The sequence below is a fragment of the Rattus norvegicus genome, chromosome 18 (genome assembly GCF_036323735.1).
Source record: "Rattus norvegicus strain BN/NHsdMcwi chromosome 18, GRCr8, whole genome shotgun sequence".
NCBI classification, from domain to species: Eukaryota; Metazoa; Chordata; class Mammalia; order Rodentia; family Muridae; genus Rattus; species Rattus norvegicus.
The window spans coordinates 30,595,946-30,668,034 of NC_086036.1; the positions used below are offsets into that span (position 1 = coordinate 30,595,946).

General features: G+C 46.6%; 1 long non-coding RNA gene across 2 annotated transcripts; it reads right to left on the reverse strand.

Moving 5' to 3' along the window:
- Positions 1 to 12,790: 12,790 nt before the first annotated feature.
- LOC120098127 (uncharacterized) lies at positions 12,791 to 38,655 on the reverse strand. 2 transcript variants are annotated; one of them, XR_005496129.2, is made up of 3 exons: positions 38,491 to 38,655; positions 17,074 to 17,317; positions 12,791 to 12,949 (listed from the first exon to the last, which is right to left on the reverse strand). It is a non-coding gene; the product is annotated as an uncharacterized LOC120098127 (long non-coding RNA). The 2 variants fall into 2 exon arrangements; XR_005496128.2 differs by lacking the exon at positions 38,491 to 38,655 and adding an exon at positions 30,979 to 31,561.
- Positions 38,656 to 72,089: the final 33,434 nt, after the last annotated feature.

Below are 72,089 nucleotides of genomic sequence, written 5' to 3' on the forward strand. Positions count from 1 at the left end.
AAAGGGCCCGGTAATGGACAGCTTGCATAAACTTCCCTGTCCTGCAAGCTCAGGGAGTCAGGGACCGAAGGGAAAGGCATAGGATCTATCCTCCATCTTTCACTGGATTATAAAGTTCTGAGATGGGGGTGAGGTGTGTCAGAATGTGGGCCAGGCCTGTGTGTGTAATCCTAGCCCTCCAGATGCAGAGACAAGAGGCCAGCTGGGTCTACAAACAGAGTTCTGGGCCATGTCTCATAGACAAGTCAGTGAGGCATGGACATAAAAGGACCTAGAAACGATCTGTGACATGTTTTTTGTTGTTGTTGTTTTTTTGTTTTTTTTTTTTCCTTTTTTTCGGAGCTGGGGACCAAACCCAGGGCCTTATCTCACCAGGAGAAACTTATCTCTAAAGCCAGCTACATGGCAAGATTCTGTCTCCATAAGTAAATAAATAAAAAGAAATCGAAATGTAAAATTTGAGGGTAGATCAGTGGAAGAGCACCTGTCTAGCATATAGACACAAGGCTCTGGGCACAGTATCAACAACTTCCCTACACACACACACACACACACACACACACACACACACACACACACACAGACACAGACACAGAATGAGAGAGACAGAGACAGACACACACAGAGACAGAGAGACAGACATGCACACACACACACAAACACACACACACACACACAGAGAGGGAGGGAGGGAGAGGGAGAGAGAGAGAGAGAGAGAGAGAGAGAGAGAGAGAGAGAGAGGATGAATAAGTACCAGATCCACAGCCTTACCCTTTCCAAGCAAGGGCTCTATCACTGAGCTAAATCCCCAACCCCAAGCAGTAACTTCTTATTTCTCATGTTTCTCTGATTGCCTGAGTGGTTCCTCTGTCCTGGGATTCAAGTGCGCTCTCGCTCCCTTTCTCTCTTCCCTCTCCCTCTCTCCCTCTCCCTCTCCTTCCCCCTCTCCCCCATATGAGGAGCAGCATACGTGTGGAAACTGGAAAGGGTGAATGCCCGAGAGCTGGGCTGTGAGACTAGATGCCACAAATACATAGATATGTGTATATAGTGGTGGCTTGCTCTTCACATACCCCTATGCCTAGGTAAGAGTGGCTTTGAGGTTAAGCCCTCAAAGCAAATCATGGGCACTGCCTTCAACAAAGCTATAGCCATGTGTGCTTGCTTACGTAAAACAGGCCCAAGTGTGTTCCTTCCTCCACACTCTCACCAGGGAAGGACCTTTCCAGGTGTTTCCATCTTTGTCAATCTGATAGATAAATAATTGTATCTTCTCTCTATAGTAGTATTTGAGTGCCTTTTTGTGATTTATTGTTCTTCACACTGAGAAGTCAGTCTGTGGAAAAGTTCATATATTTCCTGTTCCAAGGAACAAGATGATGATGAGAGGTTGGGGAGGGGGTTTAGAGAGGATGAAAATATCCCTACTTGAGGTCTCTGTTCAGAGCCTCTGCAAATCGCTCAGTAGGTACTGAGTGACATCAGTAGAGTGATTCGGGATGTGATTAGCAAATTATTAAGCCACTGTCCCTGGCTCCGTATTCACTTACTCAGACACATCTGTCCAGTGTGCCCTGAAATTCCCAACCAGAGAAGATTCTGACCTTTCCTGGAATTGTGAGGCAGCTTGGCACTGTGAGGCCAGGGCCCGGGTAGGCAAAGGAAGGTATAGGCAGTTGGCTGTAAGCCTGGGAAGAAAAGCTGCCATTTAATACCCATTTCGGGTTTTCCCACCTCTTAATCTTACTTCCCCAGAGAAGGGCGGTAAGAAGAAGATACAGGCCTTGGTGGGCCAGGTGGAACTGCCCAGGGCTTAATTCAGACACTTAATGGCTGAGGTCAGGTACCTCTGGAAAACTCTGTGTCCAAGCTTCAGCCTCACAGACCTCCCACAAGAACAGGTCTGTGATCAGTGTCTCCTTATATACTCTAGACCAGACTGGCTCAAACTTGCCATCCTCCTGCCTCAGCCTCCCAAGTGATTGTCAAGCTTACAAGTGTTTGTCACCACACCCACTTAAATAAGGACCCATCTGGTAATAAGATACAGTAAAGCCATGACACACCCTGTTGGCCCAGGGTTAGGTTGTCTAGGGGCCGAGAAGGGAATGAGTGGGCTGAGGAACTTCAGGAAGTCCTCATCAGCAGTGGGCTCACCTATGCAGTCTCTTCACCCAGCATGCAAATCGCTCCTTCTCTGAGTTGAGCCCAGCCAAGGAGAGTGCCTGGTTCTAGCTGTTTGCCAGACCATGTCTCTGTGACCCATTGCTTCCCCTGGGTCTTCTTCACTCCTTTGCTCCAAGCTGTGTAGTTTGGTGAATCTGACACAGTGACTGAGCTGACAAGATGTGAATCCCATTTTCACAGCTTCCAACTCTGTTTTTCCAACTGTCACTTGAGAGGGGAGGCAGAGAGGCTTGTGGGAGCCCTTTCCTAAAGGCGCAGGAGGGACTCGAGAGGTGCCATGGGCAAAATGGCTGTCCTTGGGTCCTCCTTTGTCCACATGCTTCCTCATGTCTGCTGGCACTGAGAAAAGGTGTCTGAGTGGTTGCCAGGCGATCCACAAGAGGAGACTGGGTGGAGACTGGCAGCCGGTAACGTGGATGGATTCCTTCGGAAATTTTAATTCCCGAGAGTATTATATTTGTAAAACAAAGTATTGCAAATTATTTAGAGGGCTTAGGTCAAAGTATATATTTTTGACAACCTCAAACCTATATAATTTGGGGATACAAAATGTACCTCCTTGCCAGGCTGGGAAACACAGCACTGGATATGCTAATAGGCCCAATGGGACCATTAACCTCCTGCTAATCCTTTTAGGGCTTACTCTTATATTTTTTTTTTAAGAGAAAACTCAGGTTAAATATTTATTATACAGGAAAGGAGTGCTGCTGCTTCCTCCTGCTTTTCCTGTGTTGTTGCTGTTAATAATTTAATAGATTATAGCACACAAAGAGTTGAAACGTGAAAGACAAAATGCAACATGGAAAAATACAGGGCCACAGGAACCCCCATTCCTCCCTTCCCCCAATTCTGCCAGAAGAGGCTTCCCTGGCATCTGTAACAATGTGTCCTTCTGAGAGCCCATGGCTGTTTGCATAAAACAACATACACTGATATTAAGGTTAATTATCTTTTTTTGGTTGTTCTTTAAAAGAAAATGACTAAGGGATTGGAGAGATGGCTCAGTGGCTAGATCACTGGCTGCTCTTTCCAGAGGATCCGGGTTCAATTCCCAGCACGCGTGGAAGTTCACTACTGCCTGTAACTCCAGTTCCAGGGAAGCCAATGTCCCCAAGGAGCACCAAGCTTGCAAGCAAAATGCCCACACACATAAAAATAAATTCATTAAAAGAAGACGATTATTAATTTTTTTTTTTTTTTTACCATGGTAACAGGCCCCTGGCGTTAGGGAAGCATCTCTGGCAGCTGGTGTGGTGACTGCAGATGAGTGGCCACCAGCTCCACTGGGTTATACACATTTGGGTGTTCATTCCTGCCCAGGGCCTCAGCTGCTCCTGCTTGTGACCAAAAATGGTCTTACTCAGCATTATCTCACGAGTTCTCTTTGACTTTTTTTTTTTTTCTTTTTTCTTCTCTGGGCTCCAAATGTCCGACAGTTTCTAAAAATAAAGTCGAAGACTCGTCACCACCACGGTTGTGCCAGAGCTCACGGCTCCGACTCTGAAGATGCCTCTGAAAGAACAGGCCAGGAAACCCTGAGAACAAAAGCGAGGTGCCACCGGAGGGGCTTGCGGAGCTCAGGGGAGCAAGTGAGCAAGCCAGCGAACGCTGTGTTCCAGGCCTCAGGCTGGCCTCTAGGGATACAGCGTTGGCGAATGGAGGGCTCGGCACAGTCCTCAAGGAACACGGGAGCTGGCCTAGGGCTGTCAGTCAGAACAGTGTGGGGCTCACACTGTGAAGGTGACCTTCGCATAGACTTTGGTTTTTGTTTTGTTTTGTTTTGAATGCACTTAGAAGTCACATGACCTATAGTACAGAAAAAAGAAGAGAGGGGGAGTGGAAATAGTAATGATCCTTACGTGCCGGGTCAGCAAGCAGGCTGATCACTGTGTCGTCCAGAAGCCAGGGCCTGTACCAGCTGCTTCCTTAGCTTGACTCTGCTCTCCCTACAGCACTCTGCCCTGTCCTACAGCAGAGCACGTGGCTCAGAGATGGCAAGCTCAAGGTCACAAGGTGGGGTGTAGTAGACGACACACATTCATACCCAGAACCTCCTGATTTTAACGCACAGACCATAGGCTCTGGGGAAAACCAAGGCCCACTGTGCTGGCTTTTCTCTCTTTTTTTTAATGTCAACTTGACACAAGCTAGAGTTATCTGAGTGGAAGAAGCCTCAATTGAGAAAATGGCCCACAAGATCCACCTATAAGGCATTTCCTTACTTAGTGATTGATGACAGAAGACCAGCCCATTGTGGGTGGGGCTGCCCCTGGACTGTGGTCCAAGGTTCAATACCGAAGCAGGTTGAGCAAGCCGTGGGGAGCAAGCCGGTAAGCAGTACCCCTCCGTGGTCTCTGCGGCAGCTCCTGCCCCAAGGCTCCTGACTTGCTTGTGTTCTTGTCCTGACTCGCTTCAGTGATGGACTACAAAGTGTCAGTGTAAGCCAAATAAACGCTTTCCTCCCCAACTCCCTTCTGGTCATGGTGTTTCTTCATAGCAACAGTAACCCTAAGACACTCACCCACCTGGCACTGGGAAGCCACTGACCTATCCCTTGACAATTTGTTCCAGAATAAAAACATCCTATTAAAATAAGCAGTTTGCTATTTATAGAAGCAATGGTTTATTCCTAGGCTACTCTGTTTCATTCTGGTAGGTAGGTTAGCTCACTGCATTCTGCCCTGAGGTAGCATGATTTCATAGAAAGCAATATAACATTAGTTGGTAACAGGGCCATGGATTTTCTTCAGAATCTCTCAGCTGAGCAGAGGGAGTGTAGGGTCCACATCTCATCCTGTCAGGGTGGAAACCCCACCCTGCTCCTACTTGCTTTCAGCAAACACAGCCAGCAACTGCAACCACCAAGAGGGGCTAAGCTCTCCACCCACCCTTCAGACTAAAGTCAGCCTTTCTCCCTATCTGAACAGTGTAGGGGAGGCATTTGTGGGAATTCAATGGGAGAAAGGGGAGTGTAAAGGAATTATTTATTCTAGCTAGCCTGTATAACAGACACAGACACTTAGCATTTTATTTATAAGCTCTAAGCCTAGACTGGGCAGGTGCTATGCTGTTCTCACCTGTTTCCAAACCATATGCCCCATGTTACTTGCTGTTGGAGTCTCACCTGGGCTACCTCTGTCCCGTCAGCTGGTGCTGGCCACGTGCTCATGTCCATCTCCTCTGAATATGGCCTTCTCCCCTCTCCATCTTCTTCCTTCTCCCCCTGGTTTCTCCTGAGCTCCCCACCTCAATCCTCGAGTCCTGCCTTTCTTTCTCTCTACTCCCCAATCACAGGTTCTAGCCTTTTACTAACCAGTCAGCTTTAAATTGGGGAGTGAGGCTGACACAACACAGGCCGGTGTACACGAGACCGCACTCATCTGTCTGGACAGCAACCGGATCTTGGGGCTGAGAATTTAGCATTTGTGGACATAGCAACAGACCAACCCCCCAGCAACTCATGGTGTCCAAGGGCTACCCCTGGGTCTGCTGCATCTTCTGCAGCTATGGGTGGAGCTCATTCCTATCAGCTCAGCTCACCCCTGCCCTTATTCCCTGCAGCTTCCCTCCACAGTGGGTAGGAGTGCAGCAGCCATTAGCTTTTAACTCCACTTGTAGAAGGCACAGGACACTCTCCTGAGACCTTGCTCCTTGGCTGACTGCTGGGCTGGCATCTTGCTAAGCTACAAACCCTCTTCACCCTGTTTTCCTCTCCCAGCCTACCTGCTGCCCTTCTGTCCTGAGAATCTGTCCTTACCTCTAGTCTAGATTCTCCTGACATTTGCTCTCCTCCCATAATCCTCTGGGCAGGAAAGGGTGGGTTCCTCCTTTCCTTCCTCTACAATCAACTTGGTAGCAATGTCTGAATAGTGAACAGCAGTGAGAGATGCCAAACTCAATTGTTTTTCTCCAGAGGAGAGGTTGGTAGTCTCTAACTCAGTCTCTTCCTTTTATGCCCTCAGGTCAGTGTTTGCAAAGGGTTCCAAAATCATTCCTCACAGCTTCCTCTTCAGATCTCACACTGGGAGTCAGGGTAGTAGTGTCTTACTTTTTTTTTTTTTTTTTTTTAAAGATTTATTTTATTTATTATATATAAGTACACTGTAGCTGTCTCCAGATACACCAGAAGGGGGCATCAGATCTCTTTACAGATGGTTGTGAGCCACCATGTGGTTGCTGGGAATTGAACTCATGACCTCTGGAAGAGCAGTCGGGTGCTCTTAACTGCTGAGCCATCTCTCCAGCCCGTGTCTTACTTTGACATGTAGGACTGACAACAAAATCTTGGTTTTTGGTCAATGGAAACTCAATGAAAATTAAAGAAGAAAGATCCATCTGTAACATCTGGGGTCTCTAGCGTTGGCATGAGTGCATGTAGGGCTCAAGTATGTGCGTACATAGGGTCTGAGACTTTCTCAGTCACATATATGAACCATGGGCAGGAAAACCTCCATCTAAACATCATCGCTGGGCGGGGTGGCACACACCTTTAATCCTAGCGCTTGGAAGGCAGAGACAGGCAGATCTCTTGAGTTTAACCTCTCATGGTCTACAGAGTGAAACTCTGTCTTGAAAACCCAAATAAATAAATAAATAATAATATACCATCGACTAGCTCCAAAAGAGCTGGGCCAATAACAGGAGTTTGTTACTGTTGAATTTAAGATAATTCATCTAATTATACTTTTTCCTCCCCTTCCATAGGCCTACTGTGCTTTTGTTTGATTTGTTTGGCTTATCAAGGTCAAGTTGCACTTTAGATAGGAAGATTAAATTAATTATAAAAATTTTAAGGCCACGCAGTGCTGATGAATGCTGGTAAATCCCAGCACTCAGAATAGAGTCAGATAGATCTGTGACTTCAAGGCCGGCCTGGTCTTCAGAGTTCCCAGGACAGCCAGGGCTACACAGAGAAACCTTGTCTCACTACTTAATTTCTTAAAATATTGTGTTCTCTTTCATTTTTTCTTTTAGAAGAAGAGGCCACACTCATACAGACAACCAGAACATTTTTAAGTGTGCCACTTTGTGGACTGACGATGTCAATATCTGGTGACCCCAAATTCTCATTCCTGACAAAACAGTCAGGGGTAACACTTTCCTTTCGATTGTTCCTTTTGGTCCTGATTCGGGGGTGGGGTCTGGGAGGTGCATTGTGTAACCGGCTAAGAGGTATGGAAGGAGGCTTGCGTTCCCCAGTCTACTAGGCTTGGGAAAGGTTTCCTCTTCTCTTTCTCCTTCCTTTTCCTCTTTCTCTCCAACTTACTTACCACCTATCTGTCCACATGCTCTTGCTATACCTCTCTAAACGGTTCTGAGGCTGCTACATAGCCCAGACTTCACAGCCCTCCTGCTTCAGCCTCCAAGAGCTAGGATTACAGACATGAACCACTCTGACCAACTCCAAACTTTATGTTCTACTTCTTTTTAAAATTTTTTTATTTACTTATTTTAATTTTAATTACTTAATAAATACACTGTCACTGTCTTCAGACACACCAGAAGAGGGCATCAGATCCCATTACAGATGGCTGTGAGCCACCACGTGGTTGCTGGGATTTGAACTCAGGACCTCTGGAAGAACAGTCAGTGCGCTTAACCACTGAGTCATCTCTCCGCCCCTGTTCTACTCCTTTAAAGGAAAAAAAAAATGTTTTCTGAGTGCTTGAGAGGCAAGGCTTTGTGTGTTCTGAAAACACTGAACCACTGAGCTACATTTCCGAAACCCAACATTGGTTCTCACAGAGCCATTCAATAGGCCGATGTTACATGAAACCGGCCAGGAAGTACCGCTTTAGAGTGAACTGTGTGGGGGAAGACACTTTTTAAATTATTTGCTATTTCCTTGTGAACATCCATAGCCCCCCCCCCCCGAATCGAAGGAGGAGCCAGCAAATCAGATGAATCCCATAGTCAGCAGAGAATCCCAGGGTCCCAGAACGTGTCCCATCTCCCAACCCCCTCCATGAGCCTCTGAGGGAAGAAAGCTCATTGCTCCCGAAGTTTGTTATGGAGAATGTGCTGCTTGGCTCAAAACTGGGAGCTGCTCAGTCTTACCTGTACCCCTAAGCAACCACAGAAGTAAAGTTGTGGTGATTTCAATAAGCACAGCCTCCACAGGCCATAGGAAGGGGCACCACTAGGAGGCGTGGCTTATTGGGGTGGGCGTGGCTTATTGGGGTGGGCGTGGCCTCCTTGGAGGAAGTGTGTCACGGGGGTGGGCCTTGAGGTTTCAGATGCTCAAGCCAGACCCAGTGGCTCGCCATCTGCTTCCTAAATGCTGAGAATGCCCAAAAGTTCAAAAGGAAGTTTGAAGAATGTAGGAAAGAAATTGAAGAGGGAGAAAAGAAAGGACTAGGCAAAAATGATAATGCCAAAAAGATGACTGAGAAGCTGGAAGCCCTTTCAGTGAGGGAGGCCAGAGATGAGACTGAAGAGAAGTCTGAGAAGCAATGTCTTTTACTCTTTCCCCTTTTCTTTTTAAAAATTTGCCCCGGGGTTGGGGATTTAGCTCAGTGGTAGAGCGCTTGCCTAGCAAGCACAAGGCCCTGGGTTCGGTCCCCAGATCCGGGAAAAAAAAAAATTTGCCCCACCTTTAAGGGTTGTTTTTACTGTTTTGTTTTTACAAGGGACTTTATAAAGGACTGAATTTCAACCTTCAGGTTTTTGGTTTTTTTGCTTTTTTTTTTTTTCTCCAAGTTTTGACACCATTGAACATGACTTCAGAAATCCATTTCCCAGTCATGAAAATGTACTGTGATAACTTTCTTTTCCATAGTGGAAACATGTATAGTCATCAAAAATAGTGAATAAAAAATGCCTTTGAAAACCTGAAGAAAAAAAAAAAACACTTGACATGGTCATGGTGTCTCTTCAGAGCAATAGAAACCCTAACTAAGACAGGGGAAAGAACGAGAATTCAAGAATGCGCATGCACTGCCTTCTTTGTTCTGCTGCATTCTGCGTAGCCTGCAGTTATGATACTAACCCTCTAAGACTGTAAGTGACGAGCAATATTAGTTGTGACAGAATTCTGCCTGTTTGTTATGAAACTGTCTGGCCAAGGTCATAAAGAGGAAGTGGATCCTAGCAAATTCCATGGTGGGTGACTGAGGTGGTTTGAATGAGAAAGGCCCCCTTAGGCTTGTATTTTTCACTGCTTGTTCCCGGGTTAAACTGTTTAGGAAGGATGAGGAGGAGGTGTGACCTTGCTGGAGGACATGTGTCACTGTGTGGTGTGTGGGAGGGGTGGCCTTTGAGGTTTCAAAGCCCCTCATGAGGCCTAATCTCAGTCTTTTTCTACCTGCCACTTTCCAATTAGATGTGAACTTTCAGCCAGTGCTCCAGGGCTATGCCTGCCTGCCTGACTGTCATGTCTGCCTGCCTGCCTCTTCCTCCCAACCCCCATCCCTCTCAAACCCCCTTCAACCCTCCCCTCCTCCACTGTTGGGATTCAGACTCTAGACAAACAGCTGAGGTACATATTTAACTTACCACAGTGGACCGACCTGGCCTCCAGGTTCTCCAAGCATCCCTCAGTCCCTACATGGTATTATAACCTGCCTTCTACCCCTAACTTCCCAGCCCAGGGCTGGGCCTCCTCCCCCTCCCCTCCAATCCTTCCTATATAATCCAGACATTTTGGTCTCTTCCTGTCTTCATCTCCTCCCCCCCACCTCTCCTCTCCCTCCCTCCCTGCCTTCTCTCTCCTCCCTCCCCTCTATCTCCCTTCCTATGGCCACCTCACTAGCCTCATTCTTTGGGACCAGTGAACTCACTCAGGAGCAGTTTTCTAATAAACCTACCTTTACATAGTAATCTAGTTTGAGTTGGCTCATTTCACCTGCAGAGAAATAACTTATCATCTATCATGATGGTCATGGACTAACTGTCCAAAACTGTAAGCAAGCTCCCAATTAGATACTTCTTTTATATGTTGCCTTGGTCATGGTGTCTCCTCACATCAATAGAAAAGTGACTGGTTGGACATGGTGACACACCCTTTTAATCCCAGCACTCAGGAAGTAGAGGTAGGTGGATTTCTGAGTTCAAGGCCAGCCTGGTCTACAAAGTGAGTTCCAGGACAACCAGGGCTACACAGAAAGACCCTGTTTTGAAAAAAAGCAAAACCCAAACCAAACTAAAGAAATGTGAAAATAATAAAACAGTGACCAAAAAACTAAACTTTGTAGACAATTGGGGTGGGGTGGAGTGGGGTGGTGGGGTGGGGTGGGGTCGGGTGGGGTGGGGTGGGGTGGTGAGGGGTGGGGTGGGGCAGGGCGGTACCTTCAGAACAGAACAAGACCCCTGTGTCTCAAACGCAGTACCACATAGGTTGTGTTGACTTAAGTCAACCTCAAAACAGAAAGGAGAGCATGGGTTGGGAGGACTCCAAAATGAGCTAGAGAAGACAACAAAATCTTGCTTACCTGGAAAAGACGTCTTGGGCCATTTACCCCTCTCTAGCTGACCTAGATGAGGGAGGCAAAAAGCCAGTTTGTTCAAAATGGTATTACAAAAACAAAGCCACAGAGGTCAAGACCCAGTGGCTCGCCATCTGCTTCCTAAATGCTGAGAATGCCCAAAAGTTCAAAAGGAAGTTTGAAGAATGTAGGAAAGAAATTGAAGAGGGAGAAAAGAAAGGACTAGGCAAAAATGATAATGCCAAAAAGATGACTGAGAAGCTGGAAGCCCTTTCAGTGAGGGAGGCCAGAGATGAGACTGAAGAGAAGTCTGAGAAGCAATGTCTTTTACTCTTTCCCCTTTTCTTTTTAAAAATTTGCCCCGGGGTTGGGGATTTAGCTCAGTGGTAGAGCGCTTGCCTAGCAAGCACAAGGCCCTGGGTTCGGTCCCCAGATCCGGGAAAAAAAAAAAATTTGCCCCACCTTTAAGGGTTGTTTTTACTGTTTTGTTTTTACAAGGGACTTTATAAAGGACTGAATTTCAACCTTCAGGTTTTTGGTTTTTTTGCTTTTTTTTTTTTCTCCAAGTTTTGACACCATTGAACATGACTTCAGAAATCCATTTCCCAGTCATGAAAATGTACTGTGATAACTTTCTTTTCCATAGTGGAAACATGTATAGTCATCAAAAATAGTGAATAAAAAATGCCTTTGAAAACCTGAAGAAAAAAAAAAAACACTTGACATGGTCATGGTGTCTCTTCAGAGCAATAGAAACCCTAACTAAGACAGGGGAAAGAACGAGAATTCAAGAATGCGCATGCACTGCCTTCTTTGTTCTGCTGCATTCTGCGTAGCCTGCAGTTATGATACTAACCCTCTAAGACTGTAAGTGACGAGCAATATTAGTTGTGACAGAATTCTGCCTGTTTGTTATGAAACTGTCTGGCCAAGGTCATAAAGAGGAAGTGGATCCTAGCAAATTCCATGGTGGGTGACTGAGGTGGTTTGAATGAGAAAGGCCCCCTTAGGCTTGTATTTTTCACTGCTTGTTCCCGGGTTAAACTGTTTAGGAAGGATGAGGAGGAGGTGTGACCTTGCTGGAGGACATGTGTCACTGTGTGGTGTGTGGGAGGGGTGGCCTTTGAGGTTTCAAAGCCCCTCATGAGGCCTAATCTCAGTCTTTTTCTACCTGCCACTTTCCAATTAGATGTGAACTTTCAGCCAGTGCTCCAGGGCTATGCCTGCCTGCCTGACTGTCATGTCTGCCTGCCTGCCTCTTCCTCCCAACCCCCATCCCTCTCAAACCCCCTTCAACCCTCCCCTCCTCCACTGTTGGGATTCAGACTCTAGACAAACAGCTGAGGTACATATTTAACTTACCACAGTGGACCGACCTGGCCTCCAGGTTCTCCAAGCATCCCTCAGTCCCTACATGGTATTATAACCTGCCTTCTACCCCTAACTTCCCAGCCCAGGGCTGGGCCTCCTCCCCCTCCCCTCCAATCCTTCCTATATAATCCAGACATTTTGGTCTCTTCCTGTCTTCATCTCCTCCCCCCCACCTCTCCTCTCCCTCCCTCCCTGCCTTCTCTCTCCTCCCTCCCCTCTATCTCCCTTCCTATGGCCACCTCACTAGCCTCATTCTTTGGGACCAGTGAACTCACTCAGGAGCAGTTTTCTAATAAACCTACCTTTACATAGTAATCTAGTTTGAGTTGGCTCATTTCACCTGCAGAGAAATAACTTATCATCTATCATGATGGTCATGGACTAACTGTCCAAAACTGTAAGCAAGCTCCCAATTAGATACTTCTTTTATATGTTGCCTTGGTCATGGTGTCTCCTCACATCAATAGAAAAGTGACTGGTTGGACATGGTGACACACCCTTTTAATCCCAGCACTCAGGAAGTAGAGGTAGGTGGATTTCTGAGTTCAAGGCCAGCCTGGTCTACAAAGTGAGTTCCAGGACAACCAGGGCTACACAGAAAGACCCTGTTTTGAAAAAAAACAAAACCCAAACCAAACTAAAGAAATGTGAAAATAATAAAACAGTGACCAAAAAACTAAACTTTGTAGACAATTGGGGTGGGGTGGAGTGGGGTGGTGGGGTGGGGTGGGGTCGGGTGGGGTGGGGTGGGGTGGTGAGGGGTGGGGTGGGGCAGGGCGGTACCTTCAGAACAGAACAAGACCCCTGTGTCTCAAACGCAGTACCACATAGGTTGTGTTGACTTAAGTCAACCTCAAAACAGAAAGGAGAGCATGGGTTGGGAGGACTCCAAAATGAGCTAGAGAAGACAACAAAATCTTGCTTACCTGGAAAAGACGTCTTGGGCCATTTACCCCTCTCTAGCTGACCTAGATGAGGGAGGCAAAAAGCCAGTTTGTTCAAAATGGTATTACAAAAACAAAGCCACAGAGGTCAAACTTCTGACTGCACAGGTCATAAATCAGTGGTGTGGTATCCATGGCCCTGCAGAGCACAGTGCTTGTAAAGTAAGTGGACACTGTAGCCCAGGGGCCTTTCCCTGGCCTGCCTTTCCTACTACAGTTACCAAACACCTCCCCACACAGCCTCTGCCCTGTGAATTGAGTTCTTCGGATTACAGCCTGGGGTAAATGAAACTCAAACCATTTCCGGAAGTTGTGGGTGCTTCAGCCATGAGGTCTTGCTCTCTTGAGTTTTCTTCTTAGGTTTGTTTCATTCAGACGTTGTGTATTAGCTTTGAGGACATGGTGTCTGTACCTGTGTACATTACAGCTTTGTGTTTATAAATCCTTGTATAAAAGGTGAATGGGCCAGAGAGATGGCACAGCAGTTAAGAGCACTTGTTTACTTTTGCAAAGGACCTGAGTTCAGTTCTCAGCACCTCCATGGCAGCTTACAACCATCCATAACCGTCTGACCATCTGTGAATAGTAGTTTTTATTTATTTTATTTATTTTCTGTTTATGAGGGTTTTATAAGCCTGGTGCCTCAGGAGGCCAGAAAAAAAAAGCATTAGATCCCCTGAAATTAGAATTATAGACTATGTGAGCTTCTATGTGGGAGGTGAGAATCAAACCCTGGTCCTCTTGAAGAACTTCTTAGCTACCTCTGCTGTGATAGGTAGAGCATTTTAAAAGGTAACCTTTCTGGCCAATCCATCAACTTCCTCATTCCTATCAAGAAAGGTCCAAGAACCAAGTTCAGGTTATGTCTCCCTGCCTCTTGGTTACAAAGGTAGGCTCCTGCCTCTGGGTGTGGTGATTTAAATAGGTATGGCCCCACAGACTCATGTGTTTGACTACTTGGCCTATAGGGAGTGGCACTATTAGGAAGTGTGGCCTTGTTGGAGTAGTTACAGCCTTGTTGAAGGAAGTGTGTCACTGTAGGCGAGGACTCTGGAGTCTTACATATGCTCAGGCTGTTCCCAGTGTGGCACAAAGTCTCCTCCTGCTGCCTGTGGATCAAGGTGTAGAACTCTCAGCTCCTTCAGCGCCATATCTGCTGTAGCTGCCATGCTTCCTGCCATGATGATAATGGACTGAACCTCTGAAACTGTAAGCCAGCACCAATTTAATGTCTTCCTTTATAAGAGTTGCCGTAGTCATTGGGTCTCTCCACAGTAATAAAACTCTAAGACACTAGACATTTCAGATTTGTTCTTTTAGACATTTGAAACTGGTCAGACACTCAATTTCTACCAGTCTTTTGTTTTCTTTTTCTTTTTCTTTCTTATAATTTATCAATCAGATTTATATCAGTAACTTCTCACCCCACAAAACATCTACACAATAAACTTGGAGCCAATTGATATTGATATAAACTGCCCACCTGGATAAGACAAATTGTCCTATAAAAATCCATCCCTTATGAAATATTCACAGACCTGTGGCCATTTAAAGCCACACAGATCTGGGTCGACCTTCCCAGCCTCCATCTTGGTTCTTCTTTTTCTCTACCAGTCTTCTGAATAGGAGCTCTTACTCCTCATTGCCATCTTCTACCACATACTTGGAACACAGAAGATCCACTGAGAGAAAATGTGGAGCATATGCAGGAAACAGTATTCGTGATTGTCCGTGTGGCCTGGGACGGTGGGGGTGGGGTGGGAGGAATATGGATGATGATGAGGAGGTCTATCCAGGCCCCAGATCCTGGCTTTTGCCTTCCGTGAGGTCCTCCTGTGGGTTCTGAGAGAGAACCTGACTCTCTTTTGGTTCATCTATTTTAATTCTGTTCATCTGGGTGGCTTTCTACTTGTAACCTCAGACCTTGACTAAGCAAGAACCATAAACGATCCTTGTACTGAATTCCCAAGTTCACGAGCACACAGCATCTGCTCTACCTTCCGGATGCATGAATGAAACACCTTTCACCTCCACAAACCACTGCTACCGAGTCTTCATTACCTCGCTCAGACAGATTCTGTAGCCCCCTCGGCTGCTCTCCCTTCTACCCATGACACCTGCAGCTCAGTCTCCAGCTGGCCACCATAGCTGTGCCCCTCTTCCCACTGACTTCCCATCCCTTTCTGAACTAATTGGTCCCCAAATCAGTAGGACAGAGACAACTGCCCGTGAGGAGAGCTCCCATAGTCCAGAGCAGGCATTGGATGGGTGGAGTTAGGAGAGTGTCAACATAGACAAGATGCTCGTAGTGAGGAGGAGAATGCAAAGGCATGACATCATTAGAAGAGCAAGGATGCAGTACCTTGGAGGGTGCGTGAAATGTCCCATTGATGTGGGGTAGCACTGTCACGTAGGCAGGAAGAGCCGAGGTAGGAGGGAAAAGAGTCTGTGGAGAGCTTTTGGGGCTGCTTGGCAAGAATTTGACATTGAGCCAGGACAAGGAAGTAGGCTTCAGGCAGGAATCTGATTTCAGGCTAGAACAAAGAAGTAGGCTTCAGGCAAGAGTATGACTTTGGCCTAGGACAGGGAAGTAGGCTCAGATAATCTTGGTCATCCTGACAAGCCCTTAGAAACAGTGGTCATGGGACTTTGTTTATTGCCTTGCTTGTTCCTTGGCTATTTGTGTTTATTGTCTTGCTTGTTCCCTTAACTTAGAATTTACCTTACTACTTGCATGCAATTAAAAGAGTATAAAAGGAGACTAGGAAAAAAAATAAATTTGCCTTTCAGCCTCGGAACTGACTGAGGGTCATGCTACAGTGTTGTCTAATTTTCTCTTTCTTTTTAATCCTCACTCTGCCACTGGAGAACCCACTGACTGACTGAGATGGCTTGGTCAAGAGTCCATGGGGATCACAGACCTGGACTTGACTCTCAGGGACTGAAGTAAAGATGGTAGGTATATCTACACCGGGAGAGCCTGCTTTGACAAGTCGGAATCTGAGCACATAGAGGGATGGGCTTGGATGGGAAGTCAGGTGGTGAGGGAGAGGGATGAGGTCACACTGATGATGATGGGGAAAGGGATCAAACAAATGACTATGTGGGAACTAATGGGAACTGAACATCATTATCAGGGGAGGAAGTTACAGTTGTGGAGAGAGGTAGCAACTGGGTTAGAATGGGAAGTTATCAGAACTCATGGCTTTTAAGCCCCACGCAGGTACAGAAAAACAGAGAAACACATAGGCAAACTATAAATGCTTGCCAGCTCCTTACACAGATGGCCTGGGCATAGAGGCACTTTTACTAGCACATGACACACCTCCCAGATCTTGGCTTCTTGTTTTACAGTCTCAGGAACCATAGTGCCCAGGAGAAATGACTGATTGCTATAATATGGCATACAAGTACAAAAGGAACAAGGGAAATTCTATTGTGTCAGAGAACACAGGTGTGATAAAAATAAGTAAATAATGGAAACGGGTTCATGCCACTGCTGAAGCCACCAAAAGTCTGTCCACTGGTCAAAGCTGTGACAATTTGAATACCAAAGGAAGCAATGCCATTAATACCTTCCTTTGGCTTTGCAATGCCAGGGATGGAACTCAGAGCTCGTTACACAGGAAGCAGGCAAATTCTCTACCACAGAGCCATGCATGCCTTCAGCCCAATGGTCTTAACCTGTAGCTTGAACAGAGGTTCAATTCTCAGGACCCACACTAGGCAGCAGATCCTGCAACTCCAATAATAGAGGAGCCCCTTCCTGCCTCTGCAGGCACTACATACATGTGATTGTGCATACATGTTTTCAGTTGTACACACATCCACATATAATCAGTTTGTGTATAATAGTAAAAAGAAAATCATAACTCTGCACTAATATAAATAAATACTTACATGGTTTCAAGTACCTGTTCCCCTCCCCATATGCCCCCAAATTTTCAAGAGTAAAGAGTAACTTTACAGTGGGGTGTGACAGACCTGACTCTAATCAGGTGACCAGAGTGAACCTCATTAGCAACAGGGTGAATAAACGCACATGCCAATGCCCGGAGGCCGTGAAAAGCAGCGCCCCTTCCCTGAAATGCTTTTGAATGATGCACAGCCAGAATCTAATCAGAGGGCCAAACCCTGTGCGGACCTACCGGCCTTCCATGGTCAAAGGAGCCAGACTCTTGCAGGCTGCAGAACAGTCCAGAACGGTTTGAAACTGAAGGAGACCAAAGAACGACGATGACTAAAGGTAACGTATGATGCTGAACTGTCTGGCCAACTGGGGTCCAAGGAGCTGGGCTGGCCTCTTAGATCTTGGCTGCAGGCTGTAGGTTTAGTCCAGGTCTGCGCTGCACATCTCTCATAGCTCCTGGATGAGCAAGTGGCTCCCGCATACTGTTTTCATGGGGAAAAAAGAGCAGAAAAACTTCAGCTATCTAATGGTGTCTCGAGTTCAGGTCACTTCACAGCTGGGAATTCTAATTAGCTAATGCAAGTCAAGCTCAAGCCCAAAAGATGGAAATATAATCGTGTCACGATGAGGCAGGGAAGACATGGGACCAGAAATGGGATCGATTGGCCACGCTTTCTGTGTCCTAGTTCTTCCTTCCTTTCTTCCTTTGGTTTCTTTTACTTTCTTTATTCTTTCTTCTATTATTTATTTATTTATTTATTTATTTATTTATTTATTTTCGGAGCTGAGGACCCAGGGCAAGCATTCTACCACTGAACTAAATCCCCAACCCCTTCTTCTTCTTCTTCTTCTTCTTCTTCTTCTTCTTCTTCTTCTTCTTCTTCTTCTTCTTCTTCTTCTTCTTCTATATTTTATTTATTTTTATTTCATGTGCACTGGTAGTTTTGCCTGCACATTTGTCCATGTAAAGGCATCAGAACCCTGGAAACTGGAGTTACAGACAGTTGTGAGTTGCCATGTGGATGCTGGGAATTGAACCCAGGTCCTGTGGAAGAACAGCCAGTGCTCTTAACCCCTGAGCCATCTCTCTCCTCTTTTCTTCTTTTTAATAAGGTCTTTGTAGGGAGTGAAAACTGTCCTTAGTGAATGTGTATTGTTGGCCTGGGTAAGGCCATGTCATGAACCCCAGTGCTCTAGAAGGAAATGGCAAAGCCTTCCCTCGTGGTCCTGGTGTGAATATTGTCAGTGTGTGCAGAAAATGTTCACAATAGATTTCTCTCTCCCCCAGGCTGTTTAAGACCTGAAGAGTGCTCCCCTCCTGATTATATAGCTCCTACAGAGATTAGCTAAACCTGCCCCAGTGTTCTGCTGGGTAGAATAACTCTACTCCTTGTTTATATGTGTAATAACCCTGCCTCCTTGTCCAGCTGTATATAATAATGAGGCTGGAGAGATGACCCCAGCAGTTAAAAGCTAGGCTCACAACCAAAAACATAATAACCCTGTCTCCTTGTTTAACTGCGTAGTAAAATAATCCCACTTTTTGGCTTATTTGTAAATAATAACCCCCACTCCTTGCTTATCTGTCTGTAATAACCCTGCCTCTTTGTTCAACTGTATGGAATAAACACGATGGCTTCCGGATCCTACAGTATGGTTCCCTTCTTCACTTCTTCCCTTGGGGTCTCTAGGCGCTCCTGTACGCCAAGCAGAGAAGGATGGAACAGAGCCGCGTTCCGGGGTCCATCGTGGTCCCGCAGTGAATGACGGGAAGAGGAGGTCTCTTCAGAAGATTTCAGTGTTACGGCTCTTTTTAAAACAGCTTCCTTAGATGCTAGTCAACAAAAGAGCTTATACACTCTATTGGGATGAACGAGGACTATAAAACCTTGGAAAGTGGGAAACGGTTCTTCTTAGGGTCAAATGCTCATTGGTTGGGGTTTAAAGTTCTGGAGATAGCTCATTTGCATGGAGAACCTGTGATTTCGCCAAGAATTATGTGGCATTCCTCAGGCAGAGTGTGGGGGTTGAGTTTCCCCAGATAAGGAAGCCTCACTGGAAAAGCAAGTCCTCCATTTTGTGTCGAGCTCAGTCAGGGGAGTTATCCTGACACGGAAGATTTTGACCTTAAGTAGCAATGTTTCCCAATGCTACGCTTCTTCACCAGAGAGCCCAGCCCAGCAGATCCCAGCTTTTCTGTGTCTGTGTGTCTACCTTTTCTTCCTTCCTCTGCTGCCCCAGTTAGGACAATACCTGGAACCCTGCTAGACAGGGCAGGTCCTGTTATGTAGTCCAGGCTGGTGTCAGGTTCCTAAGTGTTGTTGACATGGCAGACCTGTGCCACCACCACACCATGCCTTATGGTTTTTTAGGTACACTGTGCAGCCTGAGAATTCTCACACTGAGTATGTGTTTGTACAAACCACACTGGTGAGCCTCAGGAAGGCGTTTGCTTATCCTAATGCTGTCAACTGTTCTCATTGCTGGAGAAGACTTAAAAGTTCATGTATGTGATCCGATATCTACTGATACTGGTTCTAGGCAAAGGTGGTGAGGTGGACCTTTCTACTGAAATGTGAAATTTGCAAACCTTTTGAGTTACCAGCTTTTTTCCCCTCTTCTCCTCTCCATGTGTATGAATGCTTTGACTGCATATATATCATATTACATGTGTGCCTGGTGCCAAAGAGCTTGGTGAATCCCCTGGAATTACAGGCTACATGAGGGGGTTGCTGGGAATCAAACCTAAGTCTTAGCCACTGAGCTACCTCTTCAGTTTAGCTTTCTTTCTGGAAAGCAAACAAACAAACAAGAACTTTATTATACTCATACAATTATTTTGAATTATGCGAGAGGGGACATACAGGAACCGCAGTGCTCAGGTGGGGATCGGAGGACAATTAGCAGGAGTCAGTTGACTCCTCCTGCCATGTGGATCCTGGGGAATCAAACTCAGGTTGATGGGCTTGGCCACAGCATCCCTACTGGCTGAGCCAACTCACTGGCCCTTCAGTGTGATTTCAATAGAAGGACTAAGAAAAAAGTGAGGGGTGGGGCTATGGCTCAGTGACAAAGCCCTTGTCTCCTGGTTAGCTTTGGCTGTCAACTTGACACAGCCTAGAGTTGGATGAGGAAACCTCAATTGCAGAATTGCCTGGATGAGGTTGGTCTTTGGCTGTGTCTGTGGGGTATTGTCTTATCAATGATTGATGGGGAGGACCCAGCATACTGTGGGCAGTGCCAGCCCTGGACGGCTGGGCCTGGGTTGCATAAGAATGCTGGCTAAGGGGGTTGGGGATTTAGCTCAGTGGTAGAACTGAGGGTAGGCTCTGCGTTCGGTCCTCAGCTCCAAGAGGAAGGAGAAGGAGGGGAAGGAGGGGGGAGGAGGGAGAGGAGGGGGGAGGAGGAGGAGGAACAGGAGGAAGAGGAGGAGGCTGGATAAGCATGAGGCAGAAGGAAAAAAACTAGTAGACAGATTCTTCTATTGGTTTCCCTCAAAGAGTTTACCAATATTTTTGAACAGTTCTATTACAGAAGGGGAGCCAGCATACATGTGTGTGTTTGTCGTATAACTGTGGGAGCTGGTCGGAAGGCTGTTGACCGAAACAGCAGGTGACAGCTGGTCAGGCAGTTCATGGCAGTGACCATGAAAGCAGTAACTCCTTGTTTCCCCCAGAAGCTGGAGACTCTATCATTCTATCCTGAGCAGAGAGCGCAGACGCCAGAAGTGTGTGGGGCTCCAGTGTCTGTTCGGGATTTATCTACTAAAATCTTAGCAGTGACATAATTCACCTCTGGACCATGCACACTCAACTGTGGCCTTAACCTCATCCCCTTGTTCCCTCAACGCTGCACTGCATCTGAGTTCCCTGAACTCCAACCCCGAAAGTCAGTGAGGAGAGAAATCCTAAAGCCTTCTACACTCCAACTTCAGATAATCTCCTAAATAGTTTTAGGATTTCAACCATTGAGGAAGAATGTCAGAGTTCTCATTAGGTTTCTGCTCCATGAGGATGTGAAAGGCTCCAAAGCCATTTAAGATGAGCCCCCTCCTTCACACTTGGTGGTGGTCCTTGCCTGTTTCCCTGGTAACACTAGAAGGAGAAGCATCACAACCTCGCCTTAGGGCTTAAAATATCATATGAAAATATGGAAACATTAGGGCTCAGTTGACCTTCAGAGCTTCTTCCTCTTGGTCAAAGAGTGGAATCAGTTCTACCAGTGACCCTGGTGGAGGCCTGCCATTCTGATCAGCTGAAAAGATTAGAACATGATACTGTCCCCACCCTCATGTGTCAATCCATCTGGGCTCACCAATCGATCACTAAGCAGGAGACCACCCCTCAGAAAGGCTAATTCACCCGAGGATACACTAAGGAGATGGTTGGAATAATTGTCCTTTAATGAGATGCTATACTTCCCAGAAGCCTGTCTCTTAATGTTATGCCTACAGTGTCTGGCTGGCATATATCAGTGCTGAGAGTGTCAGGCATTATCAGTGCCGAGCCCATCCACTTTTTTGAGCTCTAACTCAAAAAAAGTAACTTTCTGTTTTTCTCTCCTTTCTGATACCTACCATGAGTATAAGATAAGCTTTCTCTGACACCCTGGACTTCCTTTTTTTTCTTTTTTTTTTTTTTTTTTGGTTCTTTTTTTTCGGAGCTGGGGACCGAACCCAGGGCCTTGCGCTTCCTAGGTAAGCGCTCTACCACTGAGCTAAATCCCCAGCCCCAGGACTTTCTTTTTCTCTGAAGTCCTCACCCCTGAGTTCAATGTGCAGCTGCTTGCCAACCTCCACTGCTGAACACCGTTGGTCTCCTCTGACCCTAATTCAAAAGGTTTGACCGGTTTCCTCTTTCCCATCCCCCTCCTCACCAGAAGCCCCGTTATTTTTCATCCAAACTTAAAATGCTCTTTGATCATCCTTTTGAGCCCAGTTTTAGGTCCCTCTGTTACCAAGACCCAAAAGGGAACTCCGGTCTCTCCAGTCACACCATTGTGTTCTTTACCTGGTGCTGGAACTTGAGGCCCACTGGTCACACAGAGGGAGAGGATATATAAAGTAAAAGCAAGCAAGAACCAGCCGGGGTGCATGCACTCCTAGCCTGCCTTTCTCAGCTGCATCTCGTTGGGATGCATGCCCCGAAGGCACCCCCTTCATTACTGAGCTTCCTCCCTCCCTGGCCAGGTGGAAGGTAGGAGGTTGCAGGCAGCGGAACAGCAGCTATAAGCAGGACCACTTGTTGCACGGCCATGCCTTGGCTCACTCCAGCTGGCTCCACAGAGGCAAGAGACATCTGGAGATGGGATCCAGCACTTCCTAAACTGATGCCTTGTGAAGCCAGGGGTGCTGATGGTTTCCAGGACCTACTGGGGGGATGGGGGATGGGAGGGGAAGGAAACATGCGTCTATAAAAATCAGTTTCATCTGTATACACATGAGAACGTGCTTGCACAGACAAGCTTAGAGAGATAAACACCACCTATGGTCACTTCTGGAAAGGGATGGTAGCCAGAGAAAGGGGCCAAGAGGACCATGAGCTTATCTATATTTAATAACAATTGAAAGTAAACATTAAAAAAGAAAGGAAAGAAAATGCCCTTCTCTGTTAGTCTCTCCTCACGTCCGCACTGCTTTCCCTCTGGGTGAGGGCCCTCAGTTTTCATCTTCTCAGAATAAGCAAGGAAGTAGGTGTTTCAGGGCTCTGTATTAAGGCCAAAGGTTCACCTAGCATTCCTTTACTAGTAAGACAGACGGCCCCCAATTTAAGATGTGAAACTAAACATCCAATGGAAACTGTGTTTGGAATTTTGCTTCATTCATTTGTTTACTTATTTTTTTGTTTTTCGAGACAGGGTTGCTCTGTGTAGCCCTGGCTGTCATAGAACTTGTTCCATAGACCAGGCTGGCCTCAAACTTAGAGATCTACCTGCCTCTGCCTCCTGGGATTAAAGGTGTGAGCTGCCAGGCCTGGCTTAGAGCTTGGAATTCTGATTTGCTCTTTTTCTGGCCTAGGGATATGTGATTTAAGCCTCTCTCAGGATGCTGGGTGGTGGCAGAGATCTGAGTCTGCTGATCAGTAGCAAGAAGGTTGACTAGTCCCTATGGTGCTGCTAAAACTACTGCTTCATTATTATGGTTGTGATACAGACAGTTCCCTTGATCCTGACACTGTGATGTCCCCACTGTGATGGACTAACCTCAACTGTGAACCAGAATTATCCCCTATCTTAACTTGCTGTGTGTGGCAGACCTTGGTTATCAACCAGACCATATCTTGTGGAGTCAACAAAAACTCAGGCTTCTGGGCATGTCTGTGAAGGATTTCTTAATCAGATTATTTGATGAAAGAAGACCGTACATCTGGACTACAACTGGTGGCAGCCCCGATAAACAGATATGGAGGAAGGAACTTGGCTTTTTGCCTGTTTCTACTCACTCTTGCTGGCAGGTTTTATCTATCCTGTTGTTGAGGTATCCCTAACCTCAACAGTTAGTTAGAACTAACCTATTCGCTGGGGGAGAGTAGTGGTGCATGCCTTAATCCCAGCACTCAGGAAGCAGAGGCAGGTAGATCCTTGTGAAGTCAAGGCCAGTCTGGTCTACAAATCGAGTTCCAGGACAGCCAGAGCTACACAGAAAAACTCTGGCTTGGAAAAACAAAAAGCAAAAGATTAACTTCTATCTATCAACACATCCATATCTATGTATCTAAAAATAGAGAGATACATATATGCATCTATATACATATCTATTTATCTATCTCTCTATGTATACAAAGATAGATAAATATGTAGGCCTGATGTCTTAGAACTTGCTATGTAGGCCTGGCTGGTCTTGAACTTAGAAAAATCTGCCTGACTCTGCCTCCCAGGTACTTTCATTAAAGGTGTTTGCCACTGTGCCTGGCTTGTCAGAGTATTTTCATTGTAGCAATAGGAAAAGAAACTAAGACACTCTAATTCCTGAGTGCTGGGATTACATGAGTATACTGTCATGTTTGGTTTACATGGTACTGAGATGCTGGTGGTGATACCTTTAATCCCAGCTTGGGAGGCAGAGGCAGGTAGATCTATGAGTTCAAGGCCAGCCTGGTCTACAAACCGACAGCCAAGGCTACACAGAAAAATCCTGTCTCAAAAAAAAAAAAAAAAAAAAAAAAAAAAAAAAAAAAAAAGTCACCTCCTCCAGTACCTTCTTCCAGCTCCCAGGTTCCCCAAGCTTCTGATTTCTTCCCCTTGTGAGAAGTTTGCGACAGACACTGGAAAGCTTACAGAGAAGATCCCAAGCAGCCTTGTTCCTTATTGACCTTGGGAACTAGGTCACCAGCTACTTCCCTTCCCTGTCTTCAAGTGTGCACTGGGAGAAAGCAGCTGCTCACAGCCCACAGAAATGGGAAATCAGCAAAGCCTGGCAGAGAGAACACAGATGCCCAGCCCTGCTTCCCAGAGAGTAGACTTCCTGGTGGGCCTCACCGTGGGAGGAGGATTAGGCCGCACCCCAGCCTTGGCATCCTTCGCAATTGGCTGTCTGCAGTGCGGTTTTGTGGTTCCTTATGGATTTTGGATGTTCATAAAACAAGCTGCCAGCTGCCTGTCTGCAACATGGGGGAGGTTGAGGGACAAGTGCCTTGCTTGGGTGGGCTAACAGGTCCCAACACACTTGGACCAGGAGCCTCCTGGTTGCTGACCTAGAGCTCTTCCTCAGAGCTAACGCAGAACCTACTGGTCCACTGGTAGTGGAAAGGCTAGACTTCACATTACATCCTTGCAGGATTTCCCAGAGGTTTCCATTCTCTCCCAAGTTTTGTCTTGGCTTCTGCTCTCTCCCTGCTGTGCCCTTCAGCACCCGCATCTCAGATCTCCAAGTGAGCACTAGGCATGGCGGGACTCCCCAGCCTTTCTAGAGCACTCTTAGCCTGCTGTGTTTGGGGAACAAGTGGAAGTCTAGAGAAAGAGTTGAGCTTTTGTCCCATGGATGGAGTCAGTCAGTAGGAACCCTGGGACTTCCCATCTTCATTAGAGGCTCTGAGAGCTCTTGCTAGTGGACAGAAAGCAGGGAATCTGGGTGCCACAGGCCCAGTGCTGGGAATGTGACTGCTGAGCTCTGCACTCCTTCTGTAGCCTATGGGGTCTCTGAATGACTTAACCTGAAGTTGCTATGGTCACCCAGGTAGTTGCTCAGAGATCCCAGTTACTCAGTACCTCTGTGCTGGGCTTGGCCTGAGCAGAGCAGGCAGATTTGCTCCTTAGTGTTTTTTGTTGTTGTTTGGTTGGTGTGTGTGTGTGTGTGTGTGTGTGTGTGTGTGTGTGTTTTGCCTACCCCTACCCCTAGACCCCTATCTCTGGGAGTATAATCTTCACTGTCTACACCACTGCAGGGGTAAGAAGACTCAGTCTCCCTTGAACTTGACAGTCCCCTCAGACATGACATTTGTTTCCAAATACTTTGGACTTAAAAGCTGCCCTTCTTCTCAGCTATGTTTTTTAAACCATCTTACTATGTATCCCAGGCTAGCCTTGAACTACGTATCCCCCTGCTTCAGCCTCTCCAGTGCGGGGATTATAGGCATGGACCACCTCAGCCTTCCTTTACCTCCTCCTCAAAAAGCACAGGCCTCATATCTGCAACGGCCAAACTCTGAACTGTGGCTCCAGGGTCGCTCACTGTGTTCATGACTTCATTTGCCTTCAGTGTGTCACCGCAGAGACTCAAGTCACCAGTATCTAACCCCATTGCATCTTTCAGAGTTGTAGATAATGCCTCAAGCCTCAAATAAGCTTAAGAAAACAGGGTCTGTGCCAGACCGATTCTGTCTAAATGCTGATGTCAGTAAGGATCCACTCTTCCTTCTGGGATGAGTCTTACGGAGGCTCAGGTTCCTCTCCTATAGCACAGGACTGCTGACTCTGATTCCTCAAAGGCCCCGTGACCAGATTAGATGGAATACTAGTATGAACAACGCAGTACACAGGACAGCAAGTGCTCAGTAAATGGTCCTCCATGCCTTTCTTGTCCTCCACATAATCTGCCTATCTTGGGTCTGGGAAGATGACTTAGTGGCTGGTGTTTACTGTTCTTGCAAAGAAGGAGCTGGATTAGACTGCTAGCACCTACAGCAGGCAGCTCAAAACTGCCTGTAGGTGTCCAGTTCCAGGGGATTTTGCACCCTCTCCTGGCCTCCAGGGGCTCTTAAACACAAACGGTTCACATACACATAAACTAAACATAAATCTTGGAAAGAAAGAGAATCTACTTGTATTGTATTCCTTAATTTGAATCAGTGACTAGAAGAAAGTAAGTTGATCGGCTAGCTAATACATTAATAATTAGCAACACATTATATAGCGATAGCTTTGTGCCTGGCCGCGTTCTCTGGAGAACTAAGATAGGCACGGCTATTATGCATATATCAAGTAAAGAGAGTGAGGCACAGTGAGTAAAATGACTCAGAAAAGATGACTCAGCCAGTAAAGGTGCCAACTGCTAAGCTCGAGCATCCTCCTTCAATTCCTGGATTCACACAGTAGGACTGAACTAACTCCTGCAGGTTGCCCTATGAGCTCTCAATATGTACTATGACATGTGCATGCTCCTCCTCCCCCACAAACACACACAGGCACACACACACACAGACACACACACATACACACCACACACATACACACACATATACACCACACACATACATATACACACACACCACACACACATATACACACCACACTCATATATACACACATATACACACACATACACACCACACACACATATACATACCACATACACATACACACATACATACCACACACACACATACCACATACACATATCACACACACATACACACACATATACACCACACACATATACACACCACACACACACATACACACACACATATATACACACATACACAACACACAACACATACATACCATACACACATACACACACACATACCACACACACACATACATATCACACACATACACATACACACACACATACCACACACACATACCACACACACATACATATCACACACATACACATACACACACATACCACACACACATACCACACACACACATACATATCACACACATACACACTACACATACACACTACACATACACACACATACACACCAAACACACACATACACACCACACACACATACACACATATACACCACACACACACACACATACACAAAGGCACAAACACACACTAAATGTAATTTTAAAAAAACATCCAGGTATACAGCACAAGCCTTTAATCCTAGCACTCACGGAGCAAAGGCAGGCAGAATTCTGTGAATTTGAAACCAGCCTGGTCTACAGGGTGAGTTCCAGGACAGCCAAGCAGGGGTTACACCATCCCTGTTTGAGACTCTGTCTCCAAAACAAAACAAATTTTAAAAGAAAAGAAAATGCTGCTCAGAATATCAAGGATGCAGGAGCCTGGCTCTGGGATCTACAGCCCTACTCATAGCATACTTGATGTCGTTCCCCTAGAAAAGAGGCTGTGGAAGAGAGCATCCCGGGATGACCAGTTAAGCTGACTACCTCTCCTAACATGGCAGGCAGAGGGCCACCATCCCCGCGTAGCGCCTGGCTTGCTGCAATCTGCAAGGCGATTTTTGCACACCTGCAGTGTATCTAGTTATCCCAGCAATCTGGAAGTAGGCAGAAGTGACTGTCATTTGCACCTAGCTAGTGTGAAGTAACAGGCGCTGGCTGCAATCGACTATCCTGCCTTTTGTTTCGGTGGTAAAGGCAGATTCCTCTGCCTTGGAGCTCGTGAGGTAACAGTGAAACCTTAGAAGCAGCCTCTCCTTAAAGCCAGTATTCTACATTTAAATATGCTTGAACACCTCCAGCAGTGGGAAACTCAGTTTCTACAGGATCAGAGAACAGACCCTGACAATGTATGAGTTAGAATGGAGGACACAGGTACAACAAAAGTACTGTTTTGCTTAGCGTGTGTGAGGAGAGGCTGGGCAGGGGACTCCGAGCCTGCGGAATTAGCATCTCTGAGGAACTTGCTCAGCCTGGCGCACAAGGTCTGCCTCCCAAGCCTGCCCCAGAGCCCTAGGGCTCAGTTCTTTCCTCTCTCAAACCGCAGTCCCGCCCTCGGAAGGGAACCTTCTCTGCACAGACTGGTTAAGGTTTATTACCCCTTAAAATTCCTTCGAGATGAGTTGGTATTTATTTCCCTGCAAAGCTTATGTAACTGTCAGAGGATAGCGCCGCTGCCAAAGCTGTCTGTGGTTTGGATAGGGCTCACCGTGGTTTCTTCTGGGAGCTAAATATTATAATGAGTGACCTCATACTATCATTTTCTTTGGAATCCAGTCCTCCTTGTCCCAATGGTACCTGGAGCTACCTCCCAGTTCCTGATGTATTGATTCAGCCTGATATCTGACAGGTCAGATAAAAGAAACAGGAAGAACAAAATTAGGCAGCGTGGTAATCAGCCATTCGGCTTCTCCACGGAGGCTCTGAATGTTTGCCCAGGCCTGAGCTCTGGCTGACCACTGGGACTGATGGGGCTGTGGAGGAAAAGCATGGAAAAGGCGGGCTTTCCAGTCATGGTCTGTTCTAATCTGCACTTTTGCAAGAACGCAGATGTGAGACTTGGAACGGAGCAGGTTCAGAAGGTCTGACTGCTGGGTGGTTCCCAGGCCCATTCTGGAGAACAGTCAGGGCTAAGGGAGCCTCAGGCTGGAAGCTCCCAGCTAGTCAATAAGCCATATTGTTACTGGAGTGGTTAGGACCAAGCCTGAGCCCTGGCAGCCCCTAACCAGTTGGGCTCAGCCACTTGTCCTTAATAGGCTAATAAAGTAAACAAGTAACCGTGAACATCAGAAAAGGGAGATTTATTCCATCTCCACAATGAGAAGAGGAACCAAGGAGTCCAGTAATCCCCCCAAATCAATTTTCGGGGTCCTGTTATGTTCATGAGAGGTATTTATCTCTAAGCCCCACCCATCATTGTTGACTCTGGCTCATCTTTCCTGTAAAGTAGTCCAACTCGTGATCAGAACCTTTTCCCTCTGGCTGATACTAGTCCAAGCCTTGTTTCAGTAATCTAGCGGAAGAGAGGTGTCTTTCTAGAATATCTTTGTTTCTGCCAGGACAGCTGGGCACTTTTGCCTCCCAGGCTTCAAGCCACATTCATGGAGGAGCTGCGTAAGTCCAGGGGACCATAGGGTAGTGGGGTCTTCATCCCAGCCCCATGTGGCCCTGGGCCATGACGTGAGTTGCTTGTCTCACCTCTAAAATAAGGGGTGTTGACAGCCTTCCTCATGGAGTCCTTAGGGAGATTAAACGTGATGATCCCCCACAAAGCTTCTGCTCTAGTAAATGGCTCACATGATACTCGAAATAACCATGATCCTTGCTGAACTTGATCCGATGACAGTCCTGTGGGCTGAGGGCTCTGGCAGCGCCCATACAGGTAAAGAAACTAAGCTTTGAGAGACAAGGCACAGCACTGAAATATGAAAGTGTCCCTTCGGGACTAGGGATGTAGCTCACTGGTAGAGTGCGTGCCTGACATGCGCAAAGCCAAAACCAGATGTCGTCGTGCACACCTGTAATCTCCACACTGAGAAACGAGGCAGGAGGATCGGTTCAAGGCCACCCTTAGCTCCACAGTGAATTCGAAGCCAGCCTGAGTGACATGGGACTCTGTCAATACAAGAAGGAAAGAAGGAAAGAAAAGATGAAAGGGAAAAACCCTATTGCTGGTGTTACTTTGGCTTGAACTCAGAGGAGGCAGGCTAGCCGTGTGGGTAACTTGGAACTGTCAGGCACTGGGCTGAGGAAGCTGGATTCCCTGCTGAAGAGATCCATTTTGGAAGTGGGATGAGGGATAGTGCTCTGGAAAAGACTCCAGCAAACCCATAGGTTGTGAACATCAACAGTCTTGACAGCTCTGACCAGTGTTGGGACTCAGTCCCCTCCCAGACAGACGTGCCTGCAACCGTTCTTTGGGCGTTATCATTTTAGCAAGAAGAGCTCTGGCTTCCTTGCCTTTGACCTCAGTGATGTGATTTGGGTGGTGAGAATGGAAGCTCTGGGTTTCATAGGGAACAAGATGACAGCTCTACAACTCTAAAGAGGTGACAGAAGGGGGGAAGGGCTGGCCGATTCCCAAGGCCTGGAGGGGTACTGTGAGTCTAGCGGGGAAATAGGTACAGAATCATATTGGCGACAGCAGACCCAAAAGTGAGTCAGAGTCACCAGTGGGTAGTTGTAGGTTTATCTGACAGCGCCTGTGGATGGAGAATCCCCTGTGTAGCCAGACAGTCACAGAGAAGCAGAACTTCTATTTTAGAAAAGGCAGGGGAAACCTCATGGAGGGAGCCATGCTTTCACTCCTAGGAAAACACTCAGTGACCTCAAATGGGGCTCCATGTTCAATCCCAGTGATCACTAGGATCTCTGAGCCTAGCCTTGCCCATATATCCCCAGCCCTTAACTTTTTGTTTCTTTTGAGATAGGGTACTACTAACTTCCCCAGGTGAATCTTAAACTCGCTCGTAGACCAGGCAGGCCTTGAACTTGAGATCCTCCTGTCTCTACCTCCCAGGGAGCTGAGATGTACCTGTGGCACAGACCTGGATTACATTTAAGGCATTTCTTAAGAAGGTAACTATATGGCTGGAAACTCAAGGATGTGGCCCACCCAGGATGGGGAATGACTGTCTAACCTGGAGAATGATTAAAGGAAGGACTGGCTACAGCTGATCAAATTAAAAATGTCTCCCTCCTAGTTCTTGGAGGACATAGATAAGTCTTCTTAGGGACAGCTGGTCACATCTATCCACGTGATCCAGCAGGACCTCCCCAGGTGTTCTATTATATGTAGAACCACTGGGTGCAGAAGAGGCGTTCATCTCTGTGACTGGCCTCTCCATTGGGCTATGCTGGGCTTTCTTCATTCCTAGGGGTCGTTGCTGTAAATCTACAGATCTGGGCACCTCTGGAGTTTGCATTACCCATTTGCAAAGCAGCTTCAATCATCATCATCCACACCCAACAGTCCCTGCCCCCCACCCACACACACACACCACCACTGCCTCTCCCATGCCCAGCATTCTCCCATCCCAGTCCCAGCGTCACTACAGACCAAACTTCCTTCTCCAGGATGCCTTTGCATGCTTCCAGAGCTGTGTCTGAAGAGGCTGCCCTTCTCATACGTTCTTTTTACAGCTCAAAACCAAGTCATAAAACCCACTCTCTGTAGCCTTCGCCCATGACCTAATCTCTGGCCCCTCTTCATCTTCATCTTGCGGCCTGAGGCCCCTCCCCCAGCACTCTCCATCCTCCAGGATTTTATCTCTTTGGATGAGGCCTTTGCCTCACGTTGCCACATCCTGGCAGGATGCATTCAACATAAACAATGAAAACAATTTCCATTTCCTTGTTTAGTAGCCGGAGGCAGTTGCTCTGAGAGCCTCAGTTTCCTTATCTGTCTCCCGGGCCCAGGAAACCCCTCCCCGCCTATTTTAGATGAATGTTAAAATCATTCACTAGTTAAGAAACACAGCCTCTCCTTAGTGAACCCTATATTTTACACTTCCAGATCATGTCCCCACTCTTTATCTTAAAGATGTTGCAAACATAGTGTGGACACTGGGTTTCTTTTTTTTTTTTTTTTCCAGAGCTGGGGACCGAACCCAGGGCCTTGCGCTTCCTAGGCAAGCGCTCTACCGCTGAGCTAAATCCCCAACCGGACACTGGGTTTCTTTATCAGCCAGAGGGCTTAGAGACCTATTCCAGTCACACAGGAATAGACAGCAGAACCAGCACTGTGAAGGCGGCCACACTTGACCTTGCCCTAAAGGTGACGTGAGAGAGCATAATGAAGAAACTGAGGATCCCAGCCAGCCAGTGTGCTGACAGGGCAGGCTGATCAGCCCCCACCAGAGGGGCATCTCCTACAGCCCAAAGCTGGGGTGCTCGAACAAAACTTCTCGTGACTCTCATCCTCTCCTTGAGCAGAGGAACGTCCCCTGGTGACCTTATATTGCCAAATCTTCCGTCCAGTGACCATCACCCACCCACCAGGCAGTGTGGGGAGCTTGGACAGGGGTGGGTTTGGCTGCAGGAGGTGGGCAGGATGCAGCACAGAGTTCTGTAAACAATGTTTGTTCCCCACAGTCTCAGGCAGGGAATGCCTTTCTGTGAGGAGGCCGGATCCTCTCATAAAGCCTCCCAGGTGGGGAGCACAGGAATTTCCATCAATCTTTTCCGCCTCTGGACTTTGCATTCTTAGGGTGGGGAGAAGGATAGCCAACCAGGGGAAAGTAAGGGGCCTCTGGAGGGAGTTTAAGCCAGAAGAGAAGATTCTTCTGGGGGTGGGGGCAGATCAGCTATGAACACATGACTTGGATTATGCCAAAGGTTAGGCTGAAGGCAGAAAGGAGCTGGAACGGTGGGAAAGAAAGAGGGTCCCACCGAGAGTGGGAATTTGACATGAGCCATAGGGCACGGCAAGAAGTTAATTCCACACGGAAAAGGGGGGGAAAGTAAGTTTACAGGGGAGAGAGTTGCAAAACGTCCTAGGAGCTGTGGCGATGGCTCAGTGGGTAAAGCTGAGCCTGCCATCCCTGAGTTCAATCCCCATGACTGACTTCCTCGAACTGTCACCCTGAGTTCTAAACTCACACCATGGCATGTGCATGCCCCACGGCCCCAAACATAGTAAATAAATGTAATTTTAAGACATTAAAAAATGTCATGGGCTGGAGAGATGGCTCAGTGGTTGGGAGTGCTGGCTGCTCTTCCAGAGGTCCTGGGTTCAGATCCCGGCAACCACATGGTGGCTCACAGCCATCTGTGGTGGGATCTGATGCCCTCTTCTGGTGTGTCTGAGGACAGCTGCAGTGTACTCATATGCATAAAATAAATAAATCTTTAAAAAAAAAATGTCATGGAGCAGAAGGATGTCACTCATTTGGGACAATACCTGCCCAGCAACACGAAAGTGGTTATCGTGGACGTGATGACAGCACTTGGAAGATGGAGGCAGGAGAACAGGGCTTCAAGGTCACCTTTGGCTACAATAAGGAGTCAGAGACCAGCCTGAGCTACCTAAGACTCTGTCTCGAACAAACAGATAAGAGGCCGAGGCATGGCGGCACATACATTCAACCCCAGAAGTTGTGGGGCAGAGGCAGGTGGATCTCTTGAGTTTGAAGCCAGCTCAAATTATATACTGAATTCTAGGATGGCCAAGTAGCAAGACCTGCCTCAGAAGGCAATAAGATAAAAGAAAATGCCAGTGGAATGGCTCACTAGGTAAGGCGCTTGGCAACCCTACTTCAATCCTTGGGATGCACAAACATATCCCTGCCACTTATCTGACTGCCACACATGTGCAGGGCACATGCACATCCTCATGTATACATACATATGTATCCTCATGTATGCATAAATAAAACCTAACTTAAAAAAAAACTCTGCTATTCAAAGCAAAAAACATTGCATACCGACGTTAACCAGACCTAAGGTCTATTTTTAAATGTAGTTTATTTTATATTGTATATTTGGGTACTTTAGCTGCATGTATGTCTGTGCACCACATGTGTGCCTGGTACCCATAGTGACCTGAGGAGGATGTCAGACTTCCTGTAACTGCAGCTTGTTGTGAGCCACCATGTGGGTGCTGGGGACTGAACCTGGGTCGTCTGGAAGAGAAGCCAGCATTCTTAACTACTGAGCCATCCATCTCTCTAGCTCCAATATAGTTAAACATTTTTTTAGTTAAAAAAAAAAAGAAAAAGAAAACAGACAGTGGTGGTATACACCTTTAAATCTAACACTCAGGAGGTAGAGGCAGGAAGATCTGAGTTCGAGGCCAGCCTCAGCAGAGCAAGTTCCAGGACAGCCAAGGCTATACAGAAAAACCATGTCTTAAAAACAAACAAGCAAAAAGGCAAGGGACACACACACACACACATACACACACACACACACACACACACACACACACACACACACACACACACACAGACTTGCCCGTGCAAACTGAATATGTAGAACAAATGTTGTCAGGAGGCCTATAAAACCTTGCTAGGATATGAAGCAATCGTCTTGGGAGTGGCTCCTACAGGGTTAATCAAACCTGTCCCAGGAAAGGCAACCAGAGCTGCTGATGGAGTGAGGAGGGATGTGAGGCTGTTTATGTTTTAGGGATGCTGTTCTTCTATTAAGCAATCACCTTGTTTATGTCACTGCTAATTGAAGTAAATTGCTTTCTGCAATCAAATTGAGAGGTTCTTCCTTCCGATCATGCAAAGACTTGGACTGCAGTGCCTAGTTTCCAGTATTTAGTCTCACTTGGTCTTGCCCTTTAATTAATTGCGTACATTCCATCAGCTTCTTTAAACGTGCAGTTGGTTTGCTATTGAGTAGTCAGTGTGACGAGCTGATTCTGAAATTCCCCTCCAGGGTAGGAAGTGTTCCCCCCTCCTTCACCCCAGGCAGATCGGGATGCTGGGGGGATGCTGAGGATGCTGGCCTTTGAGCTTGAGGGCAGATGTGAGAGGTGAACACAGCTGAAGATGTCTGTCAGGAATCCTCTTGGTGCTCTAGCCTAGTACAAAGGGATGTTGGTCTTCCTGGACCACAGGCTGGGGTCCTTTGTCACTTCCTGTGCCTCTACTTTTGTAAGCGACACAGAGGAAGGGGGCCAGGCAGAGAGAGAGCAGGGTAGTCAGAGCAACATAGAGATGAGTCTCCTAGTTCTCTGATATGCCGCCACTACCCTCGCCCTCCCCATCCTCCCCACTCTTTGTCATGTGCAGAGGCCTGGCCAGAATCACAGCCGGAGCAAAGGAGGCATCGTTTATCAGAAGATGACAAGTGTCCTGGACAACTGTGGGGCGGGAGGAAGGGACTGAGAAATAGCAAGCAGGCCACATGCTCACCACCTGCTCCCAGTCTCTGTCATGGACAGGAGATAAGGGGGAAGTGTCTGTTGGTGGACCTAGCTGTTAGCTTTGGTACCCTAGAAGGCCTCTCAACGTTTCCCAGAAAACCAAAACAAGAAGTAGAAAATGTCCCCTGACATTCATTCTTGCCTCCTAAAAGAAAATGAAGAGGCTCGTCTATGAGGATCTGTGTTGCCTGTCACACCATGAGCTATGGTTGCTAGGTTGTCATGGACTCGACCCTGTTCCCTGCAGAGGACATTCTTCAAAGCTTGCTCAGTGGCTGTTCCCCGTAAAGTCTTATCTGATGCACTTATGAAATAGCCCCTCTCCCATGCCCACAGCATAGTGACTCTCTAGCATGGCACCATGCCCCTTCCGCCCTGCAGCGGGCTCTGATGGTGAATTTCCCTATCCACTGCAAAGCCATGAAGTTAGAGACTTGAGATAAAGACTCAGGCACGCAGAGATGTGCCTGGGTAATTTTAAGACCAGCCAAGTTGACAGTGAAGAGTACTTATCATAAGGGCCAGTGCAACCCGGAAGAGGAGAAGAACGGTACCAGCTGTCTTTCTGCTGGGAAATAAAGCCATGGTCCCTGATGGGTTCTAGGGAGTGCTTTGCTGGAGCAGCCAACGTGCCTCAAGGCCAGGCTGTGGCCCAGCCTATGTCTAAGACTGCTTTGCATGGGCAAGAGATATCTATGAACGTAATTGTCCTTGGCTCTTGCTCTGGTTCAGACAGCAAGGCAGTTAATGCTCTTCACCTTGGGAAAGGGCAGGGAGGCAAAGATAAGCGAAGGCTGGGGAGAGCAGCTTCCCAAATGTTCAGTTTGCTATAGTGCAAGAAGGTTGATAGGAACCATGGGCTGTGCATTGTGCAGGAGGAAAAGTCAGAAATCAGACAGATGTGAAGGACGGTTATCCAGCAGCTTGAACGATATCTGTGATAAAATATTCCTATCCACTGGCTGGCTGCTCCTGAGCCCTGCCTGGGAGTGCCAGGTCGGCAGAGGCTTGTAACTGGCTGGCTAGGGTGCAAGGAAAAAAATGTGCTCTTGGACACTGGGGTCCCTCAGGAAATAAACTTCTGGAGGGTGTTGCACTTTCTCCCAGAATGCCGGGACACAGCTGTCTTCTCTTGGCCTCTCGTGCTGCCTTGCTTAACTTTACTGCCTCCAGTAGGTAGGCAGCAGAGACCAGCCTGCATCTCTTAGTTCCAGTTTCAGTGTGTCGCTCATGAGAAAGCACTTGCTTAGAATGCACAGGGTCCTGTATTCCAGCCCAGCACTGGGGGAAAAATTATCTGTAGGGCAAGGTGGTGTACACCTTTAATCCAGGCATTTAGGGGGAAGAGGCAGTTAGATCCCTGTGAGTTCAAAGCCATCCTTAGTCTACATAATAAATACCAAGTCATTCAAAGTTACACAGTGAGACCCTGTCATTCATTCTCATAAGTAAATAAATAATAATCTAATTCCAAATTCTTGAGAGGAGGGATCTATACGTTGCAGTATAGTTAACAATGTCAGAAGAACATCCTAAAAACGAGGGCCATTAGGATCCCAGCGCTGGTTTTTTTTTTTTTTTTTTTTCTTTTTTCTTTTTTCTTCTTTTCGGAGCTGGGGACCGAACCCAGGGCCTTGCGCTTGCTAGGCAAGTGCTCTACCACTGAGCTAAATCCCCAACCCCCCCAGCACTGTTTTTATTGCTGTTATTTGAATTTTTTAGATTTACTTATTATATGTATATGCATTTTTGCCTGCATATATGTGTGTGCACCATGTGTGTGCCTGGTCCCCATGAAGTTCAGAAAATGCTGTCAGGACTCCTAGAACTGGAGTTAAGAATGGTTGTGAGCCACCGTGTGGGTGCTGAACCCAGTTCCTCTTGACCACTGAGCCATCTCTCCAGCTCTGAGGCGCGGTGAAAGCTAGCCAGTAGGGGGAAGTTTGAACTCCAGCTCCAGCCTGAGTTCTCTATGTCTTGCTACTAGAGTGCGAGCTGTCTTCAACAATGTGGTCTAACCACCTAGCTCTGCTGAACAGCCAAGAGCAGTGGAAGAAACTGTATTGTTCTGGGGGCCTCTGGAACCTCCCCTACCAACCACAACCAGGGAAGTATCTGCCTCTGGCAGACAGACAGACTTTAGATAGATGGATGGATAGACAGACAGACAGACAGACAGACAGACAGACAGACAGACAGACAGATAGATAGATAGATAGATACAAACATACACACACACACATAGATACACAGTTAGAGAGAAAATATGATATTTATTATGGTTGAATTTAAGTTCAATGTTTTTGTTTCAGAATTTCTATCTATTTTTTTTTATAGTGAAAACTTGGACAGCAATTAAATGAAACTTAAATTCTCATCTCCGTTGGTAAGTGTAGGTTATAAGGCAATTACATATTTCTTTTCTTTTCTTTTCTTTCTGTTTTTAGTTTCTGAGACATGGGCTTTAGTCTATAGCCCGAGTCAGTGCTTCTCAGTCTTCCTAACACTAAGACCCTTGAATGTAGTTCCTCACGTTATGGTGAGCACCCCCAACCATAAAATTATTTTCACTGCTATTTCATAAGTATAATGTTGCCACTATTATATGAATTGTAATTTAAATATTTTTGGAGCTAGAGGTTTGCCACAGGGGTTGAGACCCAGAGGTTGAGAACCACTTGAGTAGGCTATCCTAATAGCAATCTTCCTGTTGCCGGGACTGGGGACATGAGCAGCCATCCCTGGCTTGCATAAATATTTGGTCACTAAATTTTCTTTTCTGTTCTGTTCTTTCCTTTTTTGGTGTTTTGAGACAGGATTTCTCTGTGTAGCCCTGGCTGGCCTCAAACTCACGGATCTGCCTGCCTCTGCTTTCCAAGTGTGGAATTAAAGGTGTGCACCACCTCTCGTCTTGACTAAATTTTCTTATCTAAAAATAGGAGGACGACAACAGTGCTCGCCCTGTAGGTTCTTACCTTGTTCTGGAGATTTAGGAAGCCAATTCTGCAATGTTATGAGACAGGAAGCACAAGTATACAGTAGGTGGATATCTCACAATGACCCAAAGAAATACCACATGACTGCTCTGTTAACCTCACACCCTTGATGGAGGCTTCTCCACCAACCAGCAAATTACCCTGGAGGGCAGAGCTGAACTCTTTTGTTTGCTTCTAGACCCACTCTTTGCCCCTATATAGCGCCTTGTAACTGGGGAGGCTCTGGATTCCTGTTGGACTAGGCCAATAGGAAGCACAAAGCAAGAGTCTAGAGGGAGGTGGAGAGTAGACAGCTCCCTGCCTGCTGAATGACTTCAGTGGGTGGCCAGCCCTTCTTCCTATCCCTTTGTGCCTGTGGATATAAGGGCTCTCCTGGGATACCGCAATATCCCGTGTGCTTTTCCTTTTTAAGGTTTACAAGTAAAACCACTACAGAACTGCCCGTTGAGTCACTAGGGCCCACCGGAACTCTGGCTGGCACATGGTATATGTTATGCCTACCATCCTGCTGGGTCCTGGGAAGTGTCACAATTAAGGAGACACACACAGTCCCTTATGAAGCTGAGTCTATATCCAACTTGTCCCGTTGAGACTTTCCAGGCTGTCTCTGAGAACCCTACTCTGTAGGACCAGTGTGTGTGTAGGAGCAAGCCAGCACCTGTTTCCCACTTTACCCAACACAAATGGAGAAATCCCATACCTTCAGATCCAACAGACAGATGCCTTGGCAGGACTCCCATTCTCTTTGCTCTGAATGTTTAGGAGTGTGAGAGTTCAATGGAAGCTCTTCAAGTGTCTGAAGTACACCGACAACAAATACACAGATGTGCTCATGTGTAGAACATGCCCTGTGCAGCCTGAGACATCAAGTTGGTTCTGGGAAGAGCTCAGAAAGCGCCTCTGGGACAGAGGGATTAGATCATGTTCTGCTCGGCTATTTCCTTAAACAGTCTTTAAATAGCTAAACAGCTGGCCAAATGGGTGAGGACCTTTGGGGAGACTGAGGGCTCATGAACATAGGGCCTCGTCTTATGTTTACTCTAAAAATGGTTTTCTCACGCCCACTGGAAACATGAAGACTTGAATATAGACTGTGGGCAGGCTTTACTCATCATAATGATAAACAGTGCCCACTCTAGCAGTCTCACCAGACTTGTGGTGAGAGAGTTCCAGCATTCTGTGTTCTCCCTTTGGGGAAAGGTACCCATGGTAGGACCTGATCTTTTCATGCCAATACCAGGGAAACAAGGAATGAACCTTGAGTCAGCTTTCAGTCTGGTACCTCACAGTGGATCCTCTTAGCGTGGTTTGCTCTTACATAGTCCAATGGCACATTTTAAAAAGCCTTCCTGGGTTGTGCTTTCCAAGGACCCCAACAATGGGAACCATCTGGAGAGATTGTTTGCACTTGGGTCCCATCCCTTGGCGCCACACATTGACTTCGAGGTTGCGATTTCAGTTCCTAAGTATGAGTACAGTTCCAGATGCCTCTCTACACTCATGGTGAGCACAAGAACAAACAAAACAAACAAAATAAAGCACACAGTAGCTTGGGAACATGCTCCAATACAGTGGGGCAGAGATACTTAACATTTAGTAAGAATTTTTGTAATTCAGTTTTGAAGATTGTGTGTGTACGTGTGTGTATACACACACACACACACACACACACACACACACACACACACAGAGTCCAGAAAAGGCAGAGGCAAGCAGGTCTCTGTGAATTCAAGGCCCCCCCTGAGTTCAGGCCAGCCAGGGCTACATAGTGAGAGTGAGATCTTGTCTTTCTGAGACAGGATGACAGGATTCTGTCTCAAAAAGACAAGAGAATTAAGGTGGCTGGGAGGGGGTGGGGGCAGCTAGCGTCTAAAAGAGGTAGTTCAGTTCTCCAGAGCTGGAGTTACAGGCAGTTATTAGCTACCTGTCATGGTTGCCAGAAACTGAACTCTGGACAGACATCTGCAGGAGCAGATCCCTAACCACTGGACCATTTCTCTAGGCCTAAATGAGAGTTTACTTATAACATCCTGGCCCTGGGACAAGCCTTGGAGCTGTGTCTTCTCACTAAATGTGGTAACTCTTGCAGTGTAGGCTTACATTATCACTAGCAATAGAGTTTACTTCAGCTGTAAAATCCCACTTCACAGATAAAACCTCGAAGGCTAAGAAAAAATTTTTGTCTACGCTCATATAGTTAACACACGGAGCTCGGGTCCGAGTCGGCCCCAAACGCCATACTGCTGCCCCTCTGGCCCACACGGACAAAGATGCATCTGATTGCCTCACAGCTGGCACACAGCAGAGAGAAGAGAACTAAGGAAGTTGCTGCCTGCTGGGACAAAACTTTGCAAGTACTATGGTGCCTAGAACAACGCCTGGCATAGTTAGGACGAAAGAACAAATTATAGCCAGGCATGGTTGCCCATCATATAATCCCAGTACTTGGGACATAGAGGCAGGAGTTCAAAGCCAGTCTCAGTCACATAGAGTTTCAGGCCAGGAGCAGTGGTGGCATACCCCTTTAATCCTAGCACTTGGGAGGAGGAAGCAGGCGGATCTCTGCCTAGTCTATAGAATGACTTACAGGTCAGCCAGGGCTATACAGAGAAGCCCTGTCTTGGAGGAGGGGAAGCTCAGGGCCATCTTAACCTCCCACCTGAGACCCTGACCCAAAAAGGAAAAAAACCAAAAGACACGTTATTAATGGGCATTTGTCATCTGACTTTAGTTGCTGCCATCGTACTTCCTGGCCTGTAATTGTGGGGCTGCTGACCAAAAGGATAAAGGTCAGTTTTGGTCAACAAACTACCCAGTCAATGGCTCTAAGTTGAAAGCTTTGGGCCTGGGGGCCCTCAGCCCTGAAAAAGTGGCTCATTGTGCAAGTGTCAGGACTGGAGTTCAAATCCCCAGCATCCACAGGAAAGACAAGCTAGGCATGACTGCACTTCTTATAACCCGAAGGCTGAGAGGTGGGAGCAGGTGGACTTCCAAAACCAGTCATCTTAGCCTGGCAGAAATAGTAAGCTTTAGTTCAGCAAGAGATTCTTCCTCAAAGGAAAAAAGTAGGGAGTAAGGGAAACATCCAATGGCCATCTTGGCCTTTGCATGCAGTGTACAGACGCATACTCTCATGGTTACAGGTGTAACTCTAATGGTTATATCACACATGTAACACACACACACACATACACACACAGAGTAAATTTGTATGTATGTATGCATGTATGTATATGTGTATGTATATGTATATTGTCCATGTATGTACATATATGTATGTGTGCATGTGTGTATGTGTATGTATCTATGTGTATATGTATGTATGTGTGCATGTGTGTGTATGTGTGTATCTTTGTGTGTATGTATGTATGTATGTATGTGTATGTATATATATGTATGTGTATGCATGTATATATGTAAAAGAACCAAATAAGAAGTGGGACATTCTAGGAGAGGGAGAAAACAAAGAACACCCAGGGAGAGGAAGACAACTCTTCCTCCAACTGCACACACTCCAGCCTCCTTTCTCACGCATCTCCACCCCTCCCTAGTCTGGGAGTATGATGGGAGTGGACCCTTTGCCTACCACCAGCCAGGGCTGAGTCCTACTTCCCACGCCCCACCCCACCCAAAAGAATGCTTTCTTGTACCGGCTGTGTGGTACCCCACAAGGAAGGAAGACACTTGAGGTTCCCTAGGGGCAGGAGGCTTTGCGGTTAAAGCTGATGACAATGGGCTTGGGGCAGGGAGGAGGGCTGGATCTTTTCAGAATTTCTCTTGACTTTTTAATGAGTATTTTTGTCTCAAGGCACTAAGTTTGGCTAAGTCACCACTATGTCACTTGGTCCCTTTTCTGACTTCTGGAGGCAGACCATTCTGGTGGATTTGTGAATTGTGGTGGAACCCGCAGGCCCAGAGTAGCCCTCAGAGATGGTTCCTTTGAGCCTGCAGCCCACAGGGTGGCCTCCCAGCCTGGACAGGGCTTAGCCTCGGAGCACTGGCCTGGCAACTGCATGTTATGTAGAAAGTTCAGCTCAAGGCACTGGGGCTTCTGGAGTTTCGTGCTGTCAGTTTTCTCATGTTTGTTTGACAAAGTCTTATTGATCAGCCTGGAATGTGCTTATGTAGAGCCCCCCACCTCTGCCCCCTTCCCAGAATTAAAAATTAAATAAATAGTTTTAAAGAAGAAAAGGAAAAAGATCCGACTCCCTGGCAGTCTCTCTCACCGCAGTCCAAAGCCCCCTGGAGACTCTTTACATCTCCCCACACTTTCCAAAGGCCTTCCTCTGTGATCTCACTGTGGACCCCGGGAGTAACCTGGGTCTGGAAAGTTTGACGTAACTTGGGAAAGGTAGCTAGGCCTTCGCCGAGTCTGAGGAGATGTGAGGAAATTCAATCAAATATTAGAATTGGAGTTGGGTGTCATATCACATACCTTTAATCCCAGTACTCAAGAGGCAGAAGCAGGTGGGCCTCTATGAAATGAAGGCTAGCCTGGTCTACATAGTGAGTTCCAGGAAAGCAAGGGCTACATAATGAGACAAACAAGGACAAAACCAAAACCAAAACCCAAACAAACAAACAAACAAACAAACAAAAACAAATAAAAACACAAGGAAAACAAAGCTGAAAACAGTATCAGAATTGGGGGTCCCTAGGGGGGCGTGAGTAGGACATCAAGGGGGTGCATGACTGACATAACAATAGACTGTGCTAGGAGACAGACTGTGTGTGGATGGAGGCTGGCTGTATCTTCAGCAGCTGTCATCTCCCTGGCAACCTCACTTCAGACACCCTTGGTGCTTTGAACCTGTGAACTGTGGAAAAGATCTTCAGTGCAAACTCCTTCGCTGTGTTGGGGCACATGGCCTTCGGGGTTGGTACCAAATGGTCCATCTGCTGCCCACGTTTCTTTTTCCTGTTCTGGTAGGTGCTTTCGTTGGTTTAAGCTGGTTTGGTTTTGCTTTTAGCTTCTGCCTCTTCTACTGTTTGTTCTGAGTCTGTGTCTTATTTATTTATTTTTTTAATCTCTTTGTCTTATTTAGTGGGCTTTTGAGTGCTAAATGCATGTGTTCAATCAACTTCAACTGACTCTCTCGATCTTCCCCTCCCCCACCCCATCTAATCTTAGGTAACTCCAGCTGGCTTGAATGTATGTATAGCAATCCTCCTGCCTCAGGCTGGCAAGTGCCCGGTGGCAGGCTTGAGCAACTGTGCTAACACAATGGCCACCGTGTCTCTTGTTCTGCAAATTTCAAGGCGTTTACTCACACTTAGCATATCTTTTTTCTTTTTTGATTTATTGACATACTTAATATATTCTCTCTTCTATTTCTTCGTCAGTTAAACGTGTCCCAAATATCTTCTCTCACGGTATTGTTTTTCTTTTCTCTTTTGAAAATGTAGCTGGACTAAGCAATTGTTTCCTTTATCATGCCGGCTTTTTGTTTTGTTTAGAAATCCTTCCCCCCCCTTTAGGGAATATAAGAATATGTGTCTAGAAGCTGTAGGTAGCATGTCTGTAATCCCGATGCTTGGGAAACTGAGTCAAAAGGACTGTCACATGAGACCTGCCTAAGCTACTCGAGATCTTGTCTCAAAGGAAGAGAAAATCATGCTGCTGAGGTTCTTAATCAATAAGCATTGTGTTTGTCCATTACTACGCTGAGTTGCCCCATCTAAGAACATGGAACCCCTCTGGATTGTCTGTATTTAAAAATACCATTTACATCCGACCACTTTAGAGCTGCGGTGTAGTTTGCCTAGCATGTGCGGGGACCTGTGTTTGACCAGTCTGGCATCATAAGAACATAAATAAGTTTTTAGAGCATTTTCGTTGGTTACAAAAGTGCTTCCTATAACCCCTGCACATCGGTGGCTGATGCAGGAAGACCGAGATTTGAAATCAGCCTTCGCCTCACAAACCGTAGGCATACCTCAGGTCAGACAGGGAGAGTTTACTGAGCGTTAGCCCTAGGGCTGCAGACCAGACTCAGTTGGAATACACCTGAGTCAGAATCCTTCAGAGCTTTTCAGCCTGAAATCCACAAACATCTGTGTTGCTATTTCACCAACCAGGACTTAGGGATAGAAGACTTCCTTGGGAGCCAGTGTGTGTTGTACGTTCATCCTGTCCTCATTGGTTGGGGTATACAACTGTGGTGGGAGACTCGCCTTGTTGCCTAACACTCATATCTTAACTTGCCAACCAGATGTCAGTTACCTGTGTACATGAACGACTCTTTCTGCCAACTAGGACGTCAGTTCCCAGGGAGGTCTTGGGAACTTAAAACTTTACTTGACCCCTACTCAAAACGGAAGTCATATTCCAAATGGCTTCTTATACTGGCGCAGATGACTCTCTTATGTGGGGTCCATCTCAGCAGCAGCTTATAGGTGCAGAAAGTGCTGGTCCAAGCTTAATGTGGCTAACTATACAAAGTTAACTGACCTCTACTGTGATTGGTTCCCAAGAATACCAAAGCATAGAACATAGAGAATATACGATCAACTCAGGCATGAGAAAGTTTCCTTGTAATATTAAAATGGCTACCTAGACAGGCAGTAGTTACCCAGGCCTTAATAACAAAGGACCCTATCTTGGTAAAAACAAACTAATATTTGATTGTTTTCCACAAAGCATTTATTTTCGAAGATGTATGGCTATTCTTTTACACTTTGAAGCTCTTTTTTTTTTTCACTTACTTATTTTGTTATTTTATGTACTTTGGGGGCTGTGTGTACACTTGCCACGGCTTATGTTTGGAGGTCAGAGGTGAGAGGTCAGTTCTCTCTCTTCCGTAGGACCTACTTCAGGTCAGGCACATGCTTCTAACCGGCTGAGCCACTTCTCCAGCCTGTCTGCTGTCTGTCTGTCTATCTGTCTGTCTTTCTTTCTTTCTTTTAATAGAGGCAGGGTTTCTCTGTGCATAGCCCTGATTGTCCTGGAACTCCCTCTATAAGTCTAAGGCTGGCATTGAACTCAAAGATCTACCTGCCTCTGTCCCGCAAGTGCTGGTATTAAAGTCATGCACCACCACTACCTGGTACAAAAGCCATCAAAAGACGGAAAGATCTCTCATGCTTATAGATTGATGGGATTCATATTGTAAAAAGGCCATCCTACCAAAAGCAATCAGGTTCAGTTCAATACCCATTGTCTTAGTCAGGGTTTCTATTCCTACACAAATATCATGACCAAGAAGCAAGTTGGGGAGGAAAGGGTTTACTCAGCTTACACTTCCACATTGCTGTTCATCATCAAAGGAAGTCAGGACTGGAACTCAAGCAGGTCAGGAAGCAGGAGCTGATGCAGAGGCCATGGAGGGATGCTACTGGCTTGCCTGCCCTGGCTTGCCTGCCCTGGCTTGCCTGCCCTGGCTTGCCTGCCCTGGCTTGCCTGCCCTGGCTTGCCTGCCCTGGCTTGCCTGCCCTGGCTTGCCTGCCCTGGCTTGCCTGCCCTGGCTTGCCTGCCCTGGCTTGCCTGCCCTGGCTTGCCTGCCCTGGCTTGCCTGCCCTGGCTTGCCTGCCCTGGCTTGCCTGCCCTGGCTTGCCTGCCCTGGCTTGCCTGCCCTGGCTTGCCTGCCCTGGCTTGCTCAGCTTGCTCTCTTATAGAACCCAGGACCACCAGCCCAGGGACGGCATCACCCACAATGAGTACTTCCACCCTCCATCACTAGTTGAGAAAATGCTTTACAACTGGATCTCATGGAGGCATTTCCTTAAGGGAGGCACCTTTCTCTGTGATAACTCCAGCTTGTGTCAAGTTGACACACAAAACCAGCCAGTACACCCATCAAAATTCCAACCTATTGTTGGACGTGGTAGCTCACACCTTTAATCCTAGCACTGGTGAGGCAGAAGCAGGCCTCTGTGAGTTTAATGCCAGCCTGGTCTTCAAGCAGGACAGCCAGGGCTCTACAGAGAAACCCTGTCTTGGAAGACAAACAAACAAAACAAAACAAAATGAAAAAACAAAAATCCAACAGGATTCTTCACAGAAATTGAGGGAGAAAAATAAAGTCTAAAACTTCATATAAAAACCACACACACACACACAAAAAAACTCAGAAAAGAGAAAAAAAAATCCCTGCATAATAAAAGAACTGCTGGGGGTATGGCTGTCCCTGATTTCAAGTTGTATCACAGAACTATAGCAATAAAAACAGCATAGTATTGGTAATAACCAATCAATCAGACGAATAAACACCACACACAGGTTGATCAATGGGATAGAATTGAGTCCTATAGATACTTGATTTTTAAAAAATAATTTAAAAATACACACTAGATGCAAAAGCAGTATCTTCAACAAACAGTGCTGGTCAAACCGGATCACTGCATGTAGAATAATGCAAATATATATCACCCTGCACAAAATTCAACTGCAAAGAGACCAGTGACCTCAACATCAGGTTAGGTACCCTGAATCTGTTGGAACAGAAAGTGGGGAACAGGTATGAACTCCTTGGCACAGGAAAGGACTGACAGCCTAGGCTCTAAGAACAACAATTAATAAATGGGATTTTGCCTTGTTTGGTGGTGCACACCTTTAATCCCAGCACTCAAGAGGCAGAGGCAGGAAGACCTCTGAGTTAAAAGCCAGCTTGGTCTACAGAGTGAATTTTAGGACAGCCAGGCAGAGAAACCCTGTCTCAAAACAAAACAAAACAAAACAAAACAAAACAAAACAAAACAAAACAACAGCAACAATAAATGGGACTTCATGAAACTGAAAAGCTTCCCCATAGCAAAGAACACCATCATTTAAGCAAAGTGGCAGCCTAAAATCTTTACCAACTTTATATGCGACAGAAGATTAATATATTGAATATACAAAGAACTAAGAAACTGTAAAAAAAAAAAACCCAATTTAATAATAGACTACAAAACAAAATCCTTGAGTTCTCAAAAGGTAAAACTCAAATAGCTAGAAAACACCTTTTAAAAATGTTCAACATCCTTAGCCCTCACGAAAATACAAATGAAAATCACTTTGAGATTTTTTTAAAATCTTACTTTAGTCAGAACGGCCAAGATTATAGTTCTGTGATTCAACTTGAAATCAGGGACAATGATACCCACAGCAGTTCTTTTATTTTATTACATAGGGATGTTCTTTCTCTCCTGGGAAACTGTAAATGTGACAAGGATTCAGGGAAGGGGGAGCACTCATTCATTGCTGGTGGGAGCACTACCACCATAGAGATTAGGCAGTTCCTCGGGAATCTGGAAATAAATTTACGTAAGATCTTGAGCATGTACCCAAGAGACTCCACATCTTTTTTTTTTTCTTCTTTCTTTTTTTTTTCTTTCTTTTTTTTTTTTTTCTTTTTCTTTTTTTCGGAGCTGGGGACCGTACCCAGGGCCTTGCGCTTGCTAGGCAAGCACTCTACCACTGAGCTAAATCCCCAACCCCGAGACTCCACATCTTACTACAGAAATATTTTTTCATCCATGTTCATTACTGATCTGCTCATCAGAGCCAGAATTGGAAGTAGCCTAGGTGACGGATGAATGAACACTGGAAATGTGGTACTTTGACACAATGGCCATAAAGAAAAAGACCATCATGGAATTTGCAGATGAACGAATGGAGCTAGAAACAGTCAGCCTGAGTGAGGAAACCTAGACCCAGGAAGACAAATATTGCATGTTTTTCTTATATGTGGGTGTTAGCTTTTTAAGCCTTAGATATACGTGTTTCAATTAGAAAAGCTACAGAGGATAAGTAGCTGGTAAGAGACCAGTGGAGAAGAGGGAATCTTCCAAGGAAGATGAATTTATTTTTTTTTAAATATTTATTTATTTATTCCATGTATGTGAGTACACTGCAGCTGTCCTCAGACACACCAGAAGAGGGCATCAGATCCCATTACAGATGGTTGTGAGCCACCATGTGGTTGCTGGGATTTGAACTCAGGACCTCTGGAAGAGCAGTCAGTGCTCTTAACCGCTGAGCCACCTCTCCAGAAGATGAATTTAAATATAGAGTTATGGAGAGATAAAGGGGAAACGGATAAGAGGGTTATTAAGGAGGGGGATGGGAGAGAAGGGTTAAATAGGGAACTTGGGGAGAGACAACTACCACAAATGGCTTTGTGAAAAACCATATGGAAGCCTACTACTGTAGAAGCTTCTTAAAATATATGGATGTATGAAAGGAATTTAAATGGTGTCACCATCTAGTGGAGGAAACAACACCCCAACTAGATGCCTCATGATCTCGAGTAAGACCCTCCGTGCCAGGAATGGGCTACATGGGTCAAAAGATCCCAATGACGCCTTCACATATCAAAGGCTAAGCTATTTACTCTCCACAAGCTGATAGTGAGGGCCTGTTGCTGAAGAAACTACTTCGCTTGCTATGCTACCAAACATGGAGAAATTGAGCTGGTGTCCAATGAGAAGTTTCTCCTTCCGGTCTAGTGTTAATGGTACTGGCACATACTTGTGGACACTCCTGGAAGAGAAAGAATCATCAAAATCTTCCCCTAATCCCAGAATTCTCAGGAGGCAGAGGCAACGGGATCTTTATGAGTTCGAGGCCAGCCTGGTTCACATAGTGAGTTCCAGGACAGCCAGGGGCTACACAGAGAAACCTTGTCTCAAAAAACAAAAACAAACCCACCTTTAAAAAAAAAAAAAAACAAAAAACCCAACATCCTCCCCTCAAGGCTCAGAGATCTATGCAGAAGAGGAAGCTGAGAGATCGTTAGAGCCAGAGGTGGTGGATGACCCTGAGGGAGCAGAGTCACCCAGACCCAACAGGACTGCTGCACACATGAACTCGTAGAGGCTCTGACAGCATGCTTTAGACCAGCACGGTTCAAACTGGACAAAATCCCGGCACAAAGGAGGTGAAGTAAACACAGAATCCCACCCCTACCCAAGAAGCTATTGGCAAATGATACCTGCTGGAAAGGGAAAATCTGCTTTTTTTCCATTGGAGAGACACTAGATATATCAACCACACCCAGGGAAGGCCCCATGTCCAGGAGTGGTTTGCCAACCCAAGACAGACTCCACGGTTTTTGTGTGTGTGGACTTTTTGTTTGGGTCTTATTTTGCCTTATAGGCTTTTTGCTGTTAGTTTTCTTTTCTTTTCTTTCTTTTTTCTTCTCTTCCTTTTTTTTTTTTTTTTTTGAGAGAGAGTTCATGCGTATGAAGTTGGTCGATAGAGAGATGGGAAGGACCTGGGAGGAATTGGAGGAGTTGAGAGAATGTGCTAAAAAATCTTGTATGAAAAACTTAAGTAATAATAAAAAGAGAAACATACATCTTTAAGTCAGGCATGGTGTTACATAGCCTAGGCTACATAAAACTGTCTTGTCTCACAAACCAACACACAGAAACCAAAAACATATGAATATCTTAATAAGCAAATTCTATTTCCTAACTGTCTTTACTGCTAATACACAGAAAGTCTATAGAATGGAAATTCTGTAGAAAAGCTAATTATTTGAAGCATCAACCAGTCGTACAGATCTCTCATTACTTCAGACACTTGATGTTCATATTATCTGGAGTTTCTGTCCAGCTCGGCATCCGTCTGGACAGAGCACTTCTTTCCTCCTCGCATGTCTGGAAGATCTGGGCTGTGCAATGAGACAGTGTTAGCCCTGTATGTCGAAGAAGAAAAACAGTATGTAATACTGAGTTCAAAATAACCATGCATCCGTTTTTATATAAATTCACCTTAGTGTTTAAGTGATCATAATTCAAATACATAAGACACAGAAATAAGATAGAACTACAATGCTGAGCTCCATTTAAGAGGTATACAGAATCCTGAGGAGGGTTCAGAAACCAGAAAAACAAAAACAGATGGTAGAGGTGGCTTCCTCTCTATATAAGCAAATCTCTGGCTGATTTGGAGAGGTACTGACATGGAAGCCTTTTCTCCTTTTTTTTCCCCCTGACATTCATTGAGTTTAGACTCAAATGCTTTTGAGAAAACCACAGTAATATAAAGGAAATAAGTAGCCCATTTTTGTGGGACTCAGGGGAGGACTATGTGACTCACACAGGGAGTGAGACACCTTGGAACTTGCTAAATACAGCATTCATGTTGGCACCTAAGACTACTCCCAAGTCACTGATCCTTAAAGCTGGGAAGGTGCTTGAATCTTGTGACTCCATTCCTTCAGGACACGAATATAATACTGTTAGCACGGTAGGCACTGGCCTAGCTCATTGAGGAAACATCTTTTAATTTTTTTTTTAAATGCCCTTAAGCTCCAGTATAAAATAACAGCCAAAGCAGGTGCTGATACCAGTATGTAAGACCAAGGGACAAGAAGCCTAGTCCCGGGTTGGGGATTTAGCTCAGCGGTAGAGCGCTTGCCTAGGAAGCGGAAGGTTCGGTCCTCAGCTCCGGAAAAAAAAAGAAAAAAAAAAAAAAAAAAAAAAAAAAAGAAGCCTAGTCCCAGCATGCTGGGGCTCCTCCTCTCTGAGGCACAGCACACCTCATATATCATAGATAGAGCACTGACTGACTCAGTCTGTCCCCTTAGAATGAATTTGCTGGAATGACTGTAACAAAATACACTAGGCTGGATTGGTTAAATAGCAAAAAAATATTTCACTACAGTTCTGGCAGCTAGAAGTCTGAGATCAGGATGTTGGCAGAGTTGGTTTCCTATGAGACCTGTGTTCTGCCTTGTAGACAGCCACTTTTTTTGCCTGTGTTCCCCTGAAGCCCCTTCTCAAAGATTCTTACTGATTCCCTTGCCTGTAATATAATTTAACTCCTGATACATTGTTTCCTAGCGAGAGATACCAGGGCCCAGGAGATGGCTCAGTGGGTAACAGCGATTGCTAAGTACTTTTGACAACCTGTGTTTGATCCCCTGGACCAAAGTATCAGTAGATGATGAGAATCAACTTCGACAAGTTGTCCTCTGCCCTCAGGAGCACACTGTGAAACACAACCTCACAAAACAGGATAAACAAACAAAGATTTTTTTTAAAAAAATTGAAACTATAATTACTCTAGATGTCAGAATTTCAACAAATTTTGAGGGAACACAATGTAGGTCATATGCATGCCCGTTTTCCACATAGAGAAACTGAGGCTTCAAAAAAGTAGATGATTCCTAACACACTTCAGGAGTTTGAGGTTAGTATAAGCAAACAGCTTGTGCTTCAGAGCTCTAAGTCTGCTGGTCTCTGAGTGTGTCCAAGGCATCATTCCCCTGACCTCTGCTCAGATCCAGCACTCCAGCCTCTAGTGCTCTGGGAATTGGCAGCGATCTCCGGGAGCACCCTGGGGAGTTCAGAGACATTGGCAGTGTGATTTTCCACTGGACTGGAGGGGATGAACTTGAACACAGTCCACTTGGAAAGTGTGGTCTGCACAAACAGGCTTGGGGAATGTTCTTGAGGGGTGAGGATACTGAGGTTTTGAACTCATAATTGTTCTGCCTCTGGCTCTTAGGATACAGGATCCATGACTATCAGAGCTCTCAGATACCAGCCCAAGGCACAACTACAAGTGTGTGCGGCCGGATTATAAGCCAGGTCTGTTTCTCTTCCAGCCTTGATAAGTTCACCTAGTCTTCTGGTCCCTTCCTTGTAGCCCCTCCATTCTCCGGAGCTGGAGAAGAGACCCTGGGTCTTTGCGAAGGCTGGGCTGGGCCTCTTCCCACACTTGGTCAGCCCTGGTTGTGCCTCACTCCTGGAGGAAATGCATAAGGGAAATGAACACTGAGGTTCTCCAAGGCTGGTCCAGGAGCCAAACAGATCAAACGGCGTGCGGTGCCGGCGCAGGGCTGAATGTCCCAGGCTGTCTTTGCCCGAGTCCAGGAGCGGAAGCCATGACAGCTAAGGGGATTTGTGGAAATTCCTTCGTGCATTGTTACTGAGCAAAGGAAGTGGTTTAGAGTTGAGCTCTCAGTTTCTGCCCTGGGGAACCAAGGCCAGTTTCCGATCTTGGAACTTTTTTTTGGTGGGAAATTGAAGGGAGTGTTTTAGGTCCTCAGTGGAGAGGGAGCCCCCAGATAACCCCACCCCCTTTCTAGAGGCTTAGGAGGCAAAGGGTCCTGCGAGCCAGACAAAATAGCTTTAGAATCTTTTCCTTTTCTTTCTCCTTTCACTTCGGAACGGGTGGCTCCGAGCCGAGTCAAAGGAACAGAAACAATTTTTTTTTTCCAGGTCTGCTGGTATTTGCTTCTCGCAGATTAGAGAATTGAGTTGCATTTTTCAGTCCGGGCTTGCCCTCTGGACAGGACCTCTTCACACTTGGTCTGTGGGGTTCTATCACAGCCTCCGTTCCACACTGGAGAGATTACTGGGCCTGTGTCTCTGCCATGTCTCTCCAGGTCTTGCCAACCGATGAGTCACTTCTCAGTCGACTCAGGAGGTCATAATTAACTGGCCAAGTACAACTGCATCTGTACATGTATCTACATAGGGATCTGCCCACCTGTACATGTGTGTGTCTGTACTTGTGTGAATTGGTGGCTGCCTTCCTTCCCGTTGCTGTCTCGGGACTCCTGTCTATAGTGCCACTGTATTTCGTCCTGTCTATAGTGCCACTGTATTTCGTCGGAGTCCCCAGCATGACCTGGGAAGAAGGGGGAGGCTGGCTTTTCTGAGGCCAGCTTAAGTTCCCATGGAAGCCGTTGCTCTGAGCCAGACTCGAGGCTGTACCAGGCTGCTCCACTCAGGCCCTGCCAGGAAAGCCTCTTTTGAGGTGGGACATAAATCTTGCACGGAAGGAGAGAACTGTAGGCCCACAAGGTCATTTCTGGTTTCTCCCCCACCTCTGCTTAGCAAGCAAGCCAGGATCTATCAGCCGACTCAACAAAGCAAATCGGGACACCTCCTCATGATGATCTGGGCAGGGAACATCCCGCCCATCCCCACTGAGGTCTTTCTCTCTTCTTCTCCTGCTTGCCTTCTCTTTATTTTGTGCATGAGAGCAATCTTCTATCACTCCTCCCTGATAATCTCAGTATATCCGGTTCAGCTAAGCCTGAAGTGGGAGGATTTGACAAGCTTCGGCCCAAAGGACCACAGTCTTTCCCTCGCCAACTCCACCCCTGGGTTCTCAGAATGGCCGGGGCAGATCCTACTCTATCGCAGCCCTACACCCGGGCTGGACCCAGGCAGTGGGCTAGAGCTTCAAATGCCTCGAGAAATGGAACTCGGGCCGTGATAAGCCACGCTTAATTCTATTTGAAAGAATTATGTCAAAGTTTAGAAAGTTTGGGGGGGGGGCATGTTTTATAGCGGTCTATAAGATTTCTGGGAAAAACACAGACTCTCAATATATAAAATATGAAATTTTCAAAGTCAACATTCCTAATGCCCAAGTACACTTTAGGACTATGAAAACTTCACGCACAGGGATATGTTGTTGGGAAATAAATCCTACTTGTAAGAGGGCATTTTATGGTCTATTTTTATTTCCACATGAGGTTTATTTTTGCCCTGATGTTTTATTATAATTTCTTCCTACAGTAGGTAAAGTGCTTGGGAAGTTCATTTAAACTACCCTGACTCTCTCCGTGTGTGTGTGTGTGTGTGTGTGTGTGTGTGTGTGTGTGTGTGTGTTAATATTTGTTTAAGCTTTTACTGAGCTTGTTAAGCCACTGTGCAGAAATGCAGCCGAAAAGCCCTTTTTCCTTTGGTGGTGCCTGCCCATTAATACTAGGTGGTGACAACAAGATTCGCACACACTTCAGATGGGGGATTATTCTGGGTTTTCAAGGAAATTTGAGCCACCTGTTTCAGAAACCTCTTGCTGACTTAGTGGGATGAGGAAGCCTGAGTCCCCACTCAGCTAGCTGCCACTCAGGATTCCAGCTCCTTGGGCTCCTTCCGGGCTGGCAGGGCCCTGCAGGCAGAAGCAATTTGCAGCATTAGCGGAGAGCAGAGCTCTGAGTTACCCCGACCCCACCCCCAACCCCGGAGCTTGTGGCTTGGCCTCAGCCTGAGCCAGTCAGGCAGCTGCCTTCTATCTGCACGAAGGGAACTTTCCAGATCCACAGCAGGCTGGCTTCCCCTGGGTTTGGGCTGCCCAGTCTGAGCTGTTTATCATGGACAGCAGACCGACGTCGGATCACCTTTAAGGAAGTGAGTTGAGAGAGCCAATTGTGTGGCCTACGTGTCGGGGAGCCACACTGCCCACAAAATTTGGCCAAGGGGAAAAATAGAAAGTTAACATTTTCCAGCAGGCTGGGAAGGTGACTGAGTATTTCTGGAGCTCGGGATTCTGGAAACGCGGTCCTTGTAGGCGTGAGGCATAAAAGGGGGTAATGGTAGGGATACTATTGGATCTTTATAAGGCTCAGAGGAGGCTGGATAAACCAGGGAGGGGCCTCCCCTGGCCCATACCCCAAGTTCTCCTCACTGACAAGGAAGCTCATCAAACCTAATTCCAGGAATCACTAGGCTCGTCCTGCTCTGCCTGGAAAGATGCTTGCTGCCGATGGACTCAAGGCTTTCAAAGTGTGGTCCAGCCATCCAGCACCAGCATCTCCTGGGAGCTAGTTCCGAATACAAACACATCTTCTCAGGCCTCAAGGCAGACCTGTGGGATCAGCAGCTCTAGATGGCAGCCCAGCAGGAGGTCCTTAAGAAAGTCACAGGCTTGGTGGCCTCTAAGAAGTAGCCCAGCCAGAGGGGAAATCACTCACTGGGGAAATCGAGGTCCAGAATAGAAAGGTAGGGAAAGTAACTCATCACCAGTTGTTTGTGGCAGAACTCAGACATAGATGCATTCTGTCAAGCTGGTTCCTGCCTCTTCTAGTTCAGAAGACCATGATCTTAGCATCTTACTAGGTGCCACTCTTTTTTTTTTTTTTAAGATTTATTTATTTCATGTATGTGGGTACATTGTCACTGTCTTCAGACACCAGAAGAGGGCATTGGATCCCATGACAGATGGTTGTGAGTCACCATGTGGTTGCTGGGATTTGAACTCAGGACCTCTGGAAGAGCAGTCAATACTCGTAACCACTGAGCCATCTCCAGCCCCCCAGGTGCCACTCTTGATATGGCTCTCTTGTCCCCTTACTCTCCTGCAGTGCCTGGGCTCTAGTGTCCTCGCATGAGGCACGCTGAGCACCCGGATGCAGGCTTTCTGCTCAGTTGTGACTCACATGATGATTGCCCTCAGCTGTGAGAAGAGTCTCGATCCCTAACAAGCTGTAGTAGCCAGGCTCTGGCTTCTTGCCACCTTGTTCCCCTCTAAGCCAGGGCTTCATATCACCTCTGCTGGGCAGCAATGCACTCTGGTCCAAGTGACAATGTGGAGTGATCCAGAGAGAAGGGCTTCTGATGGAGTGGCACTTGCACAGCTCCAGTCTAAGATGACGCAAGCCCTGTCAGATTCCTCCCCTGCCATTTTAGAACTGGGAAACTCAAAGTTGAAGATCATTGGCAATGAGAAACAACAACGTCATTGATGGTGAATGCTTGTTTGGGATTTCCTAACATAGACTGGGCCTAAGTCATCCCAAGGAGGAAACTGACAGGGAGAAGCAGGAATCCCAAGTAATGCTCTCCCCTCCCCTACGCCTTGTCCCCTGCCCTACACCTTGTTCTGTCCTGATGTCTGATTTCATGAGCTTCCCGTCCTCAGCGTTTGTTTCAGGGTTTCTATTGCTGTGATAAAATCACACTATCAAAAGCAAGTTGGAGAAAAAAAGAGTTTAGTTTGTCTTACACCTTGTGGTTCATTATCTAGGGAAGTCAGGGAGGGAATGCAAGGTAGGAACCTGGAAGTAGGAATTATGCAGAGGCCATGGAGAAGGACTGCTATCTGTCTTGGTCTGTCAGCTTTCTTACAGCAACAAGCACTATCTTATCTGCCCAGTGGTAGCATTGTCCAGTGAACTGGACAATCAATCACCAATCGAGAAAAATCCAAAGGCCAATCCGGTGGGATCGTTTGTTTTTGTTTTGTTTGTCTGTTTGTCTGTTTTTCCCTCAGGTGAGGCTCTCTGTCTTCCCAAATGACTCCAGCCTGTGTCAAGTTGAGAGAAAATCAGCCAGCACAGGGACTTTTCCCATAAAGGGCAGATCGTAAATAGTTTAGGCTTGCCAGCCCTGTGGTCTTGCCTGAGACTACTCAGGGCAGCCTTCTCAGAAGAGAAGGAGCCAAGACAATACAGAGAGACATGGGTACAACTTTGTAACAGTAAAACTCTACACCCCAAACAAGTGGCTGTCTTTCCAGTCAAGATTTACCAACTTCTATGCTAGACTAAAACTTTTAGTGCATAGTCTCTTATAAGGAGGCAGTAATGAAAGTTTTGGTTACTTTAAAAACCCAGTTATGGGGTTGGGGATTTAGCTCAGTGGTAGAGCACTTGCCTAGCAAGCGCAAGGCCCTGGGTTCGGTCCCTAGCTCCAAAAAAAAGAAAAAAGAAAAAAAACAAAACAAAACAAAACAGTTATATGAGTGTATTTTTGTTTTAATCCCAGGTGTGGGATATGGGCCAGTTTCAGTTTGTCCACAGCAGTTAACTGTGAGCGTTTCATGCTCTGGGGGTGAGGGGTGGAGGGTGCTATTGTATGATTTTTGTCAGCTGCAGATAGTTTAATTTTGGGAACCTGTGGAGGGCAGCGGCAGCAGCTGCTTCTCCTCCTCTTCCTCCTCCTCCTCCTGCTGCCTTTGCTATTGGTGAACTGATGAACTCATGGGTATTCTGAAGACCAAGATTAGATTTGCCCCAAGGAACCCTACAACTCTAAAAAAAAGTAACTATGGTGGTTTGAATATGCTCAGCCCTGGGAGTGGCACTATTTGGAGGTGTGGCCTTGTTGGAGGCAGTGTGTCACTGTGGGGATGGGCTTTGATGCTCTGCTCAGTGTGGAAGAGTCAGACTTCTGTTTGCCTTCTGAACAAGATGTAGGACTCTCAGCTCCTCCAGCACGGCACGCCTGCCTAGATGCTGCCATGCTCCTGCCTTGATGATAATGGACTGAACCTTTGAACCTGTAAGTCAGCACCAATTAAATGTTGTGCTCTATCCGGTTAATCTTAGGGGTCACTCTCAAGGGGACCCCAGCGTGCTGTGTCTGTAACGGTGAATCTGTGAGGTAGGTAGATTGCCCTCCTGTGTTCGACAGGGTTCTCTAGAGACATGGAACAAGCTTCACGAATACACAAAGGGGATTTATCAAATTAGCTTACTGGGTACATACTGGTTGCCCACGTACTGGAGGTGCTGAGAATCCAGCAGCTTCTGAGTCCGAGAGGCTGGACCTCAGTAGTCCCAATCATCTGTTGAAGGCCTGGATTGTCCTGGAAAGCCACGCTAGTCTTTAGTCCATGATAGAAAGCTGGATTCGCTGCTGGCAGTGAATGGTAGTAGCAGCAGTAGCAGCAACAGAATAGATGTAATTATCAGCAGGTGGTTAAGGCAAGCAGGCAAAAGGTAACCGATTTCCCCTCACACCTTATATCTGTGTTGCTGTTGGAAGGTGCTTCTCTTACTAGGGGAGTCTTCCTTTCTCAGTTAATCATTCCAGGAAATACCCTCATAGACCCACCCAGAGGTGTGTATTTTAGTTGGTTCTAGGTCAACCAAGTTGACAACCAAGATCAACCATCACACCTCCCCATTGTGGTTGAGTCTTGTCTAGTCACTCAAAGGCTTAGCAAGGATGGCTAAGAGGGGACTCCGCCTGCCTACCTGCTGATCTAGGACACTGATCTTTTCTGGCCTTCAGATTTTTGCTAAAACATTAACTCTTGCAGGGGCTGGAGGTTGCTGGTCTTTGGTTCTCCTGGTCCTCAACCTTTCAGATCCATATTGACACACTATGGTGGTCCTCCTGGGTATCTAGCTGCCAACTGCAGCTCTGGGATTCTCAGCTTCCATAATCATGTAAGACGATTTCTTATATAAGTGATGATGGTTTCAATGAGATGAGCCCCCATAGGCTCATATATTTGCACGCTTAGTCCCCAGTTGGTGAGGGGTCAGGGAATGATCAGGAGGTGTGGCCTTGTTGGAGGAAGTATGTCACTAGGGGTGGGTTTTGAGGTTTCAAAAGTCCCTGCCAGATTCAGTGTCTCTTTCTGTCTCTCTACCTGCTGCCCAGATGCAAAGCTCTCATTACTGCTCCAGCGCCATGCCTGTCTGCATCCTGTCATGATGATGATGGACTAATCCTTTAAAACTGTAAGCAAGCCCCCAATTAAATGCTTTTTTCTATAAGACTTGCCTTGGCCGTGGTATCTCCTCATAGCAATAGAACAGGAGTTAAGTAAGACCTATGCATATGTGTGCATACATGTGCAAACATGTAGAATATGCACATGTGTGTGTATGTGTGTGTGCTTCTGTGGAGAACCTTGAGATCATAGCATTTACCCATCCTGTCCACACCCCTCCATTTCTGCTGTCATGCCTGCTCCAGCCCACTGATTTCTGTCATTCACATATTCTGTGATTCCTCACTGATCTTTCCAGTGGGTTGAATTGTGCATTTCCTCAAAGGATCCGTCCTACTGCTCACCACCCCCAGTAACTGCAAATGTCACCTTCTGTGGAATGCTTGTCTTTAGAGACATGATTAAGGCAAGACTCAGAGGATGGGATCATCACCCACACATAAGTGGACAGGCCCTAAAACCTGTACAGAGAGACAAGAAACACAGGCGTCCAGGGGAGAAGGCCAGATGTTGCTGCCTTATAAAGAGGGCCCAGGACCACTGGGGATGTGACCCTGCACACACCCAGAGGCCAGACTTCTGCCATCCAGAGCTGGGAGAAGGATGAGCCCATGGTGTTTGTAAGTTCCATGTTTGTGGTAGTTTGTCGTGGAGACCCTAAAGGATGGCTCGATGCCTCCCTCTCACTTGGTTCATGACGGTCAGTCAGTGCCTCTTCTCCCTGAAGTCTGGAGGATATCTTAAAGGTTACCACACCGACTCTCACTTCTGCTACAGAATCTCATTGGCCCCTTCACATTCGGAATAAGCCGAAAACCTTTCCCATCGCCTGTGGAGCCCTGCCCACATCTCATGGGTGCAGACGCTTCGTCAGAACACACCAAGCTCTCTCACACCTCAGGTCTTTGCAATATCTGATCCCTCTGTGTGAGACACTCTTCCTGGGGATCTTATGAGCGGTGCCTTCTGTTGTCCGTTAGGTTTTAGTTCACACCCATTCCTGAGTCCTTTCATTTATTCAACAGCCGAATGAAACACTGAACTGTTCCAAGCAACTGTCACAGGTCAAGTTCAACAACCAATGTCAGGTTTCCTTTTTTTTTTAAATGTATTTTTTAAAAAATCAGGTAATTCTTTGAATGGAGTGAAATCCAACAGGTGAGGTAGGTATTGGGTAGAAATCAGTGTTGGTTTCTCTTTTTGCTCCCAACAGCAGTTAGACTGTTAGGCTCTTCCCATAGCCAGGGCAGGAAGTAAGGTCAGAGAGGTACGGAGCAGTGAGGGACCCAATTATTCCTAGGGATTATGCCAGCTACAAGTGAGCAGCACCCAACACACATCTTCCTCCAAGGACAGCAGCACATTCTTGAGATGGTGACTGAATGTGGCGTGTGGCCGCTCTGGTCCATGCTCCATCAAGCATCTTCAAGGACGCCAACACCTCAAGTTTTAGTCATTTCATTCCAAGTCTTTTCCTTGTCTCCCTGGTCCTAGGGATGGTTTCCTACTTCCTGAAGTTACTGCTTGTGCGGAAAATTAGGGTGTCTTTACCCTTCGGTTACACAGCTAATGTTCACACCACATCAGGTCTTTGGATCTAGCTCTTGCTGTTGATGGACAGGCCTGGCTCCTGGCTCCTGTGTAGACTGTGGCTGGCTCAGCCTCCTCCTGTGCCTGTCAGCTTTTCTCCCTGGAACTCCCAAAAATGAACTTCTTATGCATTCCCCTGAGAACAGAAGCCGTTTGTTTGCTTGATCGTTTTAAACACAGAGTCCTACTATATCCCTGGCTGTCCTAAAATTCTCTGTGTAGACCAAGCTGGGTTCACACTCATTGAAATCCTCCTGCCTCTGCCTCCTGAGTGCTGGGATTAAAGGTGTGTGTGCCGCCGAGTCTGGCCTTCTTTTGTTTTGTTTTTAAGTTAAATAGTCCTCTGAGAAACCACCAAATGTGGGCAACAACAACCAACCAAGCTGTGATAACAAGAGCTTACCTTCTTAGTACTGAGCAAACTTCCAGGCTCTCAAGAGGGAGTTGCTTCATGTAGAGGTGCTATTCTTCTCTCCCAGTTCTCAGATGAGGAAACTGAGGCACAGGGTGACTTACTCAAGATCTCACAGATAATGGGTGTCAGGGCCAGTGTGTGAATCCAGGAACCTTGTTCCAATTCTGCCTCCCTGTGCTGCTAATGTGAGCCTAAGAGAGCAGCACTAGATGAGGAAACCTTTTCTTTGTTTCTTTCCCCTTTGCCCTCTCTCCTGCCTACTCTCTTCTACATTTGACTTGAATCAAAGGACCACAACCTTTCTACCCTCCCACGAACCCCATGGTTTTCCTCCCCAGGAACAACTACCTGGAAGTTTTTGAGTCCTCTCTTCTTTCTTTTTATAATTATTTTTTTTTTCTGCAACAGGCTTTCTCTCTATAGCTCGGGCTATCCAGGAACTCACTCTGTAGACCAGGCTAGCCCAAGTGCTAAGATCAAAAGCACTTACCACCACCACTCTCGGCTTAAGTTTATTTTATTAATTGGTGTATATAAGTGTTTTGCCACATGTATTTCTATCTGCGTACCACATGCACGCCTGGTTTTTGAGAAGGTGGTGAGCCTCCATGTGGGTGCTGGGATTCAAACCCTGGGTCTCTGCAAGAACAAGTGCTCTTAAATCACTGAGACAACTCTCCAGCCCTAAGCTCTCTCTTCTTGATTAGCTCTGTATGTCATGGCTGATTGCTGCTTCCTACTCTTGTATATATATATATATATTTTTTTGGTTCTTTTTTTCGGAGCTGGGGACCGAACCCAGGGCCTTGCGCTTCCTAGGTAAGCGCTCTACCACTGAGCTAAATCCCCAGCCCACTCTTGTATATTTTTAACATTATCTTTGTATTCCTTCACTGGAATATGAGCTCAAACACCGTTATAAACATTGCATGCACTTTCTTTTCCATTAGACAACATGTGTTTCCCTCTTGCATGGCTAACCCAGGTCTTTGCACATACTGGACAGACTCCCTCCTTGGCCTCTCCATCCTTTCTCAGCCTGTCCCATCAGTGTAGGTTGGTCTGATACTCGTGGGCTCCATAGGCAGCATAGATGGTTATGTCCGTGGGAAGCTATTCTCGCGGTACTCTAGAATGTCCTAAGTAGCTTGTGTTTTCTCTGGAGACTGCTGTCCTAACTGTTGTTAGGATTTTGCAACATTATTTAAAAATTCAACCTAGGGCACAGAAACCTACAGGCACCAGCAGTGCCTCCAGCCATCTGCTTGCCTTGTGCCAGGATTCTGTTCCCTCGTGGTGCTGTTGGATCTCCTGCTCCCCGGTGGGCCATGTTTGGTGGTTCCTTGAACTATTCTACCACGATGCCTCATTTGCTCCTTCTGTCAGTGAGAAGGTCTGGGTGGAAAACATTTTTCTTCAGAACTTTGAAGTCTTCAGACACACCAGAAGAGGGCATCAGAGCCCATTGTACATGGTTGTGAGCCACCATGTGGTTGCTGGGATTTGAACTCAGGACCTCTGGAAGAGCATCCTGAGCATCTCTCTGCCCCAGTTTTGCTTTCTTTAAATGTCCAGATCTGCTCTTGAAAGTTCTGATGTTAGAATTTTATCTGAATCCTACCTCACCCCACTCCCCTTTAATTTTTCTGTATTAAACCTATTTTCTTCTTGTCCCTAGTTTTCTGGAATTTCTCATTGATTCACTGTGATGGGAACCTATTTTCAGGCGTCATTCAGAATATCCTGTGGATTCCTCTTGTTAAAAACAATCTGATGAGTGCAGCTGGCTCAGGGGTTATGAACTTGCTGGGCAAGGGTGAGAGGATCAGAGCTCAAGTTCTCAAAACCCACTGTAGGGAGCTGCGAGGTCCCACGCCCTGGGGATGGCACCAGTTTCCGCCTTCCGATCATTGAGAAAAACAAGTCTGGTTTCCGCCTTCGCTCATTGAGAAAAACAAGTCCTTGTTTGGCTGTTCCTGCTTGGCCTGTTCGCTTCTGCATAGTACAACCTATCCGATATCCCCACGTGGCTTGCTAGGATTGGCCAGCGCTAGCTATTTAAGTGTGGTGCGGGGACTCCCCGGGGTCAGAAGATTGTATCAAGGTTCCTGAGTAAAACTGCTTGAAGAAGATCTCCTCTGGTCATGTCTTCCTTGCTGGTCGAGGTTGGGCGCGACAATGTGCACTGGATAGTTTTATGTCAGCCTGACTCATGCTAAAATCATGTGAGAAGAGGGAGCCTCAATTAAGAAAATGCATCTAGAGCCAGGTGGTGGTGGTTGTATGCCTGCAATCCTAGCACTTCGGAGGGAGAGGCAGGCAGATCTCTTGAGTTCAAGAGTAAGAGAGAGAAAGAGGCAGGGCAGGAAGAGAAGGAGGGGGAGGAAGAAGAGAAGGAAGAAGAAGAAGAGGAAGAAGAAGAGGAAGAAGAAGGAGGAGGAGGAGGAGGAGGGAAGAAAATGGTTCTATAAGAGACTATAGGGGTTGGGGATTTAGCTCAGCGGTAGAGCGCTTGCCTAGCGAGCACAAGGCCCTGGGTTCGGTCCCCAGCTCCGAAAAAAAAAAAAAAAAAAAAAAAAAAAAAAGAGAGAGAGACTATAGGCAAGCCATTAGAGCATTTTCTTAGTGATTGACAGGCAAGGGCCCAGCCCACTATGGGTGGTGTCATTCCCTGGGCTGGTGGTCCTGTATTCTATAAGGAAGGCTGAGCAAGCCAATAAGCAGTGAAGGACCCTAGGGGCTTTCGCCAGCCTTACACCCACCGCCTCAGGTCAAGATTAGGCCAAGTACCAGCTTCCTGCTGTGGCTCAAGGTTAGGCCAAGTTCTGTTCTCCGCCCACAGTTCTCAGGAGAAGCAGGGACATTCTTGAAAAACCACAGAATGGGGGTTGGAGATTTAGCTCAGTGGTAGAGTGCTTGCCTAGCAAACTCAAGGCCCTGGGTTCGGTCCCCAGCTCCGAAAAAAAGAAAAAGAAAAAAAAAAAAAAAAAAAAAAAGAAAAACCACAGAATGTACTGACAGTCACCTGACCCTCTGGTCTCAGATACAGTTCAAATGCATGTCATATGCTTACTAGCCAATAGATTCAAAGGTCAATATGCTTAGCCAATAAGTTTAAACTATAATCTTGCTGATGTAACCTGTACCCCTAAAAAGTATAAAAACTGCTTGTTATAGCCATTTGGGGTCTCCTTCTAGTCACTTGCCACAAGGGGCTGATTTGAGGGTCGACCCCAACATGCCAGAAAAATAAACCTCTTACATTTGCATCAAACTCCATTCTTGTGTCTCACTTGGGGGTTCTTCCAGTAGTTAAGACTCATTTCTAGCCTTACAGCAGCAACTTCTATGTCCTCTTCATCAGCTCCTGCCTTGAGTTCCTGTCTTGACTTCCTTTGATGATAAACAGTGTTGTGGAAGTGTAAGCCCTACTCTTCCTCAACTTGCTTTATGGTCATGGTGTTTTGTTACAGTAATAGAAATCCAAACTAAGGCACCATTTAAATGTCTGGTGTGCGTGGCAGCCTGCCCATAAGGTCAACCTCAGAAGTCAGAGATATCATGGTTTCCCAGAGCAAGACATTTCTTTGAGTCTGCTTGAGAGACTCTGTTTCAGTGAATAAAGTTCAAGACCTGTCTCAGCTACTGAATGAATTTGAGGGAAGCCTGGACAAATTAGTAAAATTCTGCCCCCTCCAAAAGATATCTGGAACTATATAGGTCAGTGGTAGAGCTTTTGCCCAGCAAGTGCATAGTCCCGTGTCCCATCCCAAGTGTTCCAGAACAAACTGCAACGCTGCTGTGAAGGTGGCTCAGAAGGTAAAGGCACTTGCTGTCAAGTCTAAGAGCCCAAGTTCAATCCCAATACTCACACAGCATTGGGCCAGAAGTGACTCCCACGACCTGTCCTCTGACCACATGCACACAGTTGGCATCATGTAACTGTGCACTGTGTAAAGATTATCCTTATAATATTGAAGTGTTGATTTCTGTGGCCCCTTACATGGTCGCAATCTGGACATGGCATTGTGATGCTTATTCGAAGAATCTCCTGCCTCTGATTGGTAAATAAAAAGCTGATGGGTCAGCAACTGGGCAGAGGAGATAATAGGGCTGGACTTCCCGTCCCAGCCAAGAAGAGAGAAGAGGACTCACCAAGGAGGTGAAGGAACAGGCACCACCATGAGAATACAGATGGAGCAGAGAAAGCCAGATCAATACTAAAATGCAAGTATCTCAGAGATTTTGACTGGGAAGTAGCTAGGTCAAAAGGATTAGAATAGATCAATATCGGCTCAGTTATTGTGCCTTAAAGCTTGGTAAATAGATCTAATAGGCTCTTCCTTCAATTATTTGAGAGCTAGCCAGTTTAGAGGGGAAAAAATGCCACTTTTAAGTTTGTACTAATAACACACATGCATTCATATACACTGGCACTCTTATAGATCACATATCCATAAAGCACCACCATCATCATCATCATCATCATCATCAACAACAACAACAACAACAATGACAACAAAGTGAATCAAATTAAAGTCTCTTATGAACTAATAACAGAAAAGAATGGGAACGCACACCAGGTTGATTACAAATGAACTCTTTCTGGGGAGTAGCCCCAGTGTCTTTGTATACTTCACAATTCTCTCAACAGTTCAATCTTCGGCAGAAGTATTTTGATGTCCCTGCCTTCCTGTCTGAAATATCTATTTTAGAGATCTAGTTTTCCAGCTCCTGTGAACCAGAGGGCAGAAGGAAGCCGTTCACATCCGTGGACCTTCTCACCCTCCACCCTTCCCACTCCCATCTTTTTTTATTGGATATTTTATGTATTTACATCTTGAATGCTATCCCTTTCCCCCTCCCCGTTTCTATGAAGATGTTCCCAGTCCTACCCACCCATCCACTCCCAGCTTTTGTCGTTTTTATAATATTTTTGTACATAGCCTGTGCCACACTGTCAGAGACCCAAAGGAGACCAGATGATTGTTTGATAAAAAGACAGAGTCACATTCAGCAGAAGGCAGTCCTCAACAGCTCTCTGTTCATTGTTCATCAAAGCCAGTATTGATTCTGAGACTCACACTGTCACCTTCAGAGTGGAAGTGCACCCAAGGGGTTCTAGCCCAAAGAGGTTCCTAGGCAAGCAGATAACTCTCAAAAAGCAGACCTATCCACTAGCCACAGCACTGCCTCAGGTGAGCCTCATTCCTCAGACTGCTTCCCAGTTATGTCACTCAGTAGATTAAGAATTTTATGTCCCACAGTGTAATGACATAAGCTTTAATCCCAGAACCTGGGAGGCAGAGGCAGGAGAATCTCTGTGAGTTGGATGACAGTCTGGTCTTATAGTGAGTTCCAGGCCAGCCAAGGCTACAAAAGTGAAAACCTACCTAAACAAACAAACAAATAAACAAAAAAAACTTATAAAGAATTCTCTGACATGTTGAATGCTTTCTTTTTTTTTAAATTTATTTATTTAATGTATGTGAGTACACTGTAGCTGTCTTCAGTCACACCAGAAGAGGGCATCAGATCCCATTACAGATGGTTGTGAGCCACCACATGGTTGCTGGGATTTGAACTCAGGACCTCTGGAAGAACAGTCAGTGCTCTTAACCACTGAGCCATCTCTCCAGCCCATGTTGAATACTTTCTTGTTCAGCAGGCAGCATCTGAGGGATACAGTCACTGTTATCAAAGGCGGCCACCTTCCTGATTTGATAGAATTGGAGTCCTAAAGGAGGCATGCACAGTGCAGGACTCAGGGCCGGGTGATGGCATTTTTCTGGCTGTCTGAAGTATCCATTCCACTCACCATCTTCTGGTGGTCCTCAGGGGAGCCCCAGGCCTGCCTCTCCCACACTCCGGGTTCTGTGGAACTGCCACTGTGCTTCCCAGCGGTTGGGTCCTAACTGACCTGAATCACCTAAAGCAGGGGCTCTCAAGCTTCCCAATGCTGCAACTCTTTAATACAGTTCCTCATGTTGTGGTGACCCCCAACCATAAAATTGCATCACTGCTACTTCATAACTGTAATTTTGCTTCTTTTATGAATCATAATGTAAATATCGGATATGCAGGACATCTGAAATGTGACCACCACCACCCCCAACGGGTCGAAATGCACAGGGTAAGGACTGCTAACCTAAGGTGCTCTTCTAGCCCATGACTTCTTCAGTCATTGCTTGTGGGAGGGACATGTGTCCCACATCTGAATTACCACTGGAAATCTCAACCTGCACAGGAGCCACCGGAAAGACCTCTGTCTTCCAAAACGGCACATTTCAACATCCATAATTTGAAAACAGTGTCTAAAGTCAGCCATAGTGATGCACTCCTTCAATCCCTGTACTCCAGTGGCAGAGGCAGGCAGATCTCTGAGTTTGAGGGCAGCCTGGTCTACAGAACAAGTTCCAAGATAGCCTGGGCTACACAGAGCAACCCTGTCTTGAAAGAAAGGAAGAAAGAAAGGAAGAAAGAAAGGAAGGAAGAAAGAAAGAGGGAGGGGAGAGGGAGGGAAGGAAGGAAGGAAGGAAAGAAAGAGGTTCCAGACTGAATAGCAGATCCCCCTTCCTAACTATGAGCTCTTGAGTAAAGGGTAAATTAGGAAATATTTTCTGAGACTTACTGCTAAAATGGTGACAGTAGAAAAAAAAATCATTCTCTGGGTTGGTTTAAGAATTAAGAAATAGAATTATAAAATTATAAAAGGCCTCAATCGTTGGGACTAGAAAGATTTCTGCAGTTAAGAACATGTATTCTACCTGGGCATGATAGCACACACCTTTAATTCCAGTACCTGGGAGGCAGAGGCAGTAGATCTCTGTGAGTTGAGGGCTAGCCTGGTCTACATACAGAGTTCTAGGACATTCAAGGCTACATAGAAGACCCTATCTCAAAATAATAATAATAATAATAATAATAATAATAATAATAATAATAATAATAATAAAACATTTAGGAAGAGAAGATACTTGCAGAAGACGAAGTTCGCTTCCCAGAACCCACGTCAGGTGGCTCAGCCATCTGTAACACCAACTTTAGGGCATCCAACCCCCTTTCCAGACTGCAGTCACCTATGCTTGCATGTGCACAAGCCTACGCATATACACACATAACCTTTTCTTCAAGGGAGACTCAGGTCTAGAAAGAGGCAGCTCACGACTCCAGCTCCAGGTCATTTATCAGGCACTGACATGCACATGTGCATCCCCAGAGAGACACAGAATTAAAGATAATTTTTAATTATTAATTAATTTTTATGCATTGGTGTTTTGCTGGCATGTATGTCTGTGTGAAGGTGTCAGCTCCCGAGGAACTGGAGTTACTGACAGTTATGAGCTGCTACGTGTGTGCTAGGAATTGAACCTGAGTCCTGAAAGAGCAGCTAGTGCCATGAACCATCTCTCCATCACTAAAAACCCTTAAAAAAAAAACAAAAAGGAACAGACAGGCCAGGTGTGGAGGTGCAAACCTATAATTCCAGCACACGGGAGGCAGAGACCAGCCTGGTCTACAGAGTGAGTTCCAGGATGGCCAGGGCTACACAGAGAAATCCTGTTTCAAAAAAAAAAAACCCAAAAAACAAAACAAAAAAACAAAACAAAACAAAACAAAAAGAAAGAGAGAGGGAGAAAGGAAAGAGGGAGGAAGGGGGAGGGAGGGAGGGAAGGAGGGAGGGAGAGAGAGAGAGAGAGAGAGAGAGAAAGAGAAAGAGAGGAGGCTCCATTATAAATGATTAAATGAATATTGACTTGAGGAGATGATGATGGCGATGGTGGAGGTGGAGGAGGAGGTGGTGGTGATGGTGGAGAGGGAGGTGGTGGTGGAGGTGGAGGTGGTGATGGTGGAAAGGGAGGTGGAGGTGGAGGAAGAGGTGGTGGTGATGGTGGAGAGGGAGGTGGAGGTGGAGGTGGTGATGGTGGAAAGGGAGGTGGTGGTGGTGGAGGTGGAGGTGGTGATGGTGGAGAGGGAGGTGGAGGTGGAGGAGGAGGTGGTGGAGGTGATGGTGGTGGTGGTGGAGGTGGAGGTGGTGATGGTGGAGAGGGAGGTAGAGGTGGAGGAGGAGGTGGTGGAGGTGGAGGTGGTGGTGGTGGAGGTGGTGGTGGTGGAGAGGGAGGTGGTGGTGGAGGTGGAGGTGGTGGAGGTGGTAGAGGTGCAGGTGGAGGTGGAGGTGGTGGAAGTGGAGGTGGTGGAGGTGGAGGTGATGGTGGTGGTGGTGGCGGAGGAGGTGGAGGTGGTGGTGGTTAATAGTAGCAAAGGCAAATGTAGCTAGAGCACCCCCCCCCAAAGTGCCACCTTCTCTGCTTCAATATTCTGATGCCAGCTTCCCTTCAAAGTTAGTTCTATTCTCTCTTCTCTTCTCTTCTCTTCTCTTCTCTTCTCTTCTCTTCTCTTCTCTTCTCTTCTCTTCTCTTCTCTTCTCTTCTCTTCTCTTCTCTCTCTCTCTCTCTCTCTCTCTCTCTCTCTCTCTCTCCTCTCTCTCTCTCTCTCTCTCTCTCTCTCTCTCTCTCTCTCTCTCTCTCCCTCCCTCCCTCCCTCCCTTCCTCCCTTCCTTTTCCTTTGGACTTATTAACTCCTCTTTCTCCAAGCCTTTGGCACAATTACACTTGCAATGCAACATTCAATTCAATACTGTCCCTCACGTCCCCCTGTTGATGTATCTTGTCTTCCTGCCTTGTCCTTATTCAACTTGAAGAAGTAGGCAGCCTCAGCCCAGCCACCAGAGTACCCACTGCTGCGAACAGATGGCGCTGTGCCTGGCCTCTCACTTGACCATCTTTTCCAGAATACCTGCTATAGGCTTGACCCTGAAGCCACAAAGGAGCCTCTGTCTTCTAGAAGCTTCTGGGGAAATAGGATTAGCTTCTGGTCAAGCTGAGATCTCACTGTGGGTGCCGTCCGGTGCTGTGAAGGAGAAGGAAGATGCAGCAAGGACGAGGCTGGAGTCTGACTTGGATGGGGCAGAATCAAGACAGGATTTACTGGAGGGGTGATATTTTTCAGGTGGCTGGTCCCCTGGACACTGAGCAGAACGTCTCAGACCAGTGGGACCAGGGCTGGGATGATGGCTCAGTGGACTTGAGTGTGGATTCCTGGAACCCATGCAATAGCAGGAGTCTATAATGCCAGGACTCCTACAGGAAGATGAGGGACAATCCCCGGAGCTGGGAGGCGGCTGGCCTGGTGTATGTGGCAGTAAACGGCAAAAACCTTTGTCTCACACAAGGTAAGGACCATACCCAAAGCTGTCTTCTGCCTTCCACAAATGTGCCCTGGTGCATGCACTCTCAAGAAACACACACATACATACACACACATACACACACACACAAAAGCACACATGCTCATGTAACACACACAGATACAAAGATTTTTTTAAAAAAGGAGGCATTCAAAACAAGAAGAAATGACTGGAGGACTGGGCAAGGGGGCTGTGAGCAGCCCGCTGGGCTTCCTGTGTGAGTTGGGCATTTTGGTCCCTCAGGCAGCTGTTCATCTTGTTGGTCAGCAGAGAAAACTGAGGCTCAAAATAGTCAAGGAAATCAACTAGCGTTACTAAGCTCCTCAGTGTCAAAGCCAGAGCCAGTGTGGCTCAACATGGCCAGCACCTGCTACAGGGAGGGTGTCAGTCCCACCCCCACCCCTAGCCCCCCACCCCCGTCTGCCCAGTCATCCTTTGAAAGTTTCCACAGGCTGTTTAGAAAGTGTCCCTAAGAGGAGCAGTCAGCACTGGGGACAGCCCGAGGCTCTCCCTGTTCTGAACCAGTTTTGCATGGTGCAGACATCTGGCATTCAGAGACTGAGATCAGGCTGTTCGGTATGCACCTGTAGTGTCAACACTTGGGAGGAAGGAGGCCAGAAGGATCAGGAGTTCAAGGCCCTCTGCTACAGAAGACTCTGTTTTTAAAATAAAAATTAACAGGACCCCCGTTGAAGGAATCAGAGAAAGAACTGGAAGAGCTCGAAGGGGCTCGAGACCCCTTATGAACAACAATGCCAAGCAACCAGAGCTTCCAGGGACTAAGCCACTACCTAAAGACTATACATGGACTGACCCTGGACTCTGACCTCATAGGTAGCAATGAATATCCTAGTAAGATCACCAGTGTAAGGGGAAGCCCTGGGTCCTGCTAAGACTGAACCCCCAGTGAACTAGATTGTTGGGGGGAGGGTGGCAATGGGGGGAGGATGGGGAGGGGAACACCCATAAAGAAGGGGAGGGGGAGGGATTAGGGGGATGTTTGCCCAGAAACCAGGAAAGGGAATAACACTCGAAATGTAAATAAGAAATACTCAAGTTAATAATAAAAAAAAAAAATTAAAGTTGCAGATAGCTTGGATCTTATGGGTGATACCTCTTCCCTGGGGAGCTAGAGAAACACTTTCTAGGTTTGTTCTGTCCCAGAACAAAACATCATGGGCACGGTGACTGCCATCTTTTGGCTGGTCCCTTCTTGGTCCCAAAGCCAAGGCACAGAAAGATCAGGAGGCTCTTTTGGAGATGGGAAGTGTTTGGGAACCTGTGAAAGTCCCTTTGTAAGACCTTCCTGTCTCACCACACCCCAGGTGACCGTTCTGAAGCCTCTTCCCAGGCCAGGGGCCTCAGTCTTTGCACACCCGGCTTCCAAACGGCCTCTTCCCCAAACATTAAAACTACTCACTTACTCCAGATGCCAACAGGTGACGAGGGCAACTCCGGGGAGCCCAGGAGGTCCCTCAGGGTGAGAACAGCAGGGACCAAATGGAGGCACCTTTTGGCTCCTCCAGTCACCCCATCACCCTGGGAGGTAACTCCTTTTATTTCCAGGGTTTTCTGTAGTGGGGAGGTCTGTTTTTTCCAAGGTTGTGGAGAGGAGGAGGCTGAGGCTCAGGGGTCAATGGATAGAGACAGGAGAGGAAAGAAGATAATCCTCAGAGAACCCTCCTCACTGCCTTAATGCCACCCAAAGGCCACTGTTTCCAGGGCCCTGGGTCTTCTGTCCATCACAGAGGCCCTTGGTCATGATGATCTTCTCACAGACCTTGTGCAAATACACTCTTGCAGGGAGGGTATGCCCAGCCACCCAGTGCTTGCTCAAGACTCCTTAGGACCCTGGGAAGAGACTTAGCATACAGGCCCCTGGTCAACCTGGAGGACCAGTCATGCATTCCACTAGAGACTCAGTACCCAGCATCTGACCTGAGAGACTTGGGGACCTGTTGTGTATCCCACTAGCAGAGTGTCTAAAGAGTCAGGAACCCCCTGACTTGCCAGTCCTAGGGACAAGCTTTGGGTGTTCTCTCTGAGGCTAGTCAGCTAGTGGTTCCTGACTTCCCCTTTGATTTTATCCGGTTTGCCAGTGGTCTCTATAAAGCAGAAGTGGTGTCAACAGGTTCCAAGACACACACACACACACACACACACACACACACACACACACACACACACACAAAGAGAGAGAGAGAGAGAGAGAGAGAGAGAGAGAGAGAGAGAGAGAGAGAACAGTGCCTTCACCTTACCCTGACTCCCTTACTTCTCTATGTGTACTCAACTCCTGTCATGCTGCCCCCTGCAACTTCTGTCCCCTCAGGCCTGCTCAGCTCTGTGCCTAGTTGGCTATGACCTGTATCTACCGCTCTAACATATCCCATAAATGCCCAGTACATTAATTTTCCTAATGACAATTACTACCTTCACTAAGGACTTAATAATCATGGTTGGCATTCAGTGAACAGGTTCTATGACTCAAATGCCCTAAAAGATTCCATTAAGGTCTCCAGTATTACTGCTATGTTGTACTCGAGGAAACTGGTTGAGGAATTTGCCCAAAGTCATGAATCTAATGAGGGGCAGGATTTTAACACAGCCAGTCTGGGTACTGAGTGTGCACAGTTATCATTAACTGGACCTGAAACTCAGTCTTTCTGAACACTGACTAGTAAACCACAAGGCCAGGCAGGAGGGTGTTTGAACCAGAAGACTCTTTTCAGCAGTCCTGGCCTCAGCAAGGGTCCCCTAGGAAGACTGAGTAAGACAAGTCCAGAAACCACCACTGTAGGTGAGGCCAGGCCACGGCATGGACAACACCGGAAGAAAGATGAGAATCTGCATTTGGCTTGGGAGACTCAACTAGCAGATATCCCAGGAAGGGGAAGGGGTGAGGGGACAGTCTTG